This window comes from Globicephala melas, chromosome 17, assembly GCF_963455315.2.
Source record: "Globicephala melas chromosome 17, mGloMel1.2, whole genome shotgun sequence".
Lineage (NCBI taxonomy): Eukaryota > Metazoa > Chordata > Mammalia > Artiodactyla > Delphinidae > Globicephala > Globicephala melas.
Window position 1 is genome coordinate 53,952,948 of NC_083330.1, and position 72,089 is coordinate 54,025,036.

A 72,089-nucleotide genomic window follows, 5' to 3' on the forward strand; every position below is an offset into this window, starting at 1 on the left:
AGTAAGTCAACTACTCGATGATTTTGCAAGTGATATAAAGTAGGATAAACAGATACACCTTTCTTATTACTTTGCGAAAATACTGTGTGTGTATTTATGAATGTGTGTATGCTATCCTTCTTATGAAAAAAATGTATCCAGAAAAATACACTTCTAAAGTTCTTTATTTTAATAAATAATCTATCTTCTTTTAATTTAAGCTTATCACGGTAATTACAAGCCTTTTCAGGCTCTGGATATCCTAAGTAGTGGTAATCACAGATGTGGTAGCAAAAAGAAAAATTAAATTGCCTGACAAATATCACCCCAGTCACAAACACCAACTCCAATCATGCCTGACTAGGAGCAAGAGAAAGGGCAGACAGGATTAAGGGAGGAAATCTGTCCTTATGGCAGCTGCTAACTTCTCGAAGTGTTCGTACATGAAATACAAGCACAACAAATACAAGCGAAAAAAAGGGCTCTCTTATCTCCTTACTTATAAGCTCCTTATGATATAGAGGACAGGATGAAAAGAGATAGGCCCTTAGATAGCCTAGCCTTTGCTCTAGGATCTGTGAGTCTTACCCAGCCCTTAAGGGTCTGAAATATATCTCTGGAAGCCAAGCATGATTCTGGAAAATTAGACAGAATGTTGCTCAAGTCAAAAACATGCCACAGACTGATAATCTAAACTCCATGGGTTTTGACTTCCTAATCATGCACAATTCTTATAAGACAGAATAAAATACATAGGCAACATACATGGTGTGTTTTGTAGGTACCCTGAAACAGAACTATTAGTAATAATAGGACTGCATTTCCTTCTTAAATTTTCAGATGATCTTACTAAAAAGAAAATCTTTCTTCAGTAGATCCTATTGTTCTTATTACGTCCAAACATTCAGAGAATCAGAGTTCCAACATAGTAGTTATTTGGTTTGTTGCTTCAGAATCCTATGAGAACATTTCTTTTTTAATGCACACTCTGCAGCCTCACTTCCAGTGATTCTTATATTGAAGATGGAATTCAGAAATTATTATTTAAAAATATTTCCCAGGTTATTCTCACGTACCTCCATATTCTGAATTTACTGCTTTTGACACCTCCTCTTATTACACTTCACATATGTACTCATAAGCCACGTGTTTCTTAACAGAATCATCAGAATGAACTCTAATTGCCTCACTCACTGCACGCATGGTAGCAAGTAGATATGTCCTTCTCTCCATGAATAACCATCATCTATCACTATAATCACTTGTCCAAAATCTACCAACATCTTACTTCAGCCTCAAAGTTAAAAAGCATGAATTGCATCAATGTTATTACTGCAGCTTTGGTGATAAGAAATGGAAAATGAGAAGAATCCTGCATTGAAGATGAAAGAACATGAATCTATGTAAAAATATTCTAAGGTTAAGTGTAAAAGAAATGTTCGTGCAAATGAACAAAACTGAAAAAATTGCATAACAAATTCTACTGGATTAGCTTTGGTTGAAAGATTTAGTAAAATTAAAAGGCACAGTTTGCAATATTAGGAAAGACCAATGTAAAAATTAAGTATGTTTATAATTGAAGATACTTCATATTATTTTCAAAGATAGTAATCGTCAGTATTTCAGTGTATACCTGTAGTCTCAGGTTAGTCCAGAAAGAATATATGTGATAACTGAAACCCTATCCCATTTGTCTTTGCCCCGTTTCACTTAAAACTGAGCCATTGGTATGACCTGTAATTGGATGCCACCAATTTGGCAAACTCTAAGTACCACAGACTATTTAAAAACTGATCAAAGTTAAAACGTTACGGATATTTCTGATAAACCCTTACATATTTGCCTTTGATTGTTTTACCCTTCCCTTCTTTTTAAACTAATGGTATGTTTTGTTGATTTCTTTCTTTATATGGGTATCTGAATCTTGAAATCAGGCAAGTACGCAGACATTCAAACCTTGTTTCTAAATATAACACTACAGTCTTCATTATCTTACTTCTATACCATCTTGCTCTTCACTTGTACCTACATGCCTTACCCAACGATCTGTGCTAGTACACTGGCATCTGTTCAAAGACTTCAGTGCTATTTCCATATCAAGTAGGTATTTTATCTTTGACCTGCTTTTTTTTTTTAACAATCTGGATGAAATTCTTCCCTCTGAAACACTGAAATAAAGTGAAAGAAAATTTAAGCCATTTAATAAAAGAAAATATTGATTAATAAATATAATACAGGGCTTCCCTGGTGGCACAGTGGTTAAGAATCTGCCTGCAAATGCAAGGGACACAGGTTCGAGCCCTGGCCCGGGAAGATTCCCACATGCCACAGAGCAACTAAGCCCATGCACCACAACTACTGAGCCTGAGCTCTACAGCCCTCAAGCCACAACTACTGAGCCCACGTGCCACAACTCCTGAAGCCTGCGCACCTAGAGCCCGTGCTCCGCAACAAGAGGAGCCATGACAGTGAGAAGCCCGCGCATCGCAACAAAGAGTAGACCCCACTCACCACAACTACACAAGGCCTGCACACAGCAACGAAGACCCAACACAGCCAAATACATAAATAAAATTAATTAAAAAAAGAAATATAATACAAAAACATTTTGCTTAATGACTAACCTATGAAAAATGTGATTTTCTAAAGTTCTTAAAATTTTTAAATGGACAAGATATAGTGTCTGTCCCATAGAAAATAAAAGTCTAGTAAGAGCATAAACTATTCACAAGTAACTAGAATACAAGATAGAATGCATTTTGTAGAATAGGTACAAACATAGCAATAAGAAAACATCGAAGATAAAGGATGTGATTCTGAAAGGAAATACTGGAAAGGATTGATAAAGAGATATGTGTTAAAGGTGGCTAAAAGCTCAGCCTTGAAAGGGAGGTCAGATATTTTTCAGGGAAGGGAACTATTGGAGCTGAAACTTTGAGACAGAAATCAGAATGGAAGCAGTTATATTGACTCTTCTTTTGTAGTCAATGGGAAATTCTTTAAGATGTTTGAACAGAGAAGAAACAAGCAGATCTCTGTCTTCAACATGGAACATTACTTTGGCAGTAATATTTGCAACTCATTGCAGAGATGGAAGAATAGGGAGCAGAGAGAAACTCATTTTAAGGTTACTATTAGAGTTGAGGTAAGAAATGATAAATACTTGGATTTGTATACTGGAAGTAGGGAAAATGGAAGAATAAAAAAATGTAAAAAAGATTAAGAAGACTCACTGGTGTTCAAGATAAAGAGACTGAAGTAAGACAAGGTATAAAGATGTCTTCAAGTTGTCCAAATACCTGGGCTTGCTCCATGACAGGGCTCCTGCCTGAGATGTTAGTGGATAAATAGAAGGGTGTGGTTTGAACTGCACTTGAAGGAAGGGAAGATGATTTTAATTTTGAATGTGTTGGATTACTAAAGCCTCTAGGATAACTTTATCTATGTATAATAGGCCCTGAAACATAATGATAGAGATACTGGAAAAGGATTAGGAGCATAAAATACATTCATGAATAATTTAAGTAGTAGTAATAATGGAGAATAATTAAGAAATCAATTCTGAAGTGCAGAATTGAATGGAGTTAAAGACAGAATGATTATAAAATGTTAACCGCTACCTTTTCTTAAAGGAAAAGCCTTTCATATCAATTTGGCCCAAACTTTAGCTCACCTGTTCTACATACTTAAAAATAAAATTATTCCTGGAATGGCTAGGGAATGGTTTTGACATTAAAGGAAGCAAGTTGGTCAAGGAATATTTTGTTTCTTTGTTTCAGTCAATGGCTACATTTATTTTTTTAAGGTTGTATTTATTTATTTATTTGACTGTGCTGAGTGGCTTGCAGGATCCTAGTTCCCCAACCAGGGATCGAACCTGAGTCGCCTGCAGTGGAAGCACAGAATCCCAACCACTGGACAACTAGGGAATTCCCCAATGGCTACATTTAAACTCACACACACAGAGGCAGACAATAAAAGAAGCAATTACAGCATCAAAGTGAGTGAGAATCACTGAGAGAAACTAAATATGAAGACTGTTGGAAGAAATAACATCAAGAGCAAAAGTTAGATTTAAAGCCTTTGGAGGGACCTTCATGGCATTATTATCTGGCACATGAATACAATTTCTTCTGCACATCAACAAACCCTGGATCTCATCTTCCCAATTCTCTCTTGATCACTATGGTCAAGCTACCTTTCTGTCCTCTGCCTCTCAAACAGAGCAGGCACGTTCCTGCTCCAAGGATTTTTTACTGGCCCTTCTCTCTGTCTGAACATTTTCCCATCCTGCATGACCATTCCAAGTCTTTTAGCAAATGTCACCTTCTTAGTAAAGTCAATTAATTTAAAATTGTAAGTCCCAAGCCCTTAGCAATCTCTTTACTTGTATGCTCTTTATTCTTCTATAACATACTATAAAATTGACTTTCTTTTTACTTTTTACTAATTTTCTTTCTTCTCTTACTAGAACCGGGATTTCTTTCTGTGTATTTGCTTGGGGAATCTCCAAAACTTAGAATATCTGCTACGTAGTAAGATCTCAATAAATATATTCTGAATTTAAGGAATTTTGAAACTTGGAAATTTGAAAGTTATCTGGCATTTAATGAAATGCCATTTACCACTTTGTATTAATTGGCCTCATACCCAGCCAGAAGAAAGGAAGAAAGTGCAGCCTTATATTCTATATGGACATGTTCCTTGGGCCACAGCTTAATTTTAACAGGGCTAAACACACCTAAGTGAGGAAACCAGTCCAATAGATGACAAGCCACCTATTGCATTCTCTCTGAAAATTGTCTACTGCTATAATCCCTTGGTAGTGGCCACTTGAATGTACGTGTGTATTTACTTAGGTCCAAGGGTCATGCTGGGCTACAAGCAAGCAAAATAATCCTCCAAGAGAACAAGAAGTCAGTGAAGAAAGGAAAATAAGTTAGACTATAAGGACCCTGACAGACAACAGGAAAAGAAAAAGCATGCATACTCTGAGAAAGGAGACTCTGATCTCGGCAACAAAAACTGTCTAGCTTCTCTTCCTCTAAGGCATGGATAAACACTGATTTGAAATCCTGGGAGGTTTCATTTTGTGTTCTTACATGTTCCTCTATTTCTTTATTTGAGTTAGCTAGATGACTCAATGTACCTGACAATCAAAGTTGTTGGGAACGTTATGATTTTAGAAATATTTAACTCAAAAATGTCAATACTTCATTTATCTTAATATTTTCCTTTAATTACGTATAGCTGGAAAAGTTTCTCTAAGCTCTACTGTGAAACTGATTTTGTGTGCACTTAAATGTCTCTTCTGATCAACCTTTCTATTTATGCCTCCTTTTTAACTTTCTTATAATTAATGTTAGCTCCATTTATATTATACTTTATAATTATAATTTTGAATTTTTAAAATAATAATTTTTGTGTGTGAACCACCCCTCAAGGAGATTGCATTCTGGTTGTGGGCATTGGGGAGAGTCAGGGAAAAAAAAGCACACAAATTAATAAGCAACTTAATATGAAATCGCAGTAGTAGTGGTAGTAGTATGAAAGAAACTATGGTACTACAAGAAAAACCTAATGGGGAGGTTTGTTTTAGATGGGGTGGTCTCCCAGAACAGGGCTTCTGCATCTCTTTTTCTCAATTATACTGTAGGGCTTTGTTTAATTGCTTAATGTCTGGAAACTTTTTGGCATTGTGTGTGTGTGTGTGTGTGTGTATTGTGTGTGTGAACATACACACATACAGATACCTGGGATCTGCTGATATGCTATGTTACCCTGGCTTGTGGTACCATTCCACTAGAACTTATATTATGTCACATTCTTCAGAAAACTGCTGTTTTGTCCAACCATGTTAGACCTTAACCCTGTATTCCCAAACATTTCTGCTTTATTGCTGTATGTATCACATTGTGTCATAACCAATAGTTTCCTTGTCTGTCAGCTCTATTAAATGTAAGTTCTTTGTAGGCAGAGATGATAATTACATTAGTATTGTACATACATAGCATCTGCAACAATGCCTGCGGGTGTGCTCAGTGAATATTTATTGTACATTTGTGGTGATAAGATTAAAGTTTAACTGAGTACTTGGGCATTTTAAGAACTGACATCACTGATTGTGTATATTTATAATTAACTATATTACAGAAATACCTAATAGAATATATTTAAATATATTTAAAATTACTGACACACTGTTTGAGCCTGTACGTTGCCTCTTGACAACTCTTCTATTCTGTTCACATAGCCTGTCTGGAAGAAATAGTTCCTGTGTCTTAGGAAAACAAAATCTTAAACCATATCACCCTGAGGAGTTTTCATCCTTTCCGTAATTATATAACATTGTCACTAACTTGACACTTACGAGATATCTGCATGGCTATATATTCACTTTTTTAAAGAAAGATGTTTGTAATAAACTACATGTTATTTTGAAAAACAAGAGCAGTCTGTATATCTTCTTTGAAGAAATGTCTATTTAGGTCTGCCCATTTTTGGATTGCGTTGTTTTTTTGTTATTGAGCTGATATAAATTTTGGAGATTAATCCTTTGTCAGTTGCTTCATTTGCAAATATCTTCTCCCATTCTGAGGGTTGTCTTTTGGTCTGGTTTATGCTTTCCTTTGCTGTGCAAAAGCTTTGAAGTTTCATTAGGTCCCATTTGTTTATTTTTGCTTTTATTTCCATTTCTCTAGGAGGTGGGTCAAAAAGGATCTTGCTGTGATTTATGTCATAGAGTGTTCTGCCTATGTTTTCCTCTAAGAGTTCGATAGTTTCTGGCCTTACATTTAGGTCTTTAATCCATTTTGAGCTTATTTTTGTGTATGGTGTTAGGGAGTGATCTAATTTCATACTTTTACATGTACCTGTCCACTTTTCCCAACACCACTTATTGAAGAGGCTGTCCTTCTCCACTGTACATTCCTGCCTCCTTTATCAAAGACAAGGTGACCATATGTGCGTGGGTTTATCTCTGAAAGAATGTTCAACATCATTAATCATTAGAGAAATGCAAATCAAAACTACAATGAGATATCATCTCACACCAGTAAGAATGGCCATCATCAAAAAATCTCCAAACAATAAATGCTGGAGAGGGTGTGGAGAAAAGGGAACACGCTTGCACTGCTGGTGGGAATGTGAATTGGTACAACCACTATGGAGAACAGTATAGAGGTTCCTTAAAAAACTACAAATAGAACTACCATATGACCCAGCAATCCCACTACTGGGCATATACCCTGAGGAAACCATAATTCAAAAAGAGTCATGTACCAAAATGTTCATTGCAGCTCTATTTACAATAGCCCAGAAATGGAAACAACCTAAGTGTCCATCATCGGATGAATGGATAAAGAAGATGTGGCACATATATACAATGGAATATTACTCAGCCTTAAAAAGAAACGAAATTGAGCTATTTGTAATGAGGTGGATAGACCTAGAGTCTGTCATACAGAGTGAAGTAAGTCAGAAAGAGAAAGACAAATACCGTATGCTAACAGATATATATGGAATTTAAGAAAAAAAAATGTCATGAAGAACCTAGGGGTAAGACAGGAATAAAGACACAGACCTACTAGAGAATGGACTTGAGGATATGGGGAGGGGGAAGGGTAAGTTGTGACAAAATAAGAGAGAGGCATGGACATATATACACTACCAAATGTAAGGTAGATAGTGGGAAGCAGCCGCATAGCACAGGGAGATCAGCTTGGTGCTTTGTGACTGCCTAGAGGGGTTTGATAGGGAAGGTGGGAGGGAGGGAGACGCAAGAGGGAAGAGATATGGGAACATATGTATGTGTATAACTGATTCACTTTGTTATAAAGCAGAAACTAACACACCATTGTAAAGCAATTATACTCCAATAAAGAAAAAAAAAAAAGAAAAACAAGAGCAGATTTTTCTTGGCAGAAATACATTCAGATGTTTGATTTTTCATTTGTTTGGTGACTCAAGTTTTTAAAAATCCTAGATATTTTTAAGCCATACAGTTGATATATATCCTTGGTGCCAGGATTTTTACTCTCATTTATGTTTCTACAAAATGGGAAGGTTGGTCATTTTCATTTTGCTTCCCTTACAGGTCAGTTTCCCCTTGGCACATCAATATTAATATCTCAAACCTACAATATCCACCATAATTTTTCTCATAACTATAATGTTATTTATAGAGATGTGGTTTGATAAAAATACCAATCTTAGGCTGACTCAACTGAAAAACATTTACTAGCTTTTACAAGTATGTCCTCTTCCTAAATAACTATTTTATATATATACATATATACATACATAACCACATATATTATATGTGTGTATAATATTTATCAGAAAATGTCTAAATATTTACAAAATCACTGCACTGAAAAAAATTATATGGATTCCTAATGAGCTTTGAAACATTAATAAACTTAAAAAAATTAGTATTTCCTATTAGGTCCAGCCTGATCTGTTCCTGGCTGTGGTATGTGTACGACTGTTTACCTAGCTCACTGTACTCCGGTCACATTGGTTTTTCCTGACAGAGTCCTTATTGTTATCAGGGAAGATGTGCCCTTCAGGTCTTCTCATGTCTGGCTCTTTCTCATCTTCCAGGTTTCGGCATACATGGCATAAATATAAACTTTCACAGAGAGTTTTTTTTCTAAACACTCTAAGGGCCTTGCCCTTTGGTTTTCTTCATCAAAACCCCTAATTTATTCCTTTCATGGCACCAGTACCAATTTTTATTTATTTAAAGCATTTAGGTCTTTAAATAAGTTTCTCTTTCCTCCACTAAAGTGTACTCTAGAGAAGAGCAGAGTCACCATTTGCCATGTTATCTGTTATGTAATAAAACAGTATGTGATACATCTGTATATCAGTACAATAAATATTGAGTGATTTAGTAGTGGGAAGAAAAAACATGAAATATATTGAGATTAAGCCTCTGAGCATGGGAGATTTTTGCCTCTATATCTATCATCTCAACCTGTCTGAAGTTTAAGTGGTTTTAGAAGAGTCACTCTTCTAGGTATATGGAAAAGGGTATATGTACATAATGGGAAAGGCAACAAATTAGACATATTAAAATAATTATTAGGTAGCAAAAAGTGCTTAACATGTACTTCAGGTTATACCAGTTTATAGACCGTGACAGTATTTGGAGTTCATAAGTCTGTTTGAAATTTTTAATAATCATATATAGTAAATAATACAGATACTATATAAATGAGTTTCTTCTCAATAAGGAAAAGCAGTGATTAGAAACTAAGCATTCAGTTATATTTTATTACATATGAATGATATGATTAAAAACTGGTGGAATTCCTAAATAAAAGCAGATATTAGTAGTAGTATTAAATAGACTTAATGACAAATGTTTTGCTCTAACCATTCGAACATCATGAAATAAGTCACTATATGCTCTGCTTTTTATATATATATATATATATATATATATATATATATATATATATATATATATATATATAGCTACTAAGGCATGGCTAATATGCTGTCTTTTTACCTAAGTTCTGCTCTTTGATATTTTTGATAGATTGAGAATTTTTATTTTGTTTGTTTTGTTTGTTGATCAGGTATAGTCAAAGAAGATGAAAAATAGAGTAAGCACGGTGCTTGCTGAAAGCAAAATGTTCCTTTGGCTGCTGTGAAGCAAAGAGGGATCTATAAATACCAGGAATCTATGAATTTAGACCACTGGAAAAATGTTTTGTTTTCGAGTTAATTCTTTACAAATGGTGAAGATAATACTGGGATAATAAATCCCTTCATTCTGAAAAAATAATATAATTAAAACCTGAAACTTTGTAGAAGTGTTCTCTCTGTAACACTTCATTTATCTCAGACATGTGGTTCCCAGAAGGATTCAAAGTTCTAAGGAAACTCAGACCTATTGAACATATTCCAAGAATAGCTGTTACATCTCTAGAATAATCTGCTAATGCATTTTCACTTATATCTTGAAATTAATGTCTAAATTAGAATGATTTCAAATTAGTACAGACAAAAATATAATATAAACTTCCTATCCATTTTTCTCCAGTGATTCCTATTCCATCATGATCTTTTGGTTGTGTAATATTTCTACTTTTTGTCTTCTCTACCTAGGTCACATAAAATTATGTCAGGATAAATCATCAAATATCAAAATTATCAAGTCTTCCCCCTAGAATAACAACAACAAAAATGCTAAAAAAAGACCACTATCAGGAATCCAAGACTTTAGGTGGTAATATTTTCCACAATTTTTGAAGTGGCTTTACAATATAACCATGTGGTAAGAAAATAAAAAAGAATCAGTGTTTGTTCTTTCATAATGTAGGTTCTAGAAGATGCTACAAAGAATAAATACAGGGGCTTCCCTGGTGGCACAGTGGCTGAGAGTCCGCCTGCCGATGCAGGGGACACGGGTTCGTGCCCCGGTCCGGGAAGCTCCCACATGCCACGGAGTGGCTAGGCCCGTGAGCCATGGCCACTGAGCCTGCGCGTCCGGAGCCTGTGCTCCGCAACGGGAGAGGCCACAACAGTGAGAGGTCCGCGTACTGCAAAAATAAATAAATAAATAAATAAATAAATAAATAAATAAATAAATAAATAAATAAATACAACAGGAACTTTAAAAAAAAATGCATGTTTCAAAAATTACATTGGTGTCCATGGCTTAGATTCCCTTAATCATAAGATTATGAAAACAATCATAAACAAAATAATTAAACCTGTTTATTTTAAGCTATGTCAACTTATATAATACATATTATGCAAAAGGAAAGCATTCCAAAATGTTAGATTAAAAATTAATATATCTTATATGTTAAACTACCCTAAGCTCTGTTTATAGAATTTTGTCTAAACTTTTAACTGAATTCTGAAAAAAACACTGAGATTAGCTTTATTATTATTATAATTATTATTACCTCCACTTTATTGATGAGAAAATTGACACAGAGAGTGGTTCAGTGGCTATGTAATTCATGTACCCATTATGTAATTTTCAGACCAATTGTAGACCAATTCAACTCCAGAGACTACACTCTTTAAACCATGACTATGTTTCATTCACCAAATGTTAGGTAGAGAAATATTTATTCTTTCTTTCAATCTATAAATATTTAATGAGTATCTACCACTTGCCAGGTACAAATCTAGGTGCTGTGGTATAGCATTGAACAAAACAGACAAAAGGATATTTCTATAGAATATCCATTTTTATCACTAAGGTATGGAAATTAGGTAGCATCAAGAAGAGTAAAAATTTGGTCATAGAATTTTCCAATCACTCCTGGTATTTCATTCATTCAGGAAAAAAGTAAATACTGTTCATCTTTAATTCAAAACCAATGGCAGTGAGAGCCTGATATTTAGTGGTTTTCAGGATAGATGAGCATCCAAGTGATTGAACTCAGATACAGAGATAGACTTGGATTTCATTGATTGAAACTTAAAACTCTTCCATAAGGAATAATTTTTGAAATTTTTACTTCCAAAAAACAGAAGAGAAGGCCTTGGAGCTGGGCAAAAAACCTAGCAGATTTCTGGAGTAGATCCTAAAAATGATGACCAAATTAGAAGCATTATTATATAAACCATGGGACAGTGAAGACGTAAATAAATAAAATATTGTATACGTTAGAACTGACAAGTGTCAAGGTCAAAAATTAAGTGGAGAAGGGCCTTGAGATTGCTGGAGAAGATTGCAATTTTATATGGAGTGTTGTATTAATGAAAATAACATTGTTTTAAGAAATAAACCATAAATTATGCAGTCCAAATGATATGAAAGTTGTTTGTTCATATAGAGTCCAAATTAGTTGTCCTTATCAGTGGTAATATTACTCTAAATGATGATTTAGATGCCTTTTTATATCTTGAGGCTTTGGTGATGTGAGCACCTGCATCAGCCATGGAAGCGGAAAGGGAGAATATTGCATAGGAAGTTTTAACAGCACAAAGACTCTGGTATGTAGTCTATTTGTACACCCAGGAATATAAGGAAAATTTGTTATTAGTTAGAAGCATCCACAAATAGATTTTTTAAATATGCATTAGCTAGTCAGCAGCTGGAAGTATATGAAAATAGATTCTTACATAAAAATTATTAGGAAGAGGTGAAAAACTGAGGAGGTGAGGAACTGAGACTTCCAGATATTTAGGGCAAGAACATTCAAAGCAGAGAAAATGACCAGTGCAAAGACCCTGAGTGAAACTTAACTGGCATATTTATAGAAAAGTATGAAGTGTAACAGCAGAAGTTTAGAGAAATAAGAAGGGCCAGATCCTGTGGAACCTGAAGGCTATTTTAGGATCTTTGTTTTTCTCTTGGATGAGACAGGGAGCCATTGGAGTGATACGACTGATTTAATTTATATCACAATCACTTTTGCAGCTTGTTGAGTATAGGCTGAAAAAGTCAAGGCAATAAAAAGGTAGAGTAACTTGGAATCTATTGAAATAATAGAAATGAACAATGATGAGGACTTGGCCTAGAGTGTATAGAAGTCTAAGTTCTGAAAAATGATCAGATTCTGGATATATTTTGGGGATAGAGCTGGAAGTATTAGATGGCAGATTAGATGTGACCTATGAGGGGACATATTAAACAAGATGATTCCAAATATTTTGGCTTAAACCCCAAAGAAAAAGAATTGCTGAGAAATAGTAGGTTGCTTAGAAGTTCAGTTTTGTATATATGAATTCAAAAAGTTTGACACCCACGTAATGTTGAAATAGGTAGTTGGATATGACCTTAATGATCAGAGAGGGGAATCTGGGTGTCAACAGCAGGTATTTATAGCCATGAAAGAGACTGAAATCACCAAGAGAGCATAATATGTTAATATGTTGCATAATGTAAAATCATTTGTCAAAAACACTAGATATAAACATATAACAGTAGAACAATGCAATTTTTTTCATTTCTATTAGAAATTACATTGATTTTAGTCTTATAAATTTTACTTTAAAAAATAGATGATTTAAAATGCCAGCATTTCTTAATGTAATCAGGTTAAAATAAACACTATTATCTAACTAAAAACAATTATTGCAGCTAGGAATTGACATTCTCATTATCAATTACAGCTTTTATAATTTTACTGCAGCCACCTCTTTAGGACATTAATAATAATTAATTTACTTAAACAAACCAGACTCATGAATTGTGATGCAGGTAATTCCCTTTAACATATTACTAATTCTCCATGTCATACTCTGGAAATAATTTATTATTTTACAGTACATGACTCCTTAACATGCTTATTTTACCATTTTGCCAAATGAATAACATTTAAAATCGAATACTCATTTCATGTATTTTTTCCTCATTCTAATAGAATAAGTTTTATTATATGAAAATGTCATTCTATGCTAATTCTTTAGAAAATGTTTTAAGTTTAAATATACAATAAGTAATAGTATTGGTATGTTTTCCATTTTTAGATAATATTTTCTTTCATACAGTTGTAGCACCTTAATTATAATGAAATAATATTTAAATCAAATTATGACAACAAATTTTAGTAATTCTTATGTTTAAGAAAATATATTAATGAGTATAGTATTCTCACTATTGTATCTACTCTTCAGAGTCAGGATGGACTCTCACCCAAAATCTGGCTGAGATGTTGACACTGATGACGCTCCTCCCCCAACACACACCCCCAAGAGGATTCGAAAAGGTTTATTACTAACATGATAAGGCTTTCTGAGGAGAGTAGTGCAGACTTCCTAAGCTGCTCCGAAAAATGGCTTGTAGAAGAGAGAGCAGGAAAAGAGGACTGCCTTTAGGTTTTTATGGAGTGTAAGGATGGGACATAGATGAGGGTTTCTGTGCAACTAAGGGCTTACGTGGCTTGAACTTCCCACTGGTAGCAAAGGAGCAGGAGCCTGTCTTTCATATTAGCTTTCTCACATGTGCGGCAGATGGGGATGAAAAAGGGATGAAGTTTAAAGGGTGTAACGGGAAAATATAAAAACAAAATGGAGTCACATCCTTTAATACACTCACTCTAAAGAAAAGAATACTGTACTAAAACTATTTTAGAATTAAAATGTTTGTATCACAAAAGACATAGAATTCTAAGACCAAAACTGTGGACTAATCTTAAGCATTTCTTTAGAAAATGTTACCAGTGGTACACATATTTTTTAGTGTAGTTGTTCCCAAAATTGCTTTTATAAAGAAGATTGAAATACATATTGCTAAAAAATAAATCATTCTATATATCTATAAATCTGCATATCTAGATCTAAAATGAGAGCTGGATGCACAGATAATTTCCCTCCTTTTACCTTTACAAAGTCTTATTTTTTTAGTCCTATTCTTTTGAGCACTTTACATTCTTTTTAATCTGAATTCTGTGTAGCTACTTACACACACACACGCACACACACACACATGGTATTCTTAATATTAATGTAATTCAATGGTAGTTTACTTTAACGGTTAAATGTTACTGTTCACTGAGTTCTGGAAGTCTCAGGAGCCTGCAGGAAAAAGTACATAACGGTAAATCAAAAGCATATGCAAACCGACAATGTATTTGGCTCCTGCTCTCATGAAACAGAGATGTTTCTCATCTGTCTCCAAATCCTGTGGAATTGATTAGAGGATTGTGCTATGTGTATACATCTATATTTGATATCTTTGGTTGAAATTTTCACAGTGGAGAAAGCTTGTTAAAGATAGAACATGTCTACAAAAACCAACTTGCTTACTGGTAATTTGGTACACTCCCCTTGTATTATTCAAGTTGTGTGTGTGAATAAAAGCTTTTCCCCTATATCTCAGACTTTCTTTGATGATTTGTTGCCAAGAGAATGAGAGTAACGCCATCAATTTATTGTTATGACTAAAGCACTGGGAAGGCATTCAAATGCAGTTTGATACGGACATCTTTAAAAAAAAATTCTTCAGTACATTTTATTACAGATTTATAAATCCTATATCCATTAAAATTGATGATGCAACAATGACATCCTGGGTGCAATACTGTTAACTATAATTTAAGAAAGGTGATATTTCAAAATTTAACCAAATTACCAATCACCTACTTTTTGACATTTTATACTTAGAAGCTGATCATCAAAATGTAATGCTAAGAAAAGATGAATTAAGCTAATGCATATTACTGACATGAATTTCATAAACTTTACATTGCTTCTAGACCTTGTGAATTATTTAGAATTTTGTTTTCCCACTGTGTAAAGGATCACAGTAATGCCTAATAATTAAGATGCTTACTTTATTTTCCCTAATCCTAATTTTATTAAGAATTTATGTATTTAGAGTAATATTACCAATGCTTTTTCATCTCTAATGATAAGGTGTTTAGAAATAGTCAGAATTTCAGAGGTATAGTACATCTATTTTCCTTTGGCAACTAAGGTCACAGAGATTCACTAATTATTTGCTCACACTACAAACCTCCTAACAAGTGCATTTGACCTTAATAAAAGGGTGCTTTTGCTATCTATGTTGCTTGGAAAATGGATACAGGCTAGAAAAGACACTTATTTAGTTAGTGTGATTCAAAGGTTCTGAAAGTTTCCATTTACTGAAAATATCCTCTTCCCTTTAGCCTGAGAAATACAGCTTCAGAACAGAAAATTCTCAAAATAAAAAACAAAACTAAAGATTAATTCATCATTATTTATTGTCATGGATACATTAATCTAAGAGCATTTATTAGTGAAAGAGATAATTACGGAATATTAATATGCTTGTAATTTCATAGGTCTTCAAACTCATATTTTAAAAAGTGATCATATATAAGAAATTATCAGTCACTTCCATAACTATTCTTTTATCACAGCAGGAAATCATTCAGAAAATCATGCTTTCACACTAATCTACATTTTGCACTATTCAGTTGCTGCTTCACTTATTTCTGCAGTATATTTAAAAATAATAAAATGCTTGATCACCTTTATAGAGTCCCACAATTTCCTGGACTGCCTCAAAAGAATTTTGAAACAAATTATATCAATAGATGTAAGAATGAAAGATTTACTAATACCTGCAATGTAGCAAAATATTCAAAATCTCCATTTACAATATTGTTAAATTGCAGTTCCTTTTCTTGAGCACATATTATGTTACTTAAAATAAAAAACTCATATTTGTAGGCAAACAGGGAATTGTCTACAAGCCACATCAAAATTTCCATTACTGAAATGAGGAAAACGAAGTTCCAGGAAAACTACTTGTTCATTAGGGGTGGAAGAAGTAGAATTAGTTTTTCTGATTCTAATCCCCATGAAATTTCTGGGTAGAGGACTGTGAGTTGAAGTTCTAAAGTTAGTTCAGGATGGCTGGAAGAAACATTTTGAAATTGGAGAAGTAAACAAATGCAAGGTCAGGCAGGGTCTTTGACCCACTAAGATTTTGAAACACTGAATAATTTACAACTCACATAATGAATGCCTGACATAGCAAATATAGTTGATAGGTGGGCTGGAGGCAATAGAAAGGCAATGGATGGTTTTAACAGTAGAGGAATATAATCATATTTGCTATATAAAGAGCTGACTTTGGAAAACGAACAAGACAAGACAAAAAGCAAATATTCGAGTTGGGAGGATTTTATCCTAATTTAAATGACTTGATAATGGCCATTTAGAAGTTAAAGTGGATAAGAATTTCACTGATGCAATTCTTACTTATTGTTATGGTCTTACTTTACATATGTAGCAATTTTCAATAGCATTTTCCAGTTTCCATACCTTTCTTCCCTACTTTGCCAAAGCTCATGTTCCTCCTGTGGCTGTATGGCACTCACATGTTCTGAGCATGCAGTTTATCTCCAGAGACCCTTCACTTCACTAAAGGGCCAGGCAGGGTAACTTTGATCAGTTTAACTTAGTTATACACGTGAGTACTGGACAGAAGTCTGTATTCAGAAACATTACCATAGAAATTAGAAGTCTTTGTGATACACTGTGACTTCTACAAGGCTCACAGAGGACTAACTGGGTGTCATAAATTGAAGGTAAAGTACCTTAACATGACATCAAGTTAAAAATGACTACTGAAGATCAAAAGAGGTAAAATACATGGTCCAGGAACCAAGGTGTGAAAGCAAGAGGGGCCCCAATTAACATTAGTTTCAATGATCCGCTGGGGAACTTTGTGCTTCTAAACCTTCAACTGAGCCTCTATAAAGTTAGAGGATCTGGTCCCAAAGGATGAGGGGGCACTCTTTGCCAAGACATAGTAAAGTCTTAATGAACTACCTACTACAGCCACTGCCTGGACATTCTGAGTGCCTGATTTCCAGAGACGAGTAAGAGACAGCAAAATAATTATTCTGGCAGGGATATTCTATCCAGATTAACAGGAGAAGGTGACACTTCTTTTTAACACAATGGTAGCAGAGATGAATATTGGTGATATCCTACTTGGCTAATACTTGGTGTTACCTTGCCAAATTGTGAATGTCAATGACCATGGGCAGCAGCTCCCTTCCCCACGAGAAGATTTTCATCACCAGGGTGTCAGACCCCATAGAAACAAGCATTTGGCACATAGTACCAGATTAACAAAAGCATGGAAATGAAAATAACGGTGAGGAAAAGGTAGAATGGATAATAGGGGAAAAGAGAGTACCAGTTGTAGCCCTGAGGTCAACTGCAAGGGTGAGGCCTATAGTTTATCCAACTAAACTCCTTCTTCAAATCTTCACATGGAAACAATGAAAGAATTGTTCCAAAACTATAGATGGATAAGTGAATTATTAATATGCAAGAGATGAACTATGGAAGCCATGGATGTATGTCCCTCAGATCTCCATTTAAGAGGGAAACTACTGTAAGTAATGTAGTTAACTGATAGCTTTCTGCTGCTGCACCACTGAAATCTCCCATTAATCCTCATGCCACTATTTCCAGGATGCTCCCAGTCAATGACTGAATGAAGGTACTAGAGCTGGTTAATTCATAAACATAACGAACTCCTCTAATTGTCAGTCTTTGCTTTTGAGCTCTTTAGGGGCCTTGCTAATATTCTTTCAGAGTCACACTGCATTTTAAGCCTTTTTCTACCCAATCCTTCTTCCCCACCCCTCTCCCTTTATAAGCCTCAGACTTGTATCATGGTCTGGAAGCTTTCCTCACTGATTCCTGTTCCCTTTCCTTGTAAAACTAAACAGGTATTTTCCCTAACAAATCTCTTACATTTCTATTCCATCTCAGCACCTGCTTTTAAAATGACCTAGACTGCTATACAGAGGTACTAGGGCTCTTGATAATATCCCTAAAACTTGAAGAATTGGCTCAGAAACTTGAGAAAACCTTGAAAATTTATTTAGATTAGGGGAAAATCAGGTAGATAAAAAGAGACAGGCTTCTCTTTATATTATAATATTTGTTCAGTAAGCCTACTAGAATTCAGCTAACACAATTCCTCCATAAATTTGAAGTGATAAAGTGTTATGTATCAACAGATTGTTCATTCAAGAAAACTAAAATAAAATATTCAACATATTGCTTGAATTTTAAGAATATTTTTCTTCTTAGCTTTTTTAGGGAGGGCAGAATAATGGGGAAATAAAATTGCATTTAAAATAGATATAGAAAGGTGTTCTGGAAATATATTAGACTATAGAGGAAATCTGCTTTAGATGAATAGTTTTCCAGCAAAATCTGTCATTGTGAATTAACTCCAGTATTATGTCATTTTTTAGAATTATTTTAGACTTTTAGTTTACTATCTATGAATAATGCATCTTGTACTCTATATGTTTCAGTTCATATTATAAAAAAATATTAAAAGAATATTGTCTTCCTCTGACTCATCTTAACTAGCCAAAGGAAAGAAAAGCAAATGGTATCTTTAGTGGAACATATAACTGGATTTTCCCAAGCCTGAAACAGTAATTTTTTATTAAACATATCTTTTTTATTGTCATCAGAGCAACTCTTCAATGTTTATATAAATATGCTAAAAGTGTTTTATTTTAAAATATCAGTGTTAGAATAAGCACATTTGAACATTATGAAAGTAGTCATTAGGAAAATGCAAATCAAAACCACAATGAGAGGCCATTTTACACCCACTAGGTTGTAGTGGAGACAAAAGTAAGAAATCGGAACAGGCATACATTACCAACGTGACTGTAAAATGGTGCAACTGTTTTGGAAAATTGGTGATTCATCAAAACATTCGAGTCTACTCCTAGGTATATACTCAAGAGAAAGGAAAACAGGTCCACACAAAACTTTTACACAAATGTTCATAGCAATGTTATTCATAATAGGAAAAAGTGGAAGCCCTTAAATATCCATCCATGATAAATGGATAAACACAATTTTATATATTCACAAATGGGGTATTATTTGACAATAAAAAGAGTAAAACACCAATACATGTACAACATGGATGAACTTTGAAAACATTATGCTAAATGAAAGAAGTCAGTCATGAGAGGCGACATATTATATGATTCAATTTACATAAAATGTCCAGAATAGGGAAATCTACATATAGAAAGTAGATTAATGGTCACCTAAAACTGAGTATTTTGGATGGCGGGGTGTTGGGTGGTGGTAATAAAGAATGACTGCTGATGAGTATGGGTTTCTTTTTGAGGTGATGAAAGTGTTCTAGAATTAGAATGTGGTAATGGTTGCCCTTTCTGAATATATTTTTTAAAAACGTTGAACTGTACACTTTAAATGGGTAAATTGCATGGCATATGAATATCAATAAAATTGTTTTAAAACTCCTATTAGGAGATATAATTTTAATTAACTCCTTTATGCCCACATGCAAAGTATGTTACCTAGTTTTCTCTTTGACAAGTTTTCAATAGAAAATTGTTTGCTTAATAATTTAGCACATTTCTACCTTTGTTTTATAGTTTTAGTTTAAAACCTTTAAATCTATCATTTGGAGTATTTTGACTAAATATCGTTTTGTTCTTTTGTTTAATTTTCTATTTTAAATTTCAATCATTGGAGGATAATTATTTTTATTACGAAGAGTATAATTTAACTGTTCCTATTAAAAATACATGCTTCCTTCCCATGCTTATGAAAAAGAAGATACTTTTTTTATTATACTGCTGGGCTTGTATTGCTCAACCACTTAAAATTTATCATTTTCACAATCACTGTTTTGTATTTATAAAGTCCATTATAGTCTATTAATGATTTTCAATTATTATTTAATAATTAAAACCAGTGAATCATGAATGTAAGTGATAATCCTAAATCTTTATTATGCACATTCTGGGACACAATACTCATGGACAAACTGTTCTGCAATTAATCTTGTTTAGGAGAAGTAATTCATACACACTTAAGCTATACATAGAAACTGGGTGTGATTGTGATCAGGGCTGTTGATAACCCCTTCGTAAACTAAAGTCATGCCAACATGAGAATCCTAATAAATTTTAGTGAAGCTTGAAAAAATAATTTAAAAAAGACATGTTAAATTCTCCAATTATAGTTGTATGTTTATGCATATCTCTTATGTCATTAAATTTTGTGTCATGTATTTTGCGTCTCGTTTGGTGAATACACAATTAGAATCTTTATGTCTTTATGGTGAATTGATCATTTTATCAGTGTATACTGTCCCTTTTTGTCTCTAGTAATTTTATTTGTTCTGAGATCTACTTCTTTGGATAATAATATACTCACTCTTGCATTTGTTTCCTTAATATTTGTATGGTATATATTTTTTCCATCCTTTGGCTTTGAATCTACCTTTGTTATTGAATTTGAAGTGAGTCTCTTGTACATGGTATACAATTTGGTCATATTTTTCCTCCATTCTGCCAATCTCTCTTTGATTGGGTATTCAGACAATTTATTTTTAGGGCAATTATTGATAATATTAGCTCTTAAATCCATCATTTTATTATTTGTCTTCCGTTGGTTTCCTCTGCTTCTTTTTCTTCTGTTCCTCTTGTCTTGCCTTCCCAAGTTACTTAACACTTTTTGTGTTTCTGAATATATCTTTATATATTTTGCTTACTGGTTGCTCTGGATATTGTAATAGAAATAGTTGATTTATTACCAGTCTACTGGTATCAACATTTTGAGTAAAGTGTGAAAGCTCTGCTTCCATTAAGGTCCCTTTACTGTCTCCACCTTTAAATATCATGTCCTGAGTATCATCTTGTGTTATAATTTTGTTCTAATCATTAAGTATGATTTATAAAACTCATGAGGAAAGAGCTACTAATTGTATGTACATGTATTTCTGCTCTTTCTGTGCTTTTTCCCTTCCTGATGATCCAAAATCTTTTATTATTGCCTTTCTATTTCAATAACTTCCCTTATCCAATCTTTAAGGGAAGGTCTGCTAGTGACAAAGCCATTTTTTTTTTTTTTTTTTTTTTTTTTTTTTTTGTGGTACGCGGGGCTCTCACTGTTGTGGCCTCTCCCGTTGCGAAGCACAGGCTCCGGACACACAGGCTCAGCGGCCATGGCTCACGGGCCCAGCTGCTCCGCAGCATGTGGGATCTTCCCGGACCGGGGCACGAACCCGTGTCTCCTGCATCGGCAGGCAGACTCTCAACCACTGCACCACCAGGGAAGCCTTGTCCTTTATTTTAAAAAAATATTTATTTATTTATTTTTATTTGGTTGTGCTGGGTCTTAGTTGAGGCAGGCAGGCTCTCTAGGCGTGGCATGTGAACATTTAGTTGTGGCATGCATGTGGATCTAGTTCCCTGACCTGGGATCAAACCCGGGCCCTCTTCATTGGGAGCATGGAGTCTTAACCACTGTACCACCAGGGAAGACCCTGTCCTTTATTTTTTAAATATAATTAACATGTTTCTTGGCACTCTTTCGGTGTTTACTGTTTGGGACATCTTTAGCTTTTTAAATCTGTACGTTTGTGTCTTTCGTCAAACTTGTGAAATATTCAATCATTACTTTTGTGACTACTCCTCCAGACTCATTCTTTCTCCAGTCCTGCTGGGTCTTCTTCAATGATATAAATGCTTGAACTTTTGTTATTTTCCCATAGGTCCCTGAGTCTCTGTTCTTTTTTTTTCAGTCTACATTTCTTTGTTGTTCAGACTGAATGAATTCTATTGACTTGTCCACAAGTTCACTTGATTCTATCCCGTCATCTTTACTCCACCATTAAGCCCATCTAGCAATTTGTTTTTCATGTTATTTTAGTTCTATAATTTTTAGTTCTATAACTGTATTTAGTTATAACTTTTATATCTTTACCAATACTTTCCTATTTTTATTAGTTTCAAGAAAATTGATTGTTGAAAAACTTATGAAAACTGCTTTAAAATTCTTGTCAGATAAATCAAACAGCTGATTCCTTTCAGTGTTCATGTCTGTCAACTCTCCCGTCTTAATCAAGTTGTGATTATCTTGGTTCTTCGTATAATGAAGGATTTTTTATCCTGTACTGGATATTTGTCTACTATGTTAGGAGACTCTTGGCCCTACTTAAATCTTTTAGCATTGGCAGGCGGACTCTCAACCACTGCACCACCAGGGAAGCCCGAGGATTCTTTTATTTTAAATCTATAGCCTGAGTCTCCAGTCTAAACAAAGCATTTTCACTTGTATTACAGAATAAGTTTTCCTCTTAGCAAAACTTGTCAATATTAATATATAGCTTATTTTACCAATGTAGCTTATTTTACTTATTTACCTAAAATAACTAGCTTTTTTTTTTAACAAAGCTAGTTATTTTAGGTGAACAGACATTATATATCATATGTTATCTTACATATATATATTTACTGAAATGTATTAAAAATACATATAGATACTAATTTAATATCCATAACCATACTAATAATAATATTTACACAGAATTTTTGAATAAATAGCTTATAAAGTAGAAAAGAGAGAATTAGAATTTCTCTGCCACGAAGTGGTAAACTGTCCTGTTTTCTGACTTCCAAGTATCTTTTGAATATTTCTGTATCCTTTAGAGGATCACTTGTCTTACATGCCCTGATTTACCAAGGTGGAAACTAGAAAATTCACTCTCTCATCATTTCTGCTAAGGAACTAATAGGTGACATGAGTTTCACCAACATGATATATCTGTGTGAGCTGTCAATAAAGAAAATGAACATAAGAAAAATTTTGATTTGAAGAATTTATCTTCTGCCTATTTCAGTCATTGTAAGTGTTCATCAAATCAAGGGCTGTAGAGACAAAGCTTCTGGCACCTAGGTGCAGGAGTCATCAGTTCCCACACTGCAGTAGTTTTATGAGCTGTTAAACTGATGTTTAGTGGCAGATGTGAGAATTCAACTGTGAGCTCCCTGTATAAGGTGCTTGTTCCTTGTAGCATTGGCTTTCTGCTTCCCAGATTTTTGCCCCCAATATTGCTAAGTAAATGTTTCCTTACATTATCTCCTTACACTATCATTTGTCCCTACATTATCAAGTGTCCTCTGAACAATTCAACAATTATACTGTCTACCTACAACTAGTAAAACTGGGCCACAAGAAAAAAATAAGCCTTGTATCAGTTATCTTGCATGCCTTAGTCTGAAGATAATGGAATGCAGCTAATATTAAAGGATGAGACTCTGGAAGATGATGACAAGCATTGTTAAGACTGTCAGTTCAGTGAATCAACTGTATCAGGGCAGGTATCTGTATGATTCTTTTTTCCATTTCTCATTTTTATTATTATGTGGCCTCAATATGGATACTGTATCTTTGCTGCAATATCTGCATTCCAACAGGATTAAGGGAGAGGAAAAAGGGGTGTGGACATCTTAGGAAAATTAAAATACAATCCAGGAAAGTGCATCAGAATTTATGTCAGCCAAAATCCTGGTACTTGGGCATCTCTTGCTTGAGAGAAAGGAAAAAACGACTTGGAAACATCAGATTAGGCCTAACAACAGTGGTGTTTGACACATGTTTCTACAAATTATATCCTCTAGAAATTTATTTTTATTCAGGTGAACAACAAAGCATAGATTCATTCAAGACAGATTCCTACATGTCATATAATTTGTTTTATACCCATTGTTCTCCATCTTCATTGGTAACTCGGTTTTTCTGCATGTCAGATTTTAGAATAGATTTTAACACCTTTTAGTTCTCTATGCAGATGTATTTACAGTGCAACAATTATAAAGATTTAATTTATCCTAAAGTCCAACCTTCTGTAACTCCTTGATTTAAAAAAATATTTTCTCATACTTCCCTCATTTTATGCATTTCTGACATACATAAATTCAATGCAAACGATATTACATAGAGAGTAATTTTACTGTGACAGATAAGTGACTTTTTTTCTTTTAAATTATCTTACTACATCACAAGTATCTGTATTTAATTGAAATACATCGCATGGACAGAAAGCAGTAAGAGCCTCTGCTAACTGAGGCTGCTGCTTACCTTAGGCTTCTAAAAATGCATCAAGCATCCACTGCATAGAAGTCTGATTTTCTCCTGTTGTAATTCACTATCAAAGGGAAATGAACAATTGATGAAGCAAACTATTCCTTTATTTTTTCCAGGTCAAATATCAGTGATTTACTATTCACAACGCTGATGTCTCCCTCTTTCAAAGATTATTTGTTTAATTTTCTTTTTACTATACCAGTAATATGTTTTCTGAAAAGAAACAGACTTTTCATATTTAGAATGTGTTTCCTATATCTAGTGGTTGAAAGGAAGCATCTGTCATATTATGTCAGCTTTTCCTCTCTGATCCCCTAGGGGGATGTTCTGAATCATTAGTCTATAATCAGTTTTTGTTTTTAATTAAATATCAGCCATATGACTGAGTCAGAGAGAAATAGGATTTTGCTCTTGGTCTCCCAAATAAATAGATTTATGGAAATAATGTTTAGCAGAATATATGATAGGCTAATGGAATAAATTTTATAAGAAAAGCATCATTTGAGTTTTCATACATAAATTATTTTTAGGAAATTAGGAAAAAGTTTGAACTGTGTAATATCAAAATCAAAATATTAGTCCTTGAGTAACTGCTATATATTCAGACTTCAGTAAGTATAATACATAAAATGATTTTAATTACTCATAAAAAATCTTTTACTAATTTATGCAATAAATGATTCTATCAGTTCATTACCAGATCTTTGAGACTGTGAGAGTATGCTGGTATGTGACTGTGTGTGTGTGTGTGTACATGTCCGTGTGCATGTATACAAACAGACCTGTAATAATTTACATACAATATTTGTTCCCAAGTAACCAAAAATATATTTAAGAGAATTTATTTTTAAGATACTTTTGAATGAGGGTACCAACATATTTATTGATCTTGGGATGAATTAATTTATTGGCATATATGATAAAGAAAAATATTAGGCAAGTATGAAATTATGAAACAACTCTATTCAGATTCAGTAATTAAAATTTTATTAAACGTATATGTTATATAAATACAAGTGAAGCTTGTATAAGCTTAATAATATATTATATATACAAAGAGAGAGAAAGAAATATAAGGGAAACTGATTTTCAAGTGAAGACACCAAGAAAATCAGTGAAACAAATCTAAAAATTATCTAATGGAAAAATTGAAAATCATAGTAGAAACTTGTAAATTAGAAGCAGTAGAATTTTTCAAATATCTTATTCTGTATAGAGATCAAACTGAAAAATGCCTGATTTTTTTAAAGTAAAATAAAAAACACAAGTATTCTAGTATACACTGTTAGGAATTACATATGTTACATGATTCCAAACAAAGATGAGATCGAATATTTACTAATTCTATAATATTAAATTAAAAACTCAAATAACTCTATTTTTCTCAGAAAATTAAATTAACAAAGTCAACTCAATATGAGGCATAAAATGAAAGACCAAAGCCCATGAAGGAAATTAATTCTTTTTTCCACAAACTGTCTTCTGGTGGTCTTTGGATCTTTTATGTTTATGGTAAAATACTTCCAAAACATTATGTTTGCTTGCAAAATATGATTTAATATAGTAAGACTAAGGTTATTCTATACACTATGGCAACATAATTACTAAAACCTTCACCCCTTCCCCATTTCTTACTAATACAACAAAATATTACATACAACATTTATATTTTTACATTTTAAATATTAAAAAGATAATCCTTTTCCAAATCTTTATACTACATTCTAGGAGAACTCCTATGCTCCATTTTCTAGTTCAATAGCTTTTCATTTGTATCCATTCTATCTAAAATTTATCATAACAAGTGCTGTTTCCATTTCTGTGCCAGGTAAGATACTTTCAGCTTTGAGAAACAGTAACTGGTTTAAGGTTTTTGCCTTTGGAGGTTTATGCCTCCAAATTCCCATTTCTTTTTCACACTGTTTGTTTTACTTTTGTGTTTGCTTGTTTATCTTTGTTTTATGTTGCTCTTCTCTTTGGCATTTGCATAATTTTAAGCCTGTTTTTACTCGTGGTTTGAAAATGACAGCCAGTAGAGTTCAGAGCTAAATGCTTTAATTTCAAGTCCAGAAGGAATCAGAGGGGAAAATAAATCCACAAGACAAAAAAAGAAGTAAACAAAAGAGTCACCCAAATATCCCAGGAGATGAATTTTAAAGCTTCCCACTAAAGCATACTGCAAAGAATTAAGCCACCTTACTAGAAAATAGAATGAAATAATTAGCATGAACAAAAGACTCACCCTAGATAAAGGAATGGGTTGTCTTCCTCTTAGCCACATGGCAAAACAGCTGCACAAATATGTTTCCCTGTTAGTAGATAACACAGCAGGAATGGGTGATGGTTAGACAACCAACACGCTCCTAGTCAGCTCTTTTTTAAAAAGTGATCCTTCTTGTTTCTAGAATATCACCTTATTTCTCTGATTATATTAATTATGCTCATTTTAACATCTTTGCATCCCATTTCCTAAGATTTGTCATGTACTGTTGTCGACATTGCTTTTTTGTTAATTTATTTTCCCTTGGAAGACTATTGATTTGCTTCATATTGGTCTCCACTTGTATAATCACCTGGCACACACCCATTGCTGCGAGTGTTTCTAAGAAAGAAAAGCCTAATACCTATGCACAAGGGGTTGTCAGACTGCAGAACCTCTATACAACATCAGAATACAAAGGATTTATAAAATAGCTTTTATAGATCCTCAGAAAAACAACAAATTCCATTTCTAAGAACAAAAGCAAGAACAAAAGTATTTCTAGATAAAGAAGAGATATGGCTAAACTTGAGGAAACACCCATTAAAAGGTATACTAATAGAAAGCAGAATTTAAAAAAGGAAGAGAAAAGGAGTTAGAAAAGTAGGTATAGGGCCAAAACAGTTTACAATTATTGGAGGAAGGAGGACATTTCAAAGGAGAAGGAGAATCAATAATGCCAAATGCTATGCAGATTGACAAAGAATAAAATCTCGAACAGATCATTTATCTTGGTCTTTGGAAATCACTGGTGTTCATTTAAAGCATTGTTTTGTTCAATCATGGCCGAGATTCTGTTTGCAAAGAATTTAAAGATAATTACAAAAAGTAAGAAGCAATGTTTACCATCTACACATATGAAAAACCTGGCAATAAAACATAGAAAATCCAAATGATAACCTGATAGGGTGACAGAATTACAAATATTGTATTTAGAACAAGACAGAGGTCTACTGAAATGTGGTAGTCAAAAAGGAAATAATGGAGGAGACAAATGTCTAAAATATACGGTTTAAAATGTATATTTAAAGCCTCAGGGAAGGCTTTGGACAGGTATTCCCCATGGAGAATGTACCTAATACATAAAATCACTATATAATTTATCATAGATACCAGGAGACTTTGGAAAGTGAAGTGGGACTATTAATTAAGACAATAAGATAAGCATGACCCCAGATTGTCCAGATAACCCAGGCCATACCGTCCTCTACTAATACATCACAATATTCTCCAGCATAGCTCACATTTAATCTGACAGTGAACAGCTAACTGGTAAACAGACTTTTCTATTTTTCCTTAGTACTACTCTTCCAGGTCTCCTTTAGAATTCTGTTGGCTTGAGGTCTAGCAATGATGGGCTGTGAGAAGAAGTGATATGACCACTACCAGAATCGGCCCATAAAAATCTCCTACACACTCTCTTCCATGTTCTCTCCCATTTGGTGGCTTCGGTTTTTTTGAAAGTCTAATGTCAATATGGTGGATCCACTAGATTGAATCAGCATGGGTTATGAATAAATGATGGGAGGTAAAATTCATGTTTAGAACTGTAGGTTAATTATAAAGGATCTTCTACTAGTTTTAGAGACATTATATATTTAGAAATTTGTTAAGCAGCTATTATTATTATAAACAATACAGAGTTTCTCTGAATACAACACTTCAGTTACTACCAGCGGACTGAAATAAACATAGAGCAAAATTTCATTAACTATTTTGGCAATAATGGGTAAGACAGAAAACAAATTCATCTTGAAAAAGGAAACAGGCATCTTGTCTTGAATATAGGAAGAGCAGAGAGCAAAAGGGTACAGAGAAAAGATAACAGAGGCCAAGAACAGGAAACACAATTAGGTGGGAACATAAAGTAGATTGAGATTAAAGTTATTATGCAAATAATAGAAATTTTGAGGATTTATTCTACAGGTGTAAGTAGGTTTTTTATTTGTTTGCATCTTAAGCATTGCTTAAACTACTAACATCTGAAACATAAAATCCTGTTCCCTCATATTGTTGACAATTTGGGTGTAATCAGGTAGAACACTTTAAACGTTACATCAATACTTGTATCATTCTGGAGGTGAACACAGTAACAATGATAAAGTACTGAAAACTCATGGTGGAAGGAGATATACATAAACTATACATAAACTAAACTATTGTATTCCATCTTTAATGTAAAAAATGCATGGCAAGCCAATCTGAAAAGGCTACATACTGTATGATTCAAAGTATATGATATTCTGAAAAAGGCAAAACTATGGAGACAGTAGAAAGATGAGAGGTTGGCAGGGAAGGGAGAGATGAACAGGCAGAGCACAGAGGATTTTTATGAAGTGAAATTATTCTGTATGTATAATGGTGGATACATGTCACTATAAATTTATCAAAACCCATAGAATGACCACCACCAAGAGTGGACCCTAATGGAAACTATGGACTTTGTGTGATAATGCCATGTCCATGTAGGTTAATCAATTGCAACAAACGTACATCTCGAGTGGGGGATGCAGGTAGCAGGGAAGGCTGTGGAAAGGGGCAAAGAGGGTGTACAGGAATGTTGTACTTTCTGCTCAATTTTGTTGTGAACCTAAAACTGCTCTAAAAATAGTCTATTAAAATATTTTTAAATGCCCGACAAATGAAAACATGAATTGAGGTAACTATAAAAGGTCCTAACTGAATTTTAAGTTGCTTAAAATATTCAATAGTTTACAAGAACCAGTAGGTGTCTCTCATGCTCCATATATTTTTAAAAAATAACCTCAAAAGCTGATGCATATGTAAAGAGGAAACAGCATAATGGTTGAAAAGTAAAAATAATGACATCTTTTTCTTCAGTTTATTTTTGGCCAGGAGGTCAGGTTTGCTTATTATCTTTTAATATGCACAAATAATATACTATATATTTAATAAAGTGGCAGCTTAGGCAATTCTTCACTTGTGTAATACATTTGCAGATCTTCCATTTCACATTTGTAACCACATTACTTCTGTTAAAATTAATGGAGCTCCATAAGAATTTGCAGCATTTTGGAAATCATTAGGGATAATCTGTGATCCATGCATATATTCTTAAGATGCCTGCCACATTTAATCAAGGTCATCATACTTCACAGATACATAACCTTGTTAATTTCTTTTTTTCTACATGCCTCATTTGAATAAATCATCTATCAAACTAAACAGACACAACTACCTCCATGAAATTCACAAACATTCATTAGCCTGTGAAAAGGGGTCTGTTTTCAAGTGAAGAGGCACTTTTGCTTACCTAATAGGTGATTTGTTTCCAAATTCTATCACTAGGCACCAATTACCACATGCATTTGAAGATGTAGTACAAAGAAGTCATATGAGTAGATGCCAAGTATTTAGACAAAAAGTAAAACTGAATTAAACATTATTAATGAAGCAAATAGTGAAAAGTATGTATATGTAATTTATAAGTTAAGGACACAAAATTAGAAAGGAAATCATTCTTTTGTATTTGTCAGAGTGGCATTCTTCTCCAGACTTTTGTAGGTACCAGTGGTAAAGCTTAAATAAGTACGATGTTTTAAATTGTAATTAGAGCTCAACGGATAAAAGGATCCTGCTAAATCCTGTGATCTGAAGAATCAAAGGAAACTTCCTAGTTAATACAAATTTGCCTTATTTCCCAAGATCTAAACTTAGAAACTATTATTTTTAGAACGTCTGTGCTTTATCTCAATTTATTTTGTGCATTCATCAGCAAGATGTGTCCGAAGGTAACTGCTTCTTTCATTTATGCCATTTCAGCTTACAAAAGGTTTCATAAGAATGCTCTACTTTCAGACTGTGAGGGAAACCTGTATTTTATTTTCCAAATACATATTTTAAATAGCTATATCTAGGTGAAATTACATATTAAAGTTGTAATCTTATGATAATCATTTTAGATTTGACTACTTATTTTTAACATCATAATTCAGTAACTTTAATTAAATTTCTATCATTATCTCTGTGGGTGAAATTAATTTTATATTTTCTCTGTAGTAGTTTGAAATTCACAATAACATGAAAGTCTAAACTATAAAATGTTTACATGTTAGGAAAATTTAGAAAAAATATAGTAGTATAAACCTCAACCTATTGTATAATAACTTACTTTGAATTCTATATATACACACACACAAATATACATATATATATAATCACTTATCCTTACTGAACTATGCACCTGATATTTTTGCAGTTCTAATCATAGTAATTATGGAAATGATAATGCTGTTGGAGATATTTCTATTTTACATTATATTCTGTGTGTCAATCAAAATGTTAAAAATGTTTCACTATCTGATATAGCACTTAAAGTAAATTAAATAACACATTTTTATTGTGGTAAAAAACATATAACAGCTTTAACCTCAACGAATTTTTGTACAGTACAGTATTGTTAAATGTAAGTACAATGTTGTACAGAGGATCTCTAGAACTTTCTAATCTTGTATAACTGAAACTTTACACCCATTGAACATCAACTCTCCATTTCCCTCTCTCTCCAGTCCCTGGTTACTACCATTTTACCTTCTGCTTCTGTGATTCTGGCTACTTTAGATATCTTGCATAAGTGGAGTCATGCAGTGTTTGTTCTTCTGTGATTGGCTTATTTCACTTAGAATAATGACCTTTAGGTTGACCCATGTTGCTGCAAATGACAGGATTTCCTTCTTTTTCTAAGGCTGAATAAAATTCCATTGTACGTATTTAACACATTATCTTTATCTATTCATCCCTTGATGGACATTTAGGTTGCTTCCACAACTTGGCTATTGTGAATGATGCTGCAATGAACATGGGAGAGCAAATATCTCTTCAAGATCTGATTTCAATTCTTTTAGATTTCAACTCTTTTAGATACTCAATTTTAAATATCCAGAAGTGGGAATGCTGGATCACATGACAGTTCTATTTTTAATTTTTTGAGGAAACTTCATACTATTTATCTTACAGGCTATATACCATTTTACATTCCAACCAACAGTGTACAGAGTTTCAATTTCTCCCCATCCTTGACAACACTTGTTATCTTTTGTTTTGATAATAGCCATCCTGACAGATATGAGGTAACATCTCATTCATATTTCCCTGATGATTAGTGATGTTGAGCATGTTTTCATATACCTATTGGCCATTTGTATGTCTTTTTTGGAAAAATGTCTGTTCAAAACCTTAGCCCTTTTTAAAATTTATTATTATTATATTTTTGTTATGTTTTGTTTTTAGCTGTTGAGCTGTAGGAGTACCTTATGTATTTTGGATAATAACACCTTATCAGATATATGGTTTGCAAATATTTTGTCCCATTCTTCAGGCTGCCTTTTTTAGTCTACTGCCTAAATTTAGTAGCATATTCCTGTATGTATATCACTGTGTCCATTTTTCTAGGTCACAGTGTGGTATTTTAACATATAGATTCAGTTCACTGTTTTTCTTAAATTATAAGTTATTTCTCTATTATTTTAGTTAGTTATTATTTAGTTATCTTCACATGCAAACAATAGTTCTTTAAAATCTATTAATATTTAATTATGTTGTATGAAAGCAAAACAAGCAAAGAACAACAACATGACTTTTTCAAGAAGGAAAATTACTTCAAAATGAACGGACAGAAGATTTTTTTTCTGGATGTGTTATTACATTAATACTTTCATAGATAAAGTACTATTTTCATGCAATCCAATGCAAATATCAAATTGTTATTTTAGAAAATAATAAAAATGTGTTTCATATTAACTTGGAAGAAAAGAAAGGAGAAAATGTAATTAAAAAACAAACCATAACATAAAACATAAAGATAAACAATAGAAAGTAGTTAAATTTAAATCACAATAACATTACATCATTTGTAATATTAATCAACATAAAGCATTTACCTTTAAAAAGACGGTTATAATCTTAAATTAGAATAACTACTCATAGTGTTATATGTAAAATCTAAATATCATATAAGGAACTTCCCTGGTGGTGCAGTGGTTAAGAATCGCCTGCCAATGCAGGGGACACGGGTTCGAGCCCTGGTCCGGGAAGACCCCACATGCTGCAGAGCAACTAAGCCCGTGCGCCACAACTACTGAGCCTGCGCTCTAGAGCCCGCAAGCCACAACTATTGAAGCCTGCATGCCTAGAGTCCATGCTCTGCAACAAGAGAAGCCACCGCAATGAGAAGACTGCGCACCGCAACAAAGAGTAGCCCCCGCTCGCCGCAACTAGAGAAAGCCCGCACGCAAGGAAGACCCAACGCAGCCAAAAATAAATAAATAAATTTATATATATATTTTAAAAATTGTTGGACTTCCCTGGTGGCGCAGTGGCTGAGAGTCCGCCTGCCGATGCAGGGGACACGGGTTCGTGTCCCGGTCCGGGAAGATCCCACATGCCGCGGAGCAGCTGGGCCCGTGAGACATGGCCGCTGAGCCTGCATGTCCGGAGCCTGTGCTTCGCAATGGGAGAGGCCACAACAGTGAGAGGCCCGCATACCGCAAAAAAAAAAAAAAAATCTCGCTGGTCCATTTTTTTAATTTAAAAATGTTTTAATATTTCAATTTTTAGTATTTCTTTTTTTTCTATATTCACCAATACGAATATGATGAAATATTAACCTAATGTTATCATCTAATTAGGTTCAAGGAGAAAAAGACGACTCAATTTCAATTATGCTAAAAAAGTAATTATCCTTGACAGACACCCTCCAATGTTTAGCTTTACACATATTTATTATGTCCAAATATAAATTAAAGAGCAACACCGTATTAAAAAGGTCCATTAACTATAAACTAGAAGTCTACTTGTAAAATTCAGTTGGGACATGACTGGAGAGGACGACATGGGAATGGAAGTGAGGAGGTGCTCCAAGGATCTTTATCTATAAAATTCCATTATTATATATTCATATCCTGTTATGATAATATAAAACTCTCTCTTCTTTATTGGGTGATAGATATTTTATATTAGTATTTGTAATTTTTATTTAAAATATAAATTATTCTATTTTTTTTCAAAATTGTGGTAGGCTGAATAATTGCCCTACCCTCACAAATGTATCCATGTCCTAAACCCCAGAATCTGTGAATATCTTACCTTACTAGACAAAAGGAATGTTCCAGATGTGACTAAGTTAAGGAACTTGAGATGGGGGAGATTATCCTGAATTATCCAGATAAACTAAACGTAATTAAAAGCATCCTTACAAGAGACAGGAGGGTCAGAATTTGAGGTGATGTGACAATGGAAGCAGTGTGAAAGAAGATATGATAATGGAAACAGAAGTCAGAGTGATGCAGAGCTCTGAGCCAAGAAATGTAGGCAGCTTCTAAAGGCTGGAAAAGGCAAGGAAACAGGTTGGATTCTCCCTTAGAGCCTCCAGAAGGAAGGCTGCCTTGCTGACCCATTTTAGACTCCTGACTTGTTAAACCACATGATAATACAATTCTGTTGATTTAAATCCAAAATGTGTGGTAATTTGTTACAGAACCAATAGATAACAAATAGAAAAATATATGTAGATATTTATACAATTATAAACATAAACACACTAAAAATTGTTTGCATACACACATACACTCATACACACACAAACAATAACTAGTTGACGAGTCAGATAGGCTTACTTCATTTTGTGAGAGAAAGATAATGTGTTTGTGTGTGTGTATACTTTATAATTAGGAAGATCGACTGCAACGTCCAGCTTTCCCTCTATCCACCACCCTAACATCTCATCTCCTAGTATTATAGTGCTTTCAAGAAGAAGGAAGGGGAAGAGGAAGAAGAGGAGGAGGTGGGAAAATGAGGAGGAGGGTGACAGGGGAGGGTAAGAAGCGAGAGGAAGAGAAGAAAGAAGTGATGCAAAATTCTTTAATCCATTGTTCAATATTTAAAGATCCGTTTTAATTGAAGATGTTTAAATAACTGTATAGCAATCATAATCTATAAATAACTACTCATCAGTGTCTTCCCCAACTTCAAAGATAAGTATAAAATGAGGAAAGCATAGGGCATTCTATTTGAAATTGAGGTTAACAATCTCATAGCAGAAAAGAAAGAAGAGACTGTACATGGACAATAAACTTGAAAGACTTCATAAACTTCCCTTGGGTTGACTATGTTTGCTTCAATTGGCCCACAGCAAATAGATGCTCCTGATTAAAAATATTTTTTTCATGTAGCAGCACAGCAGTCTGCTTCATCAGAATTATGAAGATTTTTTTTTTATTCATCTGACTCAGTATGAAAGGACATTTTCTACAGAGAACACACTAATTGAAGCATTACTACACAGTTCCTATTTAAAACCTTTCTATGTCTTACAATATTGGATACGTCCATATTTATTTGGCAGTTTCTCAATAAGTCCCTTCCAACTTTTAAGTAAAAAATGACCCACCATATAACACTAAAAATGTTTGAAGGGTTTACTTTTATTATTTTCCCTTAATTTGTATATTTGTTTTATTCATTACTGCTTTCAATAGCTCATCAAAAGATAATAGCTGTTTCCCTTGACTTTGATTGAAATACTTCATAAGAACACTAAGGTAAATGTTTTTGAGTTAGGGAATGAATAATCATGAATGCTTTAGTCTATAAGGAAAGAATTAAGCCCATTCAATATGTACAGGATCAAGGGAGATTTATGGGATTTCAACAATTCACATAAGCTTGCATAAGTTTACATGAACAAGCAGGAAACAAATCATTTATAGATAATTAGAAATCCCACCCTTATTCATCATGTGCAAGAGAAAATTCTGAAATAAGAAAACAGAATGGCCAAAAACATACATTTGAGGATGGAAGAAAATTAAGTCTCTATAGCCACAATTAACAGAAAATATGAATCAGCTGGAGGTAGAGTTTCAAAGAACCTGACTATTCAAAGAGTGTACATTTAAACTTGTGGATCATGAGTTATAGAGGTGTTGAATAATTCAATCATATATACTGGATGATCTTCCCAGAAATGTTATGGACTGGACTAGATTAGAAAGTTTCTTGTGACATTATGTCCACTATTAACTGTAAGAACAAATAAAAGTTAAAAGTAGGAGGCTTAATTATTTTTTGAAAATAAGAGAAAATATTCCCTTCCCCTACTTTTCCTTAGAGGATTTATAAAAGAAAACAAAATTATAAGTAATTCCTCTTTTCTTTGAGATTCATATAAATTATTTGAAAACAAAATAGGCTTTTTGTTAGCTTTGTGAACCAGGGATGTCTTTTTCAAGGACCTAGGAGCCATCATTTTGAAATGTAAACATTAAGAAAGATAGCATCCCTATTTCCCAGTTTGGGGGACAGTTAAGAGCCTAAAGCCTAACTTCAACAGACACCTTGCTCCAAGTTGCAAAATTACCTCCTATCATAAAGATATGAGAAGTTTGTTTTTCGTCCGGATAGAGTCAATAAGCTAACACGGATGGTTACCCCAAATACTAAGTAAAGTTTGTATGAACTATATATGACAGAGAGTACTGTCAGGTCCTCTTACTTGAGAACTATTGTTTATCATGAAAACGTGTATTTAATGGCTTGTATAAGTTTGGCTATACAAGGGAGTAAAATTCCTTTCTGTCTGTAATCTCTTAGTAGATTGCCTGTGATATGCATCACATTCTGGTTTAATCTTACTTAATAATAAAAGTATTTTCTTTCTCTACTACCTTTGTGAAGTAGTTGAGAGAAGATTTTATTTTTAATTATAATTCCCCAACATAGCCAAATGAAAAGCTTCAACCTCAGCCTTTATTTTTCTACCCTCCTTACAGCTTAAGGTCAGCATATCAAAGAAACCTTGAATCTGAGATGGGATTACTAATTTACTTGACGAATAAATTGGAGCAGGAATGACGTTCTGGGACTTAAGTAGCAAAGCCATAAACACTCTTCTAGGAACTCTGGCATCAAAAGAAGTCCAAGCCACATGAAAATATCATGGTCAGTAGCACTAGCTTAGCATCTAATTGACATCCAACATCAACTGCCACCCGTGTGTAGAGCCCCCTCAGGCTTCTAACTCAGGCTGGTATAGCTTTAGATCACTGTAGCCTTTGCTTCTCACTGAAATCACATGTGAATCTTCCTTTTGAGTCCACTCAACCACAGGACTGTGGGAAATGTCTTTAAATGTTTTCACTTTATGTTTGTTTTAGTGTCTAAAATTTGGGATGGTCTACTACAGATCAATAGGTAGCAAGAGTATTGCCAAAATTACAATATAACTTTCTTTTACCAAACATTTAAAGAACACATTATACCAATTCTTTACAAACTCTTTCAGAAGACAGAAGCAGAGGAAATACTTCCTAACTTATTCTATGAAACCAGTATTGCCCTGACATGAAAAACAAATACATTACAAGAAAATGAAACTACAGACCAATATCTCTGATGAACACAGATGCAAAAATTGATCTTCAACAAAACACTAGCAAATCAAACCCAACAATGTATAAAAAGAAGTATATACCGTGACCAAGTGGAATTTATTCCAAACATGTAATGCTGGTTCAGCATTAGAACATTGACCAATGCAATTCATCACATCAACATTCTAAAACAGAAAAATCACATACATGCAGTAATAGATGTAGAACAAGTATTTGACAAAATCCAACACCCATTTGTAATAAAAACTCTTAGTAAACTAGGAAAGCAGAGGAACTTCCTCATCTTGATAAAGATGTAAAAAAACCCCTACACAGTTAACATCATACTTAAAGGTGAGTGAACAAAGCTTTATCCCTAAGATTGGGAAAAAGACAAAGATGTCTTCATTCATCACTCCTTTTCAACATTGTATTTGAACTCCTAGCTGATGCAATAAGCAAAGAAGATGAAATATATACTGATTGGGAGAAAAGAAACAAAGCTGTCTTTGTTCACAGATGAAATGATTCTCCATGTAGAAAATCTGAAAGAATCAACCAAAAAACCACAACTAATAAGAGATTATGTAGCAAGGTTGCAGGATGAAAAGTTAATATACAAAGGTCAATCATGTTTCTATATACCAGCAACAAACAAGTGGAATTTAAACTTAAAAACATAGTAACATATACACTAGCACCCGCAAAAATGAAATGGTTAGGTATAAATCTAAGAAAATATACACAAGAGCTATATAAGGAAAACTATAAAACATTGATGAAAGAAACTAGCTGATTCACTTTGTTATACAGCAGAAACTAACACAACACTGTAAAGCAACTATACTCCAATAAAGATGTTAAAAAAAAAAAAAGAACTAAATAAACAGAGAGATATTCCATGTTCATGGATAGGAAGGCTCAATATTGTCAAGATATCAGTACTTCCCAACTTGACCTATATATTCAATGCAATCCCAATCAAAATCCCAGCAAGTTATTTTGTTAATTTAGACAAACTGGTTCTAAAGTTTATACGGAGAGCAAAGGACCCAGAATAGCCAATACAAACACTGAAGGAGAAGAACAAAGTTAGAGGACTGACACTGCCCAACTTCAAGACTTAAAGACTTACCATAAAGCTAGAGTAATCACCACACTATGGTATCTGCAAAATAATAGACAAATAGATCAATGGAACTGAATAGATCCCAGAAATATACATGCATAAATACCATATCCTGATCTTTGACAAATGAGCAAAGGCAATACAATGGAGCAAAGACAGTCTTTTCAACAAATGGTACTAGAAAAACTGTAAAAACACAAAAAGCTGGACAGAAACCTTACACCCTTCTCAAACATTAACTCAAAATGGATTGCAGACCTAAATGTAGTATGCAAAACAATAAAATAACATAGGAGAAATCTAGATGACCTTGAGTTTGGCAATGGCTTTTTAGATATAACACCAAAGGTTCAATCCATGAAAGAAAGAACTGATAAACTGGACCTAATTAAATTAAAATTTTTCTTTTCTGTGAAAGACACTGTCACAGGAATGAAAAGAGAAGTCACAGACTGGGAGAAAATATTTACAAAAGACACATCCAATAAAGGACTGTTATTCAAAATACAGAAAGAACTCTTAAAACTCAACAACAAGAAAGCAAAGAATCTAATTTAAAAATGAGTCAAAGACCTTAACAGACACCTTATCAAAGAGAATATACAGATGGAAAGCATACATATGAAAAGATGTTCCACATCATCTGTCATCAGGGAAATGCAAAATCAAAAAAAAAAAAACAAAACAAAACACTGAGATACTATGACACACCTCTTAGAATGGCCAATATCAGGAACACTGACAACACCAAATGTTGATGAGTATGTGTAACAACAGGGGCTCTTATCCATTGCTGATGAGAAGGCAAAATGGTAAGCCACTTTGGAAGACAGTTTGGCAGTTTCCTACAAAACTAAACATACTCTTACCATATGATCTAGCAATAACACTCATTAGTATCTACCCAAAGGAGTTGAAAACATGAGTCCACACAAAAATCTCCACACTTATGTTTATAGCAGCTTTATTCACAATTGCCAATGTTTGGAAGCAACAAAGATGTTCTTCAGTTGAAAAATAAACTGTGGTATATTGAGCAGTGGAATATTCAGAGCTAGAAAGAAATGAGTTACCAAGCTATGTAAAGACATGAAAGAACTTTAAATACATATTACTAAGTGAAAGAAGCCTATATGAGAAAGCTACACATTGTATGATTCCAACTATATGAAATTCTGGAAAAGGCAAAACTATGGAGACAGTAAGAAGATCCATGCATGTTGCGGGGGGGAGGAACAAATGCATAACAGAGTATCTTTAGGGTAGTGAAAATACACTGTATGATACTATAATTATAGGTATATGGTATGATGCCTTTGTCAAAACCCACAGAATGTACAACAGCAAGAGTGAACTGTAATGTAAACTATGAATTTGTTGATAATGATGTTTCAATGTAGGTTTATCAACTGTAACAAATATATCACTCTGGTGGGGGATGTTATTAATTGCGGAGGCTATGCATGTATGGAGCAAGGGGCAATATGAAATATCTCTGTAACTTTCTCTCAATTTTGCTGTCAACCTGAAATTGCTCTAAAAAATAATCACAAAATATATATAGTATAACCATAAAAATCAGGAAATAAATATTGATAATCATCCTACCATCTAATCTACAAACACCATTCAAATTTTATCCTCTACCCAATAAAGAACTTTATAGCACAATGATATGTCCAGGATATCTTTCATAATCTTAACATCTTGAAGACTACAAGCTTGCCATTTTGTTGATTATGTTAGTTTACTTTTATCTAATGTCTTCTCCCTCTCCCTCTGCTTAGATTCTAGTTATGAATTTTTGGCAGAAATATCACAGAAGTATTTTATTTTCATTACATTTCATTATATCTTATCAGAAATGTGTTTTTTTTTTCCATTATATTTTATCAGGTGATACAAGGTTTTGACCTCTTCCAGTACTGGTGATGTTCATTTTGGTCACATGGTTAAGGTGGTATCTGCCAGGTTTTTCCAGAGTTAAGTTACAAATTCAAAGTCTATAATTATTGAGTGTGTTGTGAGGTGATGCTTTGAAACTAGTTAAAGTCCTACTTCCTATTATGCTTTCATTCAACAATTTTAGCAACCACTGATGATTTTTCTCTTGTCAAGTGTAACTATTTTGGTTGCTAAATGGTGGTCCTCTAATTCCACCAGTCCGTAAACATTTTACTAGGTGACATTTTACAATAAGGAAGAACATTTTTTCTCTCTTATTTATTCAAAGGAGTATATAAACTCATGAATCTTACTTTTCTCAGTAGATTATAATCTGCCACTAGTACATATGCTGATATTCAAGTATTCCATATTTGGTAACTACATCCCATGTAAGCTTTCTTATATATCATTTTAATATGTCTATACCACTCCTCAAGCACTTCTTATTTTCTGGACACATATGCACACACACATCCACATATCTTTGCCTATTGATATTTTAGTTCTTTCTTTTTTAAATTTTTATAGCCAAAACATAAGTTCTTCAAAGTCAAAAATGTTGCCTCAATACTTTGTTTATCCAAGATAACTTCACTTAGTGGTTTGCCTGCTTTGGCACTTATCACATGATAGCTGATTTATTGGCTTTGCTGAGGTGTCTTTCCTGAGGCAGAGGAGAACAAAGCTCTAGTTCTACATCCAGCCTATTTTTGGCCTCAATTTTGATGCCAAATCCCACTACTGCTAGTGCAGAGAAGCCAGTGAACAGAGAAAGGTGTAGGTGGTTGCATTAAAAATACATAATACTGTTCACCTGATTACGTTCTTTTCTTCTTCTTTTTTTTGATTCTTAAGGAGCTCATAATTTATTGAAGCTAAACAAATAAATGCAATTAAAATTATCTTATTGTAAATCAACTATACTCCAATAAAAATTAATTTAAAAAAATAAAATAACCTTTATTCTCTACTATCTCCAGGGGTACTAAGATAAAAGCTGTTTTTATCTATAAGTAGATATTTTGTTATATCTATGGGTGATAAAATCCTAGAGCCTATGTTAGGCACATAGATACAAACCCTGCTAAATATTTAATATTATCAGGCTTGTGTGGTTTGAGCTTGGTTTGCAGGCCAGCAACCTGATATCTCCCTGTCTGCTTGGGTGTGAGCCCTAAGACACACTGGTCTATGCTCAGCATAGGCAGCTTCCTCTCATGCAGTACATACAGTCATACCCTGCTTTTTTCCAGACTGAGGTCTACTCATACTTTGATCATTTCATTTCTGATGTTTTAATTGATGTAGTTTGTTTTCTTATTTTCTGCCCTGAGGGCTAAAAATGCACTCTTCTCCAAAATAATCATGTCCACACTAACACTCTGTGGCATCATGAAGAGTGATCTCCTGCAGCATTTTGGTGGCCATGTCTTTGTAGATGATGCCCATGCTGGACTGCATGATTTTGACCAGTGCAGATACAATCATTTTCTTCCTGTTGAGTAATAAGCCCTGTGTTCTAGGTACACTTTGATGAACATGATATGTACCAAAGCAATCTCTTTAAATTAGGGAACTCACCAGTTCATTATGTGGAAGAATAGGAGTGGTGGTGATTTCTAGGGAGAGCTTTCTGGAAGAGATGACATTTAAGCTGAGTCTCACCTAAAATGAGTGGGTGATTGCCATGTGCATGTGTTGGTGTCAAGAAGGACAGCCAGACTGGGCAGAAAGAGCAGGGTATGAGACTTGAAGAACAGTCAGAGGGCAAGATGTGCTGGAAGCAGCATCAGGATACAATCAGGAGAAAGAGGAGGAAATGTTTTGACCATAATATTCTGATGCTAAAGCTATGTTTGAACTTGATCTCTTGGAATACATTGGTGGTTTTCAAAATTAGGGTTTCAGATAGGCTACCATGAAACAGAAAAATAAGGGCAGTGTAATAGGTTTTACATAAATTTAGCTAATTTAAATAATTGAATATTGAGAAGAGATGGTTCTGTTTGGTGTTCAGTGATCTTTTAGAAAAATATTGTTAGATTGTGGGGTTTTGTTTGTTTTAAAGGGTTGGCAGCCGTATGTGAGATGATGCAGATAGAGGGTGGGAAGTCATAGAAGGAGTGTAAGCTGAAGTGATGGGTGATTTGAACTCTACATTTTCAGTCCATACTTCTTCCCTGTTGTTTTTATTACCTACTGATTTATTTGTCAGTCCCACAGACATTTCATCATCAGTGAATTTTAAATTTATCATTATCTCCCTTCCATTCCATACCGTCTTGATATATGTTCACATAGCCAGAGATAGAGGTCTCGATTCATCCTCGATTCCAGCATCTTGACTTCTACATGGAGAGTTGCCTAGTTCCAGGTCAGCCCTGCTTCTCCCCTCGTCCTTGCCTTCCTCCCCAGAGGTCCCTGTCACGCCTCTCTGCTGCTTCACTTGCTTTCTCCCTCTGCTGGGATGTTTTCCCATCCTATCATCCTGCTAAACACATCCTTCCAAGATTTCTTTTAAATTCACCTTTTCTTCTGAGCATTCTCTGAGTCACTGGGGCCAATTACCTGTTCCTTCTCCATGCTGTTTTATACCCTGTGCATATTTCTATTAAAATGTGAGTCACAAGGGAAACGATTGCCTCTGTTTTATTCAAGATTCTAGTGTCTAAAATCATGTCTAGCCTACAGTGGGTACTCAATAAATAAGCTTTTTCTCCCACCAGACTATGAACCCTTTGGGAACAAATGCTTTATTTACTTTCAAAATACCTAGCATTTCACTTACACGTGTAATCTAAAAAATAAAACAAAAGACATATATAACAAAACAGAAACAAACTCACAGATACACAGAACTAGTAGATACCACTGGGGAGAGAGAGGTGATGGGAGGGTCAAAATAGGGGAAGGGGACTAAGAGGCATAAACTACTAGGTATAAAATAAATAAGATACAAGGATAGCACAGGAAATATAGCCAAATACTTTATAATAACTTTATATGGAGAATAAGCATATAAAAATATCAAATCACTGTACACCTGAAACTAGTATTACACTGTAAGTCAACTATACTTCAATTTTTTTTTTAATTTAAAAAGACGAGGAACACAAAGTTTACCATAAAAAGCCAGTTCAGCTTTTTTCACAGAGAGAAAAGTGTGACAGTGCATATAATTGAGGTCTATAAATTATCAATATGTAGCACCTGAATTTGTAACCAAATTCCAGATCAGAACAAGAGCCTCTTGTATTCCCCATCTCAGAGAATGTCTCCATTCAAGACATATTCAAGGGCTTCCCTGGTGGCGCAGTGGTTGAGAGTCCGCCTGCCAATGCAGGGGACTCGGGTTTGTGCCCAGGTCCGCGAAGATCCCACATGCCGCTGAGCGGCTGGGCCCGTGAGCCATGGCCGCTGAGCCTGCGCGTCCGGAGCCTGTGCTCTGCAACGGGAGAGGCCACAACAGTGAGAGGCCCGCATACCACAAAAAAAAAAAAAAAAATTCCGGGCCCTTTTACCTCAGGAGAGTTTCTAGAGGTCCAGGGGTGTGGGCATGTCAAGCTCTCCTCCCTTTTATTTATTTATTTTTTTGCGGTACGCGGGCCTCTCACTGCTGTGGCCTCCCCCGTTGCGGAGCACAGGCTCCGGACGCGCAGGCTCAGCGGCCATGGCTCACGGGCCCAGCCGCTCAGCGGCATGTGGGATCTTCGCGGACCGGGGCACGAACCCGAGTCCCCTGCATTGGCAGGCGGACTCTCAACCACTGCGCCACCAGGGAAGCCCTCTCCCTTTTATAGCCATGAATAAGTTCCTGTATCTGGCCCTTCTTACAAAAAACAAAACAAAACAAAAAAAACATACACACACACAACGCACTAGTGGGCCTCAGAATTTTGAGGCAGTATAATCCTCATTGGCGTGTGCTACTCCCGCGCATTTACTAACCCGAAAAGCAGCTAGTTTCCAGTGGAGCCTGTAACAAAAGAAAGCTTTGCAACAGGTACAGGCTGCCCTGTGAACAGAGGTTTCCTTAAATGCCTGAAGCAAAAGTAAGAAAACACTACCTTTCCAGTCCTTGCAGATTGGCTCTAATTAGGTCACTCTTCTGACGCTCAGCAAGGCTGCTCACCGCTCCAGTCGGCAACTCATTTCCCGCCTTTAAGCGGCAAGATCAGACCAGAGGAAAGCTTCGGGTCTTCTCAGGTCTTCTCTGAGCATGCGCCTTGTCCTGGGCATGCGCGTGGCTTTTAAATCCCCAGTCTGAGCCGGAGCTTTCCCATGCCCCGCTTCCCCGGAAAAAGCTCTCTCCTCAGCTTTTCCTCTCAGACTCCCTATAGTTTTCTGTTTTCCTCAGGTGGGAATCATTTGTCCGAGGTGGCAGAGAGGTTTTTCATTTGGCTTTCAATGTTTTGAGGATGCCGGCTACATAGCAACTTTTTCTCTCTCAGAGAGTTCCAGTTTCCTTATAACAGAGCAGTTCTTCAGGCAGCTTCTAGAAAAACTGACAGATGCAATTTTATGAGAAGGTCTGCTCTGCTCCGTGTGGAGCCGGGCCGCACACTGGGAACCTGGGCTGCCTTCTTCAAGACCGCCGGTGAGTCGGGGAGTCTGGTGGCTCAGGACAAGTAAAAATGTTGCAAAGCCCTCTTACTCCTTTTCAGGTGGCTTTTATTTGATTTAGCGTTCACTTGGTTCGTGTAAACTTCTGTTTTCCAGCGCTCCCACAAGTTGATTCTGACACTTTTTGCTCATTTTTTCGCTGTTTTTGTGGAGAGATGAGCTCTGGAAACTACCTACTCTGCCATTGTTGCTAATGTCATTCCTCTTTGTACTAACTTTTGAAGTCAGGCAGTGAAAATTCTCCATTTTTTTTTTAAGGCTGTTTTTGATTCTCTATGTCTTATGCTTTTCCATATGTATTTTAGTAGTTACCTTGTACCTTTGAAATATTCTGCTTAGACTTTGATAGAGACTGCACTAAATCTGTAGAACAGAAATTGCCATCTTAATAATCATAAGCTTTTGAATGCATGGACATAATATTCTTATGTACTTAAGATTTTTTTTTTAATTTCCCTCAGGAAGATTTTGTGGATTTGTGTGTCTCCCTTTTTCCATTTCTTTTGTCAACTATATTTCTAACTATTCTTTTTGATACTATGTGTATATACTTAGTTTCTTAATTTCATTTTTTGGATTATTTATTGCTAGTGTGTGGAAATACATTTGACATTTGTGTATTGATCTTTTTTCTGAGTCCTTCCTGGACTCATTAGTTTTCATAGTTTTTTTTTCTTTATAATTCTTCAGGTTTTCTTTATACATGTTCATACTACCTGCGAGTAAAGCAGTTTGAAACCCAGATATCTTTTATTTTTTCATCTTGCCTGATTGGCTGATTGCACTGGCGAGAACCTTATGCACCATACTGAACAGAAGTGGTAAGAGAGGACATTTTGCCATAGTCCCGATTTTAGGGAGAAAAAGTCATTCTTTCACTATCTTAGTTTGTTGAGAGTTTTTTTGAGATACTTTCCTGGGAAAATATGTTTACCTTGAGCCATTTCCCTATTAATATAATACAGATGACATGTTTTCATGTGTCTGATGATCATTTAAAAAAAACAATGAACACACTTTTGTTCTATCACCAGCCAAAAATAACATATTTGCATTTAGGGAACATGGATATTAAAAATGTACTTATTAATCTACAAAATTTGCAAAATAAGTATCACTTTAATTGCCAAGAAGTATCAGTAATTATTCCTTTATTCTAAAGCTCATATGAGTTACTTGAACTTTCAGATTTTATTTACTTAATAAGTCTGAATAGTAAACCATCTACTGTGATTTTTCAGCAAGCCTCTTTACATATTCTCTTGCATTTAGGTCCACTAAATGTTATTATCTTTATAGATTAATATGTTGGTCTTTGCCTCCATAGTGTCAAATATGCAGATAAAAATTATTATACAGAAATAAGCTGTAATGTTAGGTGAGGTTACCTCTGAATGCATAGACAATCATATATCAAAGGACTAGGAAGGAATACACTAAAAAGTTAACAGCAGTTATATATCAATGCTAGATTATGATTAATTTTAGTATTTTGCATGCATATTTTCAATTTTATTTTTTAAATATTTTAATATTTAAATAGGTTAAATAATTCATCTTGATTTTAACAAAGAATAACACCTCAATTCTTGTCCCCAGGCTATCATTCCCCTATGGATAATTTTTTCACAGATTTTACACATTTTTTAAAGTTATCTTCCTTTTATTCATCTAAATTGCTTAGGAATGTCAAGTGATAGGAGCAGATAAAAAGGGATAAATATGAAGTGCACCATAAGAGAGAAATAAGGCTTCATAATGGCATCTAGGAGAATTTGGGGAGGTGTGTAAACAAGGGAGTTTAAGAAAAATCAAACATTTAACTTAACCTTATTTGCCATTTGCATTGCAATGTTAATGATTTTCCCATAGATTTTGAGTATCTTTTGCTATCTAAATATACATATATTATTTAATTAGTTTATAAAAGACAGCATGTGAAAATTTAATGTTCCATATTTGAATTGATGCTGGGCAGGGACATGAGACATGCCAACATAAGTAAGAGAATTTGGTAGCAATAAGATTGGAACCAGAGGGAAGCATGAAATCATAAGCCATGGGTATTTGTCAGCATATTGCAAAATATATTGACCTTCCACAAGACTAAGGAGGTATTTAAATCACCTGTAATTTTAGTGATTCATGCAGCCACCTGGATTAAAGTTTGGTTTCTTCACATATAAAGCTATTTGAACTGTGGTGTAAGAGTCCAAACCAGCCAACCCCTTTTCATATTGTGCTTGTGATTTATTCCTACAATTTTCAAAGTTTGGAATATTTTGAGTCTCTCTGAATTTTATTCACCATCTGCTTTTCTCCTTTGAGTGCAAAAGTCACCATTTTCTCTATTGTTGCTCAGAAGCCAATTTGCTTGTATGAAACTCCAAGGTTTACTGTGTGTCTGCACTATTGCACATTGGAGTTCAGAAAAACATGTCTCTGAAGCTTAATTTATGTATTCAACCAAACGCAATTATTTGGAAAGTACAGAATGATCACTATACTAAAATTGATCTACTCTAAAGAGATTTAATATATTCAGTGATCAATTCCATGCAAGGATTGTAAATTTCACATAGACTAACACTAGCAGATTGCAGGGATTCTAATGAGTGAGTTTCTGTGTCTTCTAGGATCTGTACAAATATGCAGCCATGGTAAATTAGAAGAGCTGAAAAAAGAAAAGTATGCACACTCTTCACAAGGTAATTACCCAAGTGGAGATTATATTAAAATAGATAGTTTGCTCAATTTCTAAAATAAATTCACACATTTTTACCTTAAGAATGGCAACATATCTGGAATATTGCCTGAGTATAAAATCATTGTACAGGTGTTTTCACTACAGTGAAGGGATGTTAAGAGAGAGTATTAAACTCAATAATTCAGCAGGTTTCAAAAGGTGTTACAGTAACCTGGAGTTGGCAGTTATCATGCATAATTTTCACATACAATTGCATAAAACTTTCTAATTCTAGGCATCAACTCACATTCTGAGAACTTATAATTTACTTTCTATTGAAACCAGCACCTCGGTAATAATATATGATATGTCAATATTATCTGAGTAATGTTTGTATGTGAGATATCAACATAGCTAAAAATATATTGAAAGGAAGTCTGAATTTCCTTCTCCTAAAAGACAAAGAAAAAAAATATGGTCTTTCAGCGGTTTGTCTACTCTTTCCAAACGTTCACAAAATAATGCAAATGTAATCCTCCAAAGAGAAATCAATTGCTGTTTTCAATATCAGTAAAAGAGATGAAATAATTGAGTATTAAATGTTGCTGCTAAAATTTATCTCTAAGTTGAGCAGTTAACCAAATTATGATTTGTTATAAAAGATAACTGTGATTGCTATCTATATGAGCCATATTGCCCCATTTACACAATGATAAAAGTTTAGTAGTACTGGACATTCAGTGTCTAATTTGTGTAACTGTCAGGGTGAGGGGCCAGGGTCTTAGGCTACACATATTAAGATGTTGCTAATTCTGGGACACCAACTCCTCCAAAAATTTCAATTCTAATGTTTTTATCATTTGTGGTATTGAATGCTCTTACTTGTTTTCCAGTTTTCTGGGTTTCAAGTTTTGAAGGCAAATTTATTATATCATTCATACAGCCAACAGTCCTCCCTTAGAACAAGGATAGAATATATTATCAAATTGTTATAAACTCCAGTATTGTCACAGATTTCTAGATGGCAATTAAATGTTCCAGTTAGACTAATAAAAGTGATCTCCTAAAATGGTGCAAACTGACAAAAAGTATTCTGATTTATACATTGCCTCACTTTATTTGTAGTATCCATTTCTTTTATTTTTTCCCCCCAGTGGGAAAAGATGGGTAAACCAGCATCTTTTTTATTCTCCAAAATGGAAAGAAAAATAGTAAAATAGATTATAAGCCTGCTTTTCAGCAATTTAATTTGGCTTTAAATATACACACACACACCGCCCCCCACCCCGCCCTGATATGTGTTAGCTGGTTTCCAAAGATAGTGAAACCTATTTACCACCCCCTTCACTGTCTACCATCAAAAGTGGTAATGCTCCTCCCCTTGAACCTGAGCTAGTCCTGTGACTGCTTTGTCAATAGAATGTGGACTTTAAAGTGGGGTTTCAGGGCTTCTGACCCAGCCATTAAGAAGACCTGGCAGCCTAAGGTCTCCATCACAGAGTCCTGAGCTGCCAAGAAGTCCAAGTTGTCCTGCTAGAAAGAGATCCACGTGATGAGGTCTTGGAAGATTAGACACAACATAGAGTGGCCACAAAGAGAAGCAGCAGACAGCCCAGCTACTATCTGATTACACCTACATGAGATTACACCTACATCTACTTAAGAGACCTCAAGCTAGATCTTTAAAGCAACCTGATAGCTCATTCTGGCCAACCCACAGAATCACAAGATAAAATAAAATCGTTGTTCTATAAACCACCAAATTTTGGAGTTATCTGTTATTTGACAATATTGAAGTGCAATAGACTTATATAGAAATGGTGTATTGCTATCACACCAAAAAAAAAAAACAACCTTAAAATGTGTCATTCATTTTGGGACAGTGTGTTGGGTAGAAGCTGGAAGCACCTTGAGAAGACTTAGGATTGAAGGAAAGAAGGAAATTATTTGAGCTGGAAAGAAAGAGACCTAAGTTATAATAAACAAAACAAAATAATAAAACAGTCAATGAAGGCATCACGAAAGATTGAAAGGAGACCTATACAACTTGTTGGTCTGGCTAATGAGATATCTAGGCAGAATGTTGAGAATGTAAACTGTTTTATGGTTTTGTTTGGTGAAAAACAAAATAAAATCTGTCGATGATGAAGTATAGAAGAAGCCAGATGAGCTAAAAAGGGACTCCTCAATTTGGCAGGATAATTTAGAGGAAACATAAAGAAGCAGGAATGTTCTAACTCCAAAAATAAAACTTTGTCTTATTTTCAGTTTTTCTAGAAGGAAAAGGAAATAAAGTAGGCAGTAGCCTCAGAGTAAAGGTCAAATCTGGGCCATTGCCAGTAAAACCTAACCTCAGAGTAAATTTTAGATCAAGGATTAGTGTAAACACCTTTGTTAAACCTAAGAAAAATCTAATTTGTTATCTCTAGACATTTTCACCTAGATGAAAAAGTCTCTTGGTCCAAAATAGGATTTCTAAGAATCTTAAGGACACTTTACCTCAGCAGCCTCACAGGAGGTCCAAGGTGGCGAGGATTTCACCTTTGAAAGAAATGAGTGGTATTTTTTTTTAATCTAAAGGATTTTATTATAATTTGACACATAAAAATCCGTAAATATTATTAAAGGAATTATATCACAGTGTTCTGAAAGGAACAGATGTAATTCATAATGGCAAGAGTCGCCCTGGGACCTCAGAATCTATAAGCAGCATGCAGGCTGAAAAAGTTACTGAGCTGCAAACATGAGTCATTTCTTATACAAAAGTGAGGTTAACTCAGAGGACAAAGTGAGTGCTGGAGATTGGAGCCAACATCTGTGGGGAACCACTTTAATGGAGCTGGAAGCTCTAATCAAGGAACTAGATATATCAGTTGCATATAAAAATTGCTTTGAGCTGCTTATTCCTCTCTTCCTACTACTTTCCACTTATTTGTGTGAGAGCCAACTACAGATTCTTTGTCCCTGCTCGCTGTTATATGTTGGGTGAATGGAGTACAGAAAACTCCCTATTTCAAAGGTTCCTAGTTCAAAAGTGTCAGTATCCAAGGAGGTGAAACAGAAATTACACCAGAGGAGCCTCATCCACACTGTTCCTAATTTAGACAAGGGAATTCTAGAATTCAAGCTGATACTGTAAAGGGACAATACTTTGGGGCATCTAGTAAGGAATGGGTGTACATGGCACATGGAAGGAAATAAATTGTTATGGCCAGGAGGTGGATGGTCTCAAAACATCTGCCCCTCACGGTATGCAAATGGTACTCCATAAATCAGGAGGTGGGTCTTTCCAGTTGAATTCAGGCTAGAATTGTGACTAATTTGATAAATAGAATGCAGAGGAAGCGGCATTCTGGAAGTTCTGAGCCCAGGCATTAAGAAGAGCATTAAGTCAGAATGGGAGAAAATATTTGCAAATGATGTGACTGACAAGAGATTAGTCTCCAAAATTTACAAATAGCTTATGTGGCTTAATATCATCAAAACAAACAACCCAATCAAAAAATAGGCAGAAGACCTAAATAGACATTTCTCCAAAGAAGATATACAGATGGCCAAGAGGCACATGAAATGTTCAGCATCATTAATTATTAGAGAAATTCAAATCAAAACTACAATAAGATATCACCTCACACCAGTCAAAATGGCTCTCATCAAAACAAATCCCCAAACACTAAATGCTGGAGGGGGTATGGAGAGAAGAGAACCCTCCTACACTGTTGGTGGGAATGTAAATTGGTATAGCCACTGTGGAGAACAGTATGGAGGTTCCTTAAAAAACTAAAAATAGAGCTACCATATGATCCAGCAATCCCATTCCTGGACATATATCCAGAGAAAAACATGGTCCGAAAGATACCTGCACCCCAGTGTTCATTGCAGCACTGTTTACAGTAGTCAAGACATGGAAGCAACCTAAATGTCCATCGACAGAGGAATGGATAAAGAAAATGTGGTACATGTATACAATGGAATATTACTCAGCCATGATAAAGAATGAAGTAATGCCATTTGCAGCAACATGGTTGGACCTAGAGATTGTCATACTGAGAGAACTAAGACAGAGAAAGAGAAATATTGTATGATGTCGCTTATATGCAGAAACTAAAAAAAAAAAGATACAAATGAACTTATTTACAAAATAGAAACAGACTCAGAGACTTAGAAAATGAACTTATGGTTACCAGGGAAGAAGGGTGGGGGGCAGGGATAGGGAGCTTGGGATTGACATGTACACACTGCTATATTTAAAATAAACCAACAAGGAAAAAAAAAAAGAGTACATGGAAGATCTCCAACCACTCCCCACCAAAAAAAAGAGCATTAAGGCAGCTTCCTTTTTTATGCTTTTGGGGCTGTAAGACATCATGCAGGAAATCCAGGCTACCCTGTAAACAGAGAAGTCCGTGTGGAGAGGTCCTGGATGATGAGGTAACAACCGGAGAGAAAAGCCACATGGAGAAGTACAAGGTTATAGTTAACCAACATCAGCTGAATCCCAGCCACCATCTGACTGCAACCACCTGAGAGACCTGAAGCAAGACTAGTAAACAAATCAATCAGCTGAGCCCCATCCAAATTGTGATATATAAAAAAATGGTGGTTGGTTTAAGCCAGCTATTGACCCATTTTTGCGAAGGGTCATATATTAAATGTTTTAGGATTTGTGATCCACATACGGTCCCTGTTGTTTAAAAAGTGTGAAAATCATGCTTAACTAACAGGTTGTACAAAACCCAGCCACAGACTGTGGGTATTTTGTCAACCCTTATTTTAAGCCGTTACATCTTAGGCTGGTTTGTTATGGTGCAGAATGTAACCAAAACAATTTATAACCATATTTAAATCATAAAAGGGAAATTTGACAGCACATTTAAGAATGTATAGAACGATATACTTTCATTACATTTTTAAAACAAACAAACTTGTATCTGGAAGGTAATAGTCTGATTTGATTTCTCAAACAATAACACTAGAGATAAAAGCATGTTAAAAAAGTAAATAGCCACTAATTCTGGGAATAAAAAGTAGCATGACAATTTTAGTTTAAATATATTCTAGTTGATCAAATAGATTGAGTCTCTGAATTCCAACTTGCCACCTATAAATTATAGAACAATTAGTTCTTGAACAAATGCATGTGTTTAACTTTGCCTAGCTGAAATCCATCATGTTAGCTCACAAGAACTTTCAAACCCACACACATAGCAATATTTGTACTTAAAACTCTGTGACTCCTCATTTGTCTTGTTATAAAATGAATTATTTACATACCTACTGTACGATATAGCAGTTATGTAGTACTTACGTGGGGAAAAATGATAAAATGTTTACAGCATGTACTTTGATGGAGAAAGTGATCATCTCAAAGAAATAAGATGCACTCAATTAAGAGTTAGGGGTAAGTGGGAAACAATTTTTAACATGTTTATATCCACATGGTCATTTTCACAGAGTAACTACTCAGAATATTTTCCAATTGACTAAAATTAAGATGAGATGTAATTAGGTGTCAAGTGAATGCTATGTTTGGGAGTTTAGAAGAGGCATATTTATTGCTAAACTTTTTAAAAATAGATTTGTTACTGATTTTCTGTATGTGTTATCTTTGATATCGATCTAAATGTTAAGAAAAATTGAAATCTGTCATTTGTTGTATCATAAGTTATCCAAATTTTTGATTGCATGACAAAAAAATTGGATAGATAATCAGAGAAAAAATATATATAGTAGCAATAAAAATGAAAATTTGAATGCTTGATTCTAAGAGGGAACGTACACAAAATTTAGAATATATTTATCGTAAGTGAAATTCAGAATTGAGATTAGTAGTTTTATTGTTTATATTGATGTGTATTAATCAATAGACAACTAAACAAAACTCATTTCACAAGTCTTCATTTGGAATTTTTGCTTCAATGTCTATTTCTTAAGTATGCATTCACAAAACCATATGATTTCCTTCTTATAAGTAAACAATCATATAATATAACAGCTGTTTTTGTTCAATATTATTGCTTAATAATTTGCATTATTATATCCCAATAACATCGATTTCACATTGGTCCTTACCTGATAAACATGCCAAATTGTAGATGATCCTTTTCCTACATTCCTTTGCCCATACAAAAGTGCAGCACTCCAAATTCCTATATAGATTTTTAAAGTCCTTCTAAACAGAATAAACAGGCAAACCTTGGTGATGCTTCAAATCACCTACTCTAACCACTGTAAAATTTATGCTCCCAGTTATATTTTTAAATTGACAATATGAGGGAAATGCCCTTTCCTGTTTCTCACAGGGAATGAGAAGGGCAAATATTGGACACTTATTATTCTAACTTACAAAAAGAAAAAAAATGCACACATTGTTTGGTCTACATTTAAAATGCTTATCAGCCTCAAAGTTTTCCACACTCCATTCCTCTACCATAATCCACATCTTGATCAAAGTGTCAGCTTCAGTTATTTTTAGTTTGTACATTCTAACTAGTAAAATTTGAGAGTTAAAACTAAGACAGCAAATTAGTCTCAGTTCCAAAAAAAAAGTAAGCATCACTGATTCCATTACCTAACTTTTAGACTCCAAGATTTTCCACATCACCTTTGACAGACTTCATTGTGGCGTTCCTCAGATACTCATCTGGTGCTGATAAACATTTTCTCATGGAAGACCCAGCATCACACACCTATCTTTTTTAGTCGGGTCATTGTTTATTAATGCCAGCCTAGATGAACCAGAGCATGTTGTGAATATTAAGTTTTATAACTTAGAATTCAGTACTTTCTCTGGGCAGACTTCCTTTTCCCATCTGCACAGGACGCTTGATTATTTTTCCATAGTTCTTTATTTTTTCTTGTTCTTCCTCCCTTTCAGGAGCTCCATGTATATCCCCTTGTTAGAATTGCTCAGTCATTGTATTTGTTGTGTAGAAAGAAGTATAGCAACATTTATGAAAAAAGAAAAAAAGCCCACTAAAAAAAACTGACATTGATTTCACTAATTGAATTTTTATGGTGGTAAAACAATAGAACATTTTCAAATAGTATTTTTTAAAACTATTAAGTGTTTTTTAAACTATTATTCATTTACCAAGAAAAAGTGCATTAAGAAAAATTTCATTATGATTCACTTTGTATCTTTTATGTTACCAATATAAAACAGTATAAATAGTACTTAATACATATTTGCGAGTTAATAAAATCATGTTTTTATATATACTTTAACATATGTCATTTCACTTATATTTATGTAAGAATAAGCTTTCAATACCTAAATTTTCCTTGCATATTCTAGCCTTTTGTTAGCTCTTTGAATTCTAAAACCATTGTTATGGTTTGAACAAATAAGAGCTTTTCAAAAATAATTTTAAAATAAAACATGAATAACCAAAGTTGTTTCTCCACTAGTCAGGGGATGTTGTACATGAAAAGTAAAACAGTAAACAAAATTATTATTGTTAATATCATCAACACCTGTAATTATAATTTACTTTTTCTAAAACAAATATACAACTACTTTTAACAAATATGAAACAAGATTTAACATATTTAATATATTTCTAGCTTGCAAGTGTAAAAGAAAAAAAATAAAAGAATACAAACAAAATGCTTAAAGGACATCAACAGAAAACTAAAAACAAAATACACATGGATAATAAAATATGAACACAAATAAAATATGAACAAAGAAATAAGCATTAAGTGTAAGACAGCATTTTTCACCCATCAGATTGGCATTTTTTAATGATAATATTTAACTTGAAGGTAAGGCAGTATTCAAGACATTCAAAGCTGATCAGAGTTGTGTAAGTTAATAAGACATTTATGAAAATACTTAAATACCCCATGTACATTAGTACACCCATAGTAAGTGAGCCCTGGGACTCCATCTTCTGAGAGAAAGATTTGAAAATATTAGCCAATATTGTACACACATGCCAAAACATTTATACAAACACCAAACATTTAGGAATAACAAGTTTCTAACCACAGCAACATACTTAATAAATTAAACCACCTCTGCCACCCTCAAAGATAGTTGCACCTCTCCCAAATGTTTGCTAGAATATGCAACTACAACCACTTTTGAATTAAGGACTCATTGGGTTGCTTTGAACTGGCAGTACCTAGGAAGATGCATGCACACCAGAAGCAAAGGAATCTGGAAACATTTATTGCCTAGTTTTTACCTTAGGAAACCTAGGCTCATAATGTGGAAAATTACTGTGTTATAGAGTGCATGCCCTACAATGTTGGACACAATATGTGTTCACTGTAAAAATGTCTGCTTTCTATGCTATTTATATAAATATGTGTACTTTTTAATAAGCATGAAAAAGACAATTCTTCCCACCTTTGATGGTCAGAATTCTTCTCCTTTTACAATGAACTCAAGAAAATAGGTTTTTATTGACTTGATATGCAAGTTAAATGTTGCAGAACATCTTTTTTATCTAATTTGATTTATTATTTTGTGGTGAAACTTAATCACATTATGTTTTAGCAACAACAGCATAATTTTAAGCATAGTCACAGCAGTATATACATAGCTTGTTTTTAAATCCTGACTACACCATTAATTAGCTATATGATATGAGTAGTGATTTTACCTACTATTTATTTGTTTCTTCATCTATAAAATGGTAGTAATAATTGTGGTTAAGTAATAATGTTGTGAGGACTGATCTACTTGATATGTATAAAGAATTTAGAACAGTGCCTGGCAGAGAGTAGGCACCTTATAAAAGTTATTAAAGTAACTTTTTTTCAGATGTGGAACTTTTTTGTGTGTGTGTGTGGTAGGCGGGCCTCTCACTGCTGTGGCCTCTCCCGTTGCGGAGCACAGGCTCCAGACGCGCAGGCTCCAGACGCGCAGGCTCAGCGGCCATGGCTCACGGGCCCAGCCGCTCCACGGCATGTGGGATCCTCCCGGACCGGGGCACGAACCCGTCCCCCCTGCATTGGCAGGCAGACTCTCAACCACTGCGCCACCAGGGAAGCCCCAGATGTGGAACTTTTATTCAGACAGGCATACAGAGGAATATGATTTGACTATCTTTATTGTCCTCCGTGTGTCTTTTCCAATTGCCTACCCACATACACATATTTTTCAATACTATTTTGCAGAAGTGGAAGTTACTTCCTACCTCTGTTTATCAACTATTCATTTCTAAGTATGCCCACCCCCCCCCACACACACTTTGTACTCACTGGAGGAAACTCACAGCATTCCTAGTTTTAGGATGTTACAAATAGGCATGAAACTTTATTTCAAGCATTATATGTATTTAAACAAGAGTATAAATTGGTTTTATATGAGATATACATGTTAAAATCATAGCAGGAAGAAGTTATTTCAGATCTTTCACCTGAGGGTATTAGGGAAGACTCACTAAAAGGAAAAAGAAGAAGGAAACACAGTATACCATTGCTATTATAGGGCTTGTGCATCCTTCCCTCTCCCCTGATTGAGGACTGATTGTTATTAAAGACTCATGAGGGTAAAATTTGGAGATTCATTCCTTCCACATTTTTGCATGCTCAGATAATCCTTATACTTGCAGATTTGGTGGTCTTCTATGCATCTTGATGTACTAAAATCCTGCCTTGATAGAATGCTCTGATATAAATAAATTGATATTATGTGGTTCCTGGGAATGTTTTCTTTCTATGTCTCGATGGTCTTAGGAGTACCTGATTCCAAGAAAATTATGCTAAATCCTGCTCAGATCTGTCTGTGGAAGACAGTCTTCTTTAATATCATAAGCTCCTCTGTTGAAATGTTTTGTAAAGTAAAATGTCTCTGTCTTATGGCCTTTTACTATTACAAACTTTCTAATATCATTTCTCATTGATATCTTCTCGTAAACCAAATTTAAGACTCAATGTTTTAAACCCATTATAGTTACAATTTATCCATCAACTCATACCTATTAACACTCACTGCCATAATTATTATCCATTCATAGCACCTCACACTGACATTAGTATTTTACCCTACAATAAAAAATGCTATTAATATATTATATCAGTTTCATTATAATCATTTCATTGGTAACATAATATTAGCTTTATTATCTTCATCTGAAGACTATATAAAGTGACCTGAATGTGATTCTGTTTAATATATTGTCAGTAACCTGTACAATAGATTTAAGACAAATAGTAGGTGTGTAGTTAAATACCAAACATTTCCTTTAATAAAATGTGCTGTTTCTTCAAAAGTAGCTATTAGCCTGTCCCATCATTATCCTGTTTAATGAATTCTTTAAATTTTTCTGAAAATCAGATTCCTGTTATAATTAGTTTCTTTATGGCTTAGAATTAATGTTATTTTTAAAATACCAGTTTAGCATGTAGAAAACACTAGCAAAACATATAATCTCACTTTGCACAAATTATTTTATTGGTTTCAGTATTTATGTTTGAATCTGTCCTGGTCCAGCCAGGAAATAGAAACTGCACAACAGTAGAAATTAACACTACATTGTAAAAAACTATACCCCAATTAAAAAAAAGAACAAAAACAAAAACACAATTGTTTTAACAGACAATATTTATTATAAAGTTTAGTTCTTGAAAAACTAAAAAGGCTTTATCAGTTGTATACTACTATGTAACCAACTACTCCTTTACCTAATGACTTAACACAATAATGATTTATTTTTTCTAATGATTCTGTGGGTTGGCAGGGATCATCTGGGCTGTCCTTCTATTCCAAATGGTCCAACTAGGATAAATCATGCAACTTCATGCAACTGGGAGCTCAGCTGGAGCTAGAAAATCCTAACAGCTTATCCACATGTCTGGCATCTCAGTTAGGGTAGCTGAAATGTCAGGGTCTGCTTCTGCTTCTCTGAAAACAGCAAAGTTGGACTTCTTACATGGTGGTGCAAAACTCTAAGAGAGCAAATATAAAGTTGCCTCGCTTCATTTCTGTCCCATGCTATTGGTCAAAGCATGTTGCAATGCCAACTCAGATTCAGGAGGAAGGGAAGTAACTCCACTTAATGGGAGGAATTGCAAAAATAAACAAGGATGGGAGAATAGTGGACAATTGTCATTGAAGACAAGGCATTAAGAAAACATGAAGTACATGGTGGTAGCAACTGCAAAAGGTAGCTCTCCACCTAGGGTTGTTGGAACAAAGAGAAGAGAGGGGGATAATAAAAACTTAAAAGATAGGAGTAAAAGCCACATGAGTCTGGACTCCTGATGAGAAGTTACTACTCAGCTGATACTGTTTTCTCAAAGCCAACAGAGGGCCCCATGGATGGGTCCAGACATTTTACATATTAGCATATTAACCCTCTATTCAATCTCATTCAGTCTTTCATAAATGCTGGCATCTCTGAAGGTATATGATGAGGATGGTTTTGAAAGTGTTGGCTTTTAGGAAAGGAATCCTACTCTTACTAGAACAAACTGTTCACTGGTTGTCACTGTTGTGAATGGCCTACTACTATGTCACTGTACTGAATCAAATAGGAAGCAAATAGAAAAAGAAAGAAAAATCAACAGGTAGAAAACAGAAAGGAGAGTCTGTTCTCCCTCTAGCCTTTTCACTCCCTCTTGTACCCCCTACAGGTGAGCATGACAAAGAGGCAGCAGTCAGAGCAGAAATATGGTTTGTATACTCTCTGCCCCTGCATTACAAAGCCCAGTGTGGTCTTGGGGCTTTAAATCTGAGTAACAGTTCTGGATGTAAAAATCCCTGTACCTTAGTGGATAATTATAGGGGAAACATGTCATAAATTAATTTACTATGAAATTGCAAAGCTAATAAGAGACATGCTTCCTGATGTTGACTTTCATAATGTCTCCAATGTTTAGTAACCCTTACCTAAATATCATATTATACAAAAGTTATATGATTTTTCCTGTATTAAAAAATTTATTAAGTTCTATGAGTCTTACAAGTCTCAAGACAACTTCAAAATTAAGTTCAGTGATCACATTATTTTAATAAATTCACAGACTCTAAGGATGGCTACTTATAAAGATAACATGTATTGGGGTATTTAAGGTCTAATATGTATTTTTGTTTTTTTTCTTATCAGTATCGTTACTTTTATTTACACCACATATATATAGTGTGCCAATATAAAGAGTTCAATTCTACCATAGAATTATAAGAAATATTTTACATGTACATATTTTATTTAAAAGCATATTTATTTTTTTTAAAGATAAGTACAAGTTTTATTTATTTATTGGCTGCATTGGGTCTTTGTTGCTGGGCGTGGGCTTTCTCTGGTTGCAGCGAGCAGGAGCTACTCTTCGTTGCGGTGCAACGGGCTTCTCACTGCAGTGGAGCACGGGCTCTAGGCACATGGGCTTCAGTAGTTGCGGCACACAGGCCCTAGGGCACACAGGCTTCAGTAATTGTGGCTTGTGGGCTCAGTGGTTGTGGCTCACAGGCTCTAGAGTGCAGGCTCAGTAGTTGTGACGCACTGGCTTAGTTGCTCCGCAGCATGTGGGATCTTCCCAGACCAGGGATCGCACCCATGTCCCCTACACTGGCACGCAGATTCTTAACCACTCTGCCACCAGGGAAGTCCTAAAAGCATATTTATAGATATGTGCAAATACTTAAAAAGATATATTTACAGAATTTTTGCAATAAATAATTCTTAGTTGTGAATAGCAGACCCACCTTCTCATTTGTCTTTAGAAAATAAATGAAGCCTCAACATTTATTTCAAGACAATTATCATGGTCAAGCCTCTGTTCTCTTTTTTTACTCTTTAGTTCCTCTTGATACTTTTTTTATTATTTATTTTTTATTATTATTATTTTTTGGCTGTGTTGGGTCTTCATTACTGTGCGCAGGCTTTCTCTAGTTGCAGTGAGTTAGGGCTACTCTTCGTTGTGGTGCACAGGCTTCTCATTGCAGTGGCTTCTCTTGTTGTGGAGCATGGACTCTAGGCTTGCAGGCTTCAGTAGTTGTGACACGTGGTCTCAGTAGTTGTGGCTCACAGGCTCTAGAGCACAGGCTCAGTAATTGGGGCACACAGGGTTAGTTGCTCCGTGGCCTGTGGGATCTTCCCGGACCAGGGCTCAAACCTGTGTCCCCTGCATTGGCAGGTGGATTCTTAACCACTGCACCATCAGGGAAGCCCCAGTTCCTCTTAATATTAACAAAAGGAGAGTTCCACAAACAGGTGAATAAGTTTTTAAAAATTGCTTTTATGTAACAACATGTAAGTAGATAACTAGAATTTCAATATTTTAAAGAAATTAAATTTTACACCTATTTGAAATTAGGATAAGAAGGAATTTGGGATGTGAATGACTTTTAAACATAAACCTTGTAGCTGAGAAATGGGAAAATAAAAGTTTAGACTGCAGACCTAAGGCTCCCATCATGTAGTATCCTTCATGCAGACCGCACTACTTATAGAACAGGTGTGTTTTTTCTGATGACCTTCTGACTAAATGGACTGCTGGCTTGCATGGCTATAATTACATGATGTCAGTATTCCAGGCACTAGGCAGAGATTTTCACTTCATATATCATTCACAAAGAGCAGCAGGGATTCCACAGTCATCAGTTCACACTTCAATTTTTTTAAACTTTAGGAGTTTTTAAGTTAAAAAGAATCAAAGATCATATAGTCAGTCATTATGACCTGCATCCATATAATTTTAAACCAGAAGATGTGCCACTCATTTGGGCCAAGGCACAGCAAGTATTCTTGTAAGAACCATGAATAGAGGAAAGAAACTACTGTCAAAATGGCTCAGTCTTTTATGAGGAAACATTTTTTTGTTTTATTGTTCTATGTGAAGTACTGCACAATAAATGATGGTTTCACAAATGTTATCTCTGATCCTCTGAATACATAAGGGGGAAAGAGGTAAAATGTATTTTGCATCAAAATGCTTTCACATTGACACATTTACGAAGGAAATCACAGCATAGACTCTTCTGGTGAATTCTTCTGGTGCCTTGTAACGAGCATTTAGAATGCTACACTCAGTAATTTAGAAAATCCCTCTATTAGCTTTCTTTGATTTTGTGTAGCCATGGAGAAATTGTAAAGTAGGCTAAGTTCATATTCTATATTCAAATATTCTCATTGCCCTTATGGGGCCCCCTATCTCCATGTGACATTTAATTTACAATACTATTTTCTGGTTCTGAGTCTTTGTTCTCACCATCTGGAAATCCTAAAAACTGAGGTGTAGAAACATTCCCTAGAAGTTCTCTTTTTTTTGTTGTTGCTCATGAAATTCAGTATGCTTTTGTGCAACATTAATAATACATGGCCATCCACTTATGTTTGAAATAATTTTTATATTTGCGGGGGTTAGTGAACAAATTTATGCTAAGGGTTTGAAATATTCTAAATCTTAGTATGTAAACACTTTAAGATTTTTAAAAATTTCCTCAATGTTATGTGTATGGTTATCTTAATTTATGATATTAAGTAAAGGATAGAAACTATAAGCATCATAAGGTAGAATAGGATTAAAGAGAACATACTCTGAGCTAGAATGCTTGTTTAGAATCCTGGCTCTGTCACTTGTGAGCATTGTGCCTGAAGGGATTCAACCTCCCTGTCTTTCCACTTCTCATCTCAATGGGAGAGACAGTAATAATATTCACCCCATAGAGTTTTATAAGGTTTAATGGATTCATGTTTTTAAAGTATGTTGGTATATTTACAGTAATTTTGAGTAACTGGTACATATTAAGTACTACATGTAAACCTCCCAAGGACAGGGAATTGGTCAATTTTGTTTATTACTGAATTCCTGTTACTTAAAAGAGTGCCTGGTGCATAGTTGGCATTTGTACCAATTTTTATTATTTGAATTTCAATTAATTCCTTACTGTTATCCTGAAAACTCTATTTTTTAGGGGTTTTTTTGGTTTTTGTATTTGTTTTTCTTTTGCTAAGTGGCTACCGGTTTAACCATTGAGGCACTGCTGTAAAATGAAAGAGAGAAGGGGAGAATCCAGTGTATTCCTCTTTCTCTAGCTCCCTCTCAAGTTGAGTTTTCTACAGCAGGTGCATCTCCCCTGTTTGCCTTGTTACTTGTCCAGATCCTTCCTGGGAGTCCCTGTATAGTTACAGGTGGTTTGGCTTCTGAGTTCTAGTAATACTGTTTCATTCCTGTGTCTGTCCTATCCTGGATGTTAACTATCCTCCCAATTGTTGTTCATGTCACTTCACTATCTCTTCTTTATCTTTTCAGGTCCTGTACTATCTACACAGTTCCCTGTATAAAATTATGACTGAACAAAATACCTAGAATGTTTCTCATTTCCTTGCAAGACACTTATTTTTACATTGTTCAATAAATAAATGTTGTCCAAATGAATTAATAAAGAAAGCAGCAGTTACATTAATACACTATACATTCTGATTACTGAGGCTGTGACATGTTCAGCCAATAAGGAGAAAGTTGTAGCTCATTGTGGGAGTCTTCAAAGAAAAGCTGTCTTAGAGGTGAGGCTTTCTTCATAATATTATAATTTAGAGAGTAATGAGGCAGAGAGAAATCAGACTCTATTTCTAGAGACTGAAGTTTAACAAAAGAAAGAAGATTGGTTCCTCATTCCAGACTAGAACAGTTATGGTGCAAATTTCTGCATGTGTGTACAATACTTTAAGACTTGTCCAGGTGCATCAGCTCTCACCCAAAAAAGGAGAAGAAGAAGGAGAAGGAGGGAGAGGGGAAGGAGAAGGAGAAGGAGAACAATGAACTTTATAGATATAAAGCCATGTTTCAAGAAGAGTGACCACTATCATACCCATCATAGTGTATCAATTCAAGTGGAGGATGAATAGAATGTGAGGCTAATGCAAGACATTAGGGATGTAGTAAAATTTCTTTCTGCCTTATTTTTGTCCAGTGCCTTAATAGATTAGACTCCCTACTTCCTAGAATGTGCTTTTTTTGAATGAGCCCTTTTGTGTGAATTAGAGTTTGGTAATTAGCTATACTTCCTTACTCCAGAGGGTTTTGTTTTGTTTTGTTTTGTTTCTCTTCTATCTTATTCAGGTACCATCTTATAAAGATACAATTCCATTTTAACAGAGAATAATAAGTTAAAAGTAAATCAGTAATTTATAACAGTGGAATTTCAGATATAGGAACATTCTCATGAGAAAAATAGTTTAGGGATCTGGAGCTTTCCTGGCACTCCAGAAGTCATATAAAGTAAGAAATTTTCTACACATTTTTTCATAGAAGGCATATTTTGTTTGTTACCAAATTGTTAACTTTCAACCTTCTGTAATATATTCAGTGCATAAACATTATTCTTACTATATAGTAGCATCTTATTTTATAAAATCCTGTCATGTCAACAGAATTGAACTAATTGAAATAAGTATTTTCCTTTCTGAGTACATTAACTACACCTGTTCTGAAACTAGTATTGCGTTAATGCTCAATCTTTGATTGACTCAGTCTATCACTGTTTCCTGAGCTGCATGACAGAGAGTTAACAAGCTTCAGTGCACCTCCTGTAACTGAAAAATAGGATAGGGTTTGCTGTCAGCCAGACTCCTAATACTCCTAAGGACTCAAGGATTGTCCCTACGCTGATTCTATTTCAGGATATCAGTATGCATAAATGAATCATTTAATGTGATTCTTCCAAGAGCTCACTGAAATCATCTTGAATGTGGCAGTAATTGTACAAAAAAAAGTAAGAGGCCATTTGCTACAGATAAAAGGTACTGAAACAGAAATCAAAAGAACTGAGTATCATCCCATTATTACCACATACTTTGCTGTGGGACCTAACACAATTGAGAGGGTTGGGCTGGATGATTTTGGAAATGCCCTTCAACTCCAATGACCAGCCATCTAAATGAACTTTTCTACTATTTAGGCAGACCTAACATGTCTTTTGGTTATAAATTAAACCTTGGTAAAATAATAATTTATTAATTATACTGACAGAAGAAGAAGGAAAGTAGATTGTATTGATTTTTGAACTTTAATAAATATCAATAGAAAAACTTTAGTTTTTGAAAGACTGAGAAGCAACTAAACATTTCTGCCTAAATGAAATTATCCATTCATCATAAAATGTTTATTTGTTGTTTATATTTAAATCTCAAATACAATCACTATTTCTCAAAAAAAAGATCTTCCCTCCATCTCCTAGAAGTTAAACCAATCAGCATAACTATTTTAGGATCCATATGTAAAAATAAAGATGTAAGCTTGAATTTTATCAAATACTTGCTTTGACTTACAGATGTGCTTAATGCAAAAACAATTAGCCCATAACTTGTTTCCATAAACTTTCTTTAAAGATACAGTTTGTATTTTTAGTAATTGTTGTTATATATTTAGCAATTTAGTATGTTATTGAATATTTAGTAATCGTTTTTTGCATTAAATGATATCTAAAACCGGAAGTTACTGAATGTTATACATTCTCTAGTTTGTGAGCTTTTAGGTGATTCTCTTCATCACTCTACTCAAATATAAGTAACAAAATAGTCCCATACAGCTGTTTTGCCTTCACTTTTCACCTTTCCTTACTCATTCTCCTCAAGAAAAGGTAGGCTTATTTGCCTTTTGTAAAAAGTCAGAAAATGAACTGGACATCTTCAGTTCAGTTATACCTGTCTCTATTGGAAGATAGCTTCCCCATATCCTCCAGAGGACAGGCTCTCCTCCACTATGTGGGGGTCCCTGCCACCACAGGATTACCTCTGTGTGTCTAGGGTCTTCCCAATCTGGGGTTCAGTTTGCAGGCCCATTTTGATCTGCAAAGCCACATTGCCAATTAAGCTATTAGCAACAAGAGTAATATTTGAATCACCATCTCTTATTCCTTTATTTCTCAACTCTGTCAGAGAATAGAGGGACAATTTGGGGAGTTGCCACAAAGTCTCCAACAATTGGGCATTGGTCAGAAATGGAGAAAAACAAAGTAAGGAATAGAATTTCAGACCAAAATAACATGTCAGTGTCCTGTGGTGAGGTACAGTGTAGAAACGTTGGTTAATATGTGGACGGGACATTTTGAACTTGGTAGTTTGTAGAGGCTTCAGTGTGGCTGAGCAGGTTGTTGCAGTAATTAGGTGATTTTAAACTGTTCTGACCTAAAGAAGGAGCCACACAGTATTTTGACTCCTACTTATAGTAAGGCTATCCACTGAGTCACCTTGAATACAGTTAGTAAATTTTAGGCCTTAGCAGAAATGAGTGCTGTGTGTCCAGTCTTGGCAAATCTGTGGGTAATTTCAGTAGACTGCTGCAGTGTCCAAGAAGTATATACTACCCAAACAAATTTCAGCAAGGAACCAGCCTGGAGGGCCTGTAGCAGAGGCACACAACTTTAGAATGAAAGGCTGCTATTTGTCTCTACACAGACGTGCATTTTTCTAGTAGGTATGGTTTTGTTTTTGAAATAATGTAATCTTTCTAGACCTTTTGAACTAATGAGTTTTGCTTGCCTTAGAGAGCAACTACTGAGAAATTATCAGTATGAGATTTAGATAAGTAACTTTAGATCCATTCCTTTAAATTTGAATAGGCATAAATAGACAAGGAAATCTTTAGAAGAACTAACCTTAAGTGCATGTAGCTTGATCATGGGATCAAGAGTAGGGGAGAAATGATTATTTAATTTTAAGCTGCTAACATTTATGTACATGGGCTTACAAATTTGCCTACAAAAATATAAAAATCTAAAGAGAAGACAGGCAGCACCTGAAGGAGAACAAGACAGAGGTACTGGTTCTCTGTAGGTTGAGTGGAACTAAGATTCAGATTTAAAATTTTAACTTTAGTTATGTTCTCCTAAATGTTGTTTACTAGCTAAAGACATATGAATACCACCTGAAAGTCTTTTTTAGGAGGCAGGGTTCTTGGACCTAAGAGATTTAAGCATATTTTTAGCCCAGATATAGGAAACACATAAAGCTAAACAAAAGTCTATCTATAGTTGAATAACACTCATTGCTGTTCAGCGAGTTTAACTCAAGTTCACACATTGTTAACTCTGAACAAAAGTCATTAACCGATTTAATATCATGCATTTGATGAATGATGCTTTTGAAAACAAAAATCTTCATAGACACTTGCTCCCTCAAATATCACTGAATCTTTGCTACAGTCTTGGACATCACCAAGAGATTGATTCTGAAAACATAATTTTGCCTAGACTTAATTCCTCTCAAAGTGGGAATAAACTTGTTTTTAAATAGTTGTGAGTTCTGTAATATTTTTGCCCTATTAAATAACAATATGAGATACCTCAAGACTTGGTCTTAAGCTAATACAACTTTGGGGTCTCTAAAATAACCACAATAGGGCTTCCCTCGTGGCTCAGTGGTTGAGAGTCTGCCTGCCGATGCAGGGGACACAGGTTCGTGCCTCAGTCCGGGAAGCGGCTAGGCCCGTGAGCCATGGCCGCTGAGCCTGCGCGTCCGGAGCCTATGCTCCACAACGGGAGAGGCCACAACAGTGAGAGGCCCACGTACAGCAAAAAAAAAAAAAAAAAAGAACCACAATAGTTCCAACAAAAGATATCTCATATTCAAGCAGCTGATAGAACTCAAACATTGCCTGAGGTTAAAGAACCACTTTGGCTAAGGCAAAGCGATATATGATATTGGGACAGATTTTAATTCCTTTGGATCTTTAACATATATACTAAGGCAGGATACTTTTATTTCAGACTTGAACTTTAACTAGTGAGAGGATTTAATCTTTGAACTTTAATACCTTCTTGTAAAGTTCATATTGCTAAGGGGCTTATATTCAAATTTATGGCATGTCTGTGGTGTTGACATTTTATTATTGAATGTCTTTATGGATTTTATTATTAAATTTCTAAGTCATTTAAATTAATTGGATAATTTCTGATAGGCTATGTTGTAATCTGGATAAACCTAATTTGGGATGAGAAATGGAATAGAGAATAGATTTTCAGCCTTGGAGCAGAGTAGATTTGACATGAAATTTAATTAGTGTATTATTCAGATCATTTCAGAGCCCCAGACAGCAAAATGTTAACCATTTTCAAGGAAGGAGGGGTTGTTTTCCGAGGGGCAGTGTCAGGAAGGTGGGAGCAGGCTTGTGCTGTCAGACTGTTAATCACCTATAACAAGACAAATAACCTTGTCTTTGGTTAATCATGGTCTTAATGATTAAGTCAGATAGCTTAAGGAAAAGCAGCTGAGGAATGATCATGGGGGCATTATTTAGTCTCTCTTCCTGATGGTTCTTTCCAAGTAGTAAGAATTCTCTTAAAACTCTTCTCACTCCAACCCCCTTTAACTAATTTCACCAAGGGAAACTTGGAAATGATTTAAAAAACAATGCTTAATTAACACTGCTATGTCCTTCTTTCCCTTGGGCATTAGTTTCCCACAGGAGAGGGTTCTGATCCTGAAGAGGGGGAAAACTACCTTCATTTAGTTATACTGTGACTGAATGGGTAATCTACTTGATTCAGAGATTAAGCTAGTGGGTCAGTTTGGCTGACAAATTGTAACCTCCACATTAGACTTAATCATAAATAAAGTTTGTATCTTTCTCTTTGTTTTCTCATAATTTTTCCTGGTATGAAGGTGGGGATATTTACTGGGTGTCACTTTGAGATATGTAATACATATTTTGACATAATCTTTTAAAATTTACTAATCATGGCCACAATAAGAAATGTAATATTTTTTCATTCTGTAACAATATAAATTTAATCTGCTGGGGCTTTGTTCTTTTGGAGCAAATATACACAAACATCAAAGATACACACATAACTTATATATTGAAGCTCTTGAAAACAGAAGATACTGAAAAAGGAAAATCTCTTTATAGAGCCACTAGGTTATGCTTCAAATAAGCCCTTATGTTGGGTCATTTCCTATTCAATTGTTATATCAACAGAGTAAAGAAAATATGAAAGAAAAAAAAAAGTAAATATGAAAGAGTAGGTATGGTAAAAAAAATCCAGATTCCCATTATAAAGTGAGATAGTTTATAATAGTAACTAAGAAATTACTTTATAAAAGTAATTAGTTACTTTATAATACTAAGAAATTAGTTACTTTTTAGTAGTAACTAAGAAATTAACTAACTAACCTATTTAGTTAACAAAAGCAATCCTGTTTGTAGGTATTAATTCTGTATTCATTTTAGCAAGGAATAAACAGAGTCTCTTACAAGTTAAAATCACATATCTAGAAATGGTAGATTAAAAATTGGATTCCATGTTCTGTGACTCTAAACTATACACTTAATTAAAGCTATGGTGCTTCAATAAAAACCAAGATGGGTAATGATGAAAGGACAAAGATGAAGCCTAGTTATTTTTTCATTTGCCTCTGATTGTTTCCCCTTCTCACTTGGGAATAATGCTTCCCCCATAAAATGACATTTACTTCTGTATTTCCAACATTATGCCTACCGGTGGATGATTGGGTAGTTATATGAGAATGCATCATTATACTGAACAAACTTAAACTTCTAACTAATACATAATGAGTAGTTACTATACAGTTTTATGTAGCAGCTATTGATACACATTAGTCTAAGATAATGTATGTTCCAAGAAGCAAACAGCCTTGATGAGATAAACATGAAAATAATTTTTAAAACATTTTATTGAGGTATGATTGGCATGCCAAAAATTCTCCATATATAACGTGTACAATTTCATGAGTTTGGAGATAAGTATACACTCTTGAAACCATCACCACAATCTATGCTGTAAACATATCCATCACCTCCAAAAGTTTCCTTCCACTCTTTATTATTTAAAAAATAAAAAAAATATTTCTTTAAATGGAAGAATATTAAAATGCAAAATAACAAAGTGAATTTTTTCTTAATTCTGCAAGAGTTTATCATATGCTTGTGTATTCAATTTGACTTCAAATAATTTGTATGCAGGGTGTCACTGTTGAACTGATCATGATCATTCTGACGATATCAAGCGCATTCATGGTGGTATGGCCATAGACTAGTTAGTGATCATTCTGAGTTATTTTTATTGATTTTTTTCCCATTGATTTTACTCTGTATTTTAAAAGACTATAGTTATGTCTTTTGAAACATTGAAATCAGAAAGTGAAGCTTAACTACTGTCTTGACCTTGATATATTTCCCATCCTTTCCGTCTTATTTCCATGCCATTTCTTGTTCTTCACTCCATCATTTCATTTCATACATTTATACTGCCATTTATATTCAGAAACTTTTCCAACCTACATTATATGGCTTTCAAATTGATTTATGATATATTTTTAATAATGAACTAGTTAAATCATTTCTAATAAGTAATCTTAAAGAGAGTGATGTCAAATATTTTCAATAAAAATTGCTATCATATAAATGTAAAATTCCATTAATATCAGATGAACATTTGCACAATAATTTTCCCTTTGGATATACAAGCCAGTAGTCATTTGCTAGTTGGAAGATTTTATATGGCTTTAATTTAAAATATCGTATTTGGGTAGAAGCAAGAGACCTTCAAGATGGTGGAGAAGTAAGATGTGGACATCACCTTCCTCCCAACAAATACATCAAAAATACATCTACATGTGGAACAACTGCTACAGAACACATACTGAACGCTGACAGAAGACCTCAGACTTCCCAAAAGGCAAGAAACTCCCCACATACCTGGTTAGGACAAAAGAAAAAAGAAAAAACAGAGACAAAAGAATACAGATGAGACCTGCACCTGTGGGAGGGAGCTGTGAAGAGGAACAGTTTCCACACACTAGGAAGCCCCTTTACTGGCAGAGATGGGGGATGGGCAGAGGGGGAAGTTTCGGAGCCACGGAGGAGAGCGCAGCAACAGGGGTGCAGAGGGCAAAGCGGAGAGATCCCCACACAGAGGATTGGTGCTGACCAGCTCACCAGCCTGAGAGGCCGGTCTGCTCACCCGCCAGGGCAGGTGGGGGCTGGGAGCTGCAGCTCGGGCTTTGGAGGTCAGATCCCAGGGAGAGGACTGGAGTTGGCTGCGTGAAGACAGCATGAGGGGGCTAGTGTTCCACAGCTAGCTGGGAAGGAGTCCGGGAAAAGTTCTGGACCTGCCGAAGAGTCAAGAGACCATTGTTTTGGAGTGCAGGAAGGGAGGGGATCCCTTCCCCATGTGCCCACAGAAGGCAGAGCACCACCTAAGCAAGCTCCAGAGATGGCTGCGAGCTGCGGCTATCAGCTCAGACCCCAGAGACAGGCATGAAGTGCTAACGCTGCTGCTGCAGCCACCAAGAATCCTGTGTGCAAGCACAGGTCACTATCCACACCTCCCCTCCTGGGATCCTGTGTAGCACGCCACTGCCAGGGTCCTGTGATCCAGAGACAATTTCCCCGGGAGAGTACATGGCGTGCCTCAGGCTGTTACAATATCACACGGGCCTCTGCCACTGCAAGCTTGCTCTGCATTCCAATTATGACTACAGTACCCCTCCCTCCCCTCTGGCCTGAGTGACCAAGAGGTCCCTAATCAGCTGCTGCTTTAACCCCCTCCTATCTGGGCTGGGGAACGGACACCTGAGGGCTACCTACACGCAGAGGTGGAGCCAAAACCAAAGCTGAACCCTAGGAGCTGTGCCAACAAAGAAGAGAAAGGGAAATTTCTTTGTGCAGCCTCAGGAGCAACGGGTTAAATCCCCATAATCAACTTGATGTACCATTCATCTGTGGAATACCTGAATAGACAATGAACTGTCCCAAAATTTAGGCAGTGGACTTTGGGAGCAAATGTAGACTTGGGGTTTGCTGTTGGCGACTGATTTATTTCTGACTTTTACGTTTACCTTAGTTTAGTTTTTAGCACTGGTTATCATTCATGGATATCTTTATTTGTTTGGTTGCTCTCTTTTTTTAATTTAATTTTTTAAAAAATATTTTTATTTTAATAATTTATTTTTATTTTATTTCTTTAATTTTAATTTTTTTTATTTTCTTTCTCTTTTTTCTCCCTTTTCTTCTGAGCCATGTGGCTGACAGGGTCTTGGTGCTCTGACCTGGTGTCCAGCCTGAGCCTCCGAGGTGGGAGAGCCAAGTTCAGGACATTGGACCACCAGAAAACTCCCGGACCCACGTAATAGCAATTGATGAGAACTCTCCCAGAGATCTCCATCTCAACGCTAAGACCCAGCTCCACCCAATGGCCAGCAATATCCATTGCTAGATGCCCCATGCCAAACAACTAGCAAGACAGGAACACAACCCCGCCCATTAGCAGAGACGCTGTCTAAAATCATACTAAGTTCACAGACACCACAAAACACACCACCAGACACGGCCCTGCTCACCAGAAAGACAAGATCCAGCCTCAGCCACCAGAACACAGGCACCAGTCCCCTCCACCAAAGCCTACACAAGCCACTGAGCCAACCTCACCAATGGGGGCCACACAACAAAAGCAATGGGAACTACAAACCTGCATCCTGCGAAAAGGAGACACCAAACACAGTAAATTAAACAAAATGAGAATATGTTAACCTTTTTTTGATGTCAATTATACATCAATCAATAAACTCAAACAAAATAACGTACATGTATCACTTACAGGATATTTTCCAAATTTGATCCTATACAAGGCACAAAGATTATCTCAAGAAATATTAAATGAGATTTCTAAACAAATGGGTTTTGATATCAATTAATAATTATATCTTAAATTTAAAGTGCGAATCATGACAACAACAAAAACAGGAATAGCTATTTGTAAAACAAATATTAGATTAAAAATGATGAGATATAGAG